This window comes from Ixodes scapularis, unplaced genomic scaffold (assembly GCF_016920785.2).
Source record: "Ixodes scapularis isolate PalLabHiFi unplaced genomic scaffold, ASM1692078v2 PGA_scaffold0__279_contigs__length_252992795, whole genome shotgun sequence".
Taxonomy (NCBI): Eukaryota; Metazoa; Arthropoda; class Arachnida; order Ixodida; family Ixodidae; genus Ixodes; species Ixodes scapularis.
Window position 1 is genome coordinate 112514565 of NW_024609835.1, and position 71810 is coordinate 112586374.

The 71810-nt window shown below is 47.7% G+C and overlaps 3 protein-coding genes and 3 pseudogenes across 3 annotated transcripts; 5 read left to right on the plus strand and 1 right to left on the minus strand.

The window, feature by feature from the left end:
* The first annotated feature begins 7405 nt into the window (after nucleotides 1-7405).
* Nucleotides 7406-8018, plus strand: LOC121046162. The gene has a single exon (XM_040500067.2). The coding sequence runs from the start codon at nucleotides 7506-7508 to the stop codon at nucleotides 8016-8018; it is 513 nt and encodes a 170-aa protein (XP_040356001.1). The 5' UTR covers nucleotides 7406-7505.
* A 16262-nt stretch (nucleotides 8019-24280) lies between these two features.
* On the plus strand, nucleotides 24281-25096 carry LOC120838097 (annotated as a pseudogene).
* A 1070-nt stretch (nucleotides 25097-26166) lies between these two features.
* On the plus strand, nucleotides 26167-28222 carry LOC115313547 (piggyBac transposable element-derived protein 4-like). Its single transcript, XM_040207852.1, has 3 exons — nucleotides 26167-27604; nucleotides 27763-28025; nucleotides 28109-28222. Exons 1-3 carry the CDS (start codon nucleotides 26167-26169, stop codon nucleotides 28220-28222), a joined length of 1815 nt encoding a protein of 604 aa, XP_040063786.1.
* Nucleotides 28223-29786: 1564 nt separating this feature from the next.
* LOC120836223 lies at nucleotides 29787-32523 on the plus strand (annotated as a pseudogene).
* Nucleotides 32524-37194: 4671 nt separating this feature from the next.
* On the plus strand, nucleotides 37195-41775 carry LOC115313548. Its single transcript, XM_040207853.3, has 4 exons — nucleotides 37195-37210; nucleotides 37791-37965; nucleotides 40921-41069; nucleotides 41582-41775. The coding sequence occupies exons 1-4, from the start codon at nucleotides 37195-37197 to the stop codon at nucleotides 41773-41775; spliced, it is 534 nt and encodes a 177-aa protein (XP_040063787.1).
* Nucleotides 41757-44321, minus strand: LOC115313551 (annotated as a pseudogene).
* Between the last annotated feature and the right edge of the window lie 27489 nt (nucleotides 44322-71810).

Here is a 71810-nt window from a genome sequence, read left to right on the forward strand (position 1 = left end):
ACGTCGTCTGCTTTACGTCTGCTAGTCAAAGCGATGGCTACTTTCTTTACCTTTCCTGCGTCTGTCGGAGATTCACCGCTTTTTTTACCGGCGAGAGTCACCGTTGCCTCGGAAAACAAGGAGATGACAAGAGAAAGAGATTGATCTCCTAATCTAAAATTGAGGTCAGCGATCAAAGTATAAGACGGGAAGGGTTCACAAGGGTCGTGCGGGCATATTCCATTCAGCACGCCAGCCGGTCGTGGGCAGACGGTCGCCGAGTCGGAGTCCCTGCTAGGCCTATCTGCCGAGCTCGCTTGGTCGCTGTCGGTGGAATCGTGGCCGTTGAAGCTTTTCAGGGGTGCTTGTGGATCCAGCGTTCTTGTTCGTCGTGGTCTGTTTCAAGTACTTTTTACTTTTTTCTTGCTGCTTGAAGTCAGGACGCATGAGAAGCGCACGTAGAAAAATAAACGTCCGTTGGTCGTCCTGACCGCGACGCTGTCGGCCATGCTGATTTGATCGTAAGAAGTGCGTAAGACAGCTTCGGAGCTGTCGTATGATTTCGTCGTAACCTGCGCAAAACTTATGAAAATTTCGTTTCATGAATACGAATTTGTTCTCAAGTTTTGTCTTACGCATATTTTTGGCGTAAGATTGTTTTATGAACCTGGGAGAGCCCCTTAATATCTTGTCTCATGCAATAAATATTACATCTTTAACGCATTTAGAATTGTGTTTTGGCTAAGTAAGGCTGTCAACATGGTCCTTGAAAATATCCTCACTGGGCCTTGAAAGTTCTTGGAAACACTTGAATTTTTGTCTTCGAGGCCAGCATGAACCCTGCATGTAGAACTTGTTGGAGACAAGGTAGTCGGATATGTTGACTTTGGTACAGGGCTAGACGGTGACAGTCTCCCCGAAGCTGGAAATGCATGTGTGTTCATGATTGTTGATGTCAAAGTCAGATTTAAGATGCCAGTTGGGTACTTCTTAATCAACTCACTCGCAGGCACAGAGAGGGCCGAGCTGACCAAACAGTGCATCGAGAAACTTGCGTCAGTGAAGGCTGAAGTTGTCTCTATTACGTTTGACGGGGCTTCGTCGAATTTCACCATGGCCAGGTGTTTAGGCGCTGAACTTTGCGTAGACTCTGAACAACAGAATTTTAGAAGCTTTGTAAACCCGGCTGATAACACTAAAAATGTATATATTATCTTGGATGCCTGCCATATGATTAAGCTTATCCGCAATTCTTTGGCAAATTTAAGCCACCTCGGTGACGCTGAAGGAAAATACATCAAGTGGGCCTACATAGTGGCATTGGAGGCGTTACAGCGCGAGGAAGGGCTGCGACTGGGAAATAAACTCACTAAGGTCCACGTGCAATGGGAGAAGCGAAAAATGAAGGTGCAGTATGCTGTGCAAGCATTGGGTGCCTCAGTTGCTGATGCCTTAGACTTCTGTGAACACGTTCTGAAGCTACCACAATTCCGGGGCGCGAGTGCAACATCGAAGTTCTTGAGTTTTCGATCACCTGTTTCGCCTCATGAACTCCAGAAACCCTTTTGCAAGGCCCTACAAGGCACCTCTGCAGAAGCAGAAGGAAGCTTGCCGGAAGCCATTCTTTGCCAATGCCCGAGCGTATATAAATGGGCTGAGGGATCCGGCAGGACGGCCAGTTTTAGAGGCCTTGAAAAAAACTGGTTTTGTGGGCTTCTTGGTCTGCATGGCGAGCACGGAAAAGATGTTCGATGAGCGTTTTGGCCAGCGTCAGCTGAAGTACTTGTTGACGCACAAACTGAGCCAGGATCATGCGGAGAACTTTTTCAGATCCCTTCGCGACCAAGGAGGGTATAACAACAACCTAACAGCTGCACAGTTTATGGCAGCATGTAAGCGCTTACTAGTGCAAACGGAAGTGACGTCTTCCAGTTCCGAGAATTGCTCGAAGGACATAGTTTCCATCTTGAGCACAACTGCTGTTATCGCACAGGTGGATGCAGCGACCACATTGACCGACATGCGTAGGTCCTCAATCTTGGATCCTCATGACGACCACAGCTACGCGCACCCCGAGAGTCTCTCTGCAGAAGTTGTTGTGGTGGTGCCTTATATTGCAGGCTTCGTTTTCTGACAAGTCTGCAAGACAACAACATGTGAAGAGTGCATTGCAGCTTTGTACTCCGATGAGCCAGCACCTCTAGTTGAGCAGAAAACCAGGGGAGGGCTTGTGTTTCCGTCGAAAGATGTCATTGGCTTGTGCGAAACCGTTGAAAAGGGGCTGCAAAGGCTACAGATTGAGTGTGGGACAATCCAAGTAGTCAACTCGCGGTCAAAGCATCTCATCTTGGAAGTGCTAAAGATGTCCGTAGAGAAAAAATGGGTTCAGGAGCTAGAGCAAACACATTCTAGACCATGATCTCCTTGACAATCACATATACAGCTTGTGCAAAAAGTTGGCGGAGCTGTATGTTAAAATCCGCATCCACCACATGACTATAAAGAAAGGAACCGCAAGATACTCAAGGACAGGGTCAGGCCACTTATTTCGAGGGTAATTATTTTCAAACACCAGTAGAGTGTCCCTGCAGTGCACTATTTTGACCGTGTTTTCGTATTCATTTTTAATGTTTCTGTGATTTTGTAGTTTCTGCTAATTTTTGTGTTTCTAAGAGTTTCCATAGGCCATTTGGCCACCGACAAGTGAAAAAATCAATGTTTACAACCCAACGCAGTTGTTTTTATTGTCTTCAAGACGCGGGCACCTTCAATCGGCAGCGCAAATAAGCGCGAACGCAGCTGTACTCCGCCGTTTCTTGCCACCGGCAAGATGGCCGCCGCCCGCTCGGCGCGGCTTCACCTGGTCCCATGGGTACGCATAGGCGGCTTCCACTCCAGCAAATCTTTATATCCTCCTTGGCTAAACTTAACTACAGCGCTGTCCTTCAATCCTTCAGCGGTCGAAACAGTAACAAACAAGTAAGAAAAACAAAAACAATGCATAATACATCTTTTGGCTGATCTGTTAAATGCATTAAAGGTGCGTTAATGCTACATTCCTGGCCAGCATGTAGCGCCACAAGGTCCCCTGGCGTCCTAGTGTGACGATGTCTGGAAGTGCGGCGCTCTATATTAAACGGGACCACACGGCTCCCTCAGTTAGTGTTGTGTTGGAACCATACTATGTGTGTCATGCTTCCGCTTCTTGCCTCCGACGAACGTTGGCCGGTGGGAAGCGAGTTCGGTTTACACATGTAACAGTGGCGACGAGGGAAAAGTATTGTTCTTCGTACAAAGTTCATCACGGCTCCTTGCGAGTGATTAGTTCGCGAATCATTCTGCTCGGGCTAGTTCTGCTCGCAATGCCAACCTTCGGCAGAATTGAACCTTTTGAAGGGGGGGGAGAGGACTAGCCGTCCTACGTCGAGCGTTTAGAAGCTTTCTTTTCGGCGAGCGATGTCGTCACGGCTAAGAGGCAGGCCATCTTCTTCAGTTGCTGTGGTGCGAAGAGGTACGCTCTTCTTCGGGACCTGGTCAAGCTTGCCAAGCCTCAAGATAAGTCTGAATGAGGTTCTTTCCGTTCTCAGGAACCATTACTGCCCGAAGCCTTCCGCCGTCGTCCAGCGCTTCCGTTTCAACTCCCGTGCTTGCGCCGACGGGGAGTCTGTGAGCAACTACGTCGCAGCGTTGAAAAACTTGTCCGAGCACTGCAGCTTTGGAGCTGAGCTTGAAAACATGCTGAGGGACCGTGTAGTCTGTGGGATTAACAGCACTGCAATCCAGACCAGACTTTTGGAACGGCCAGACTTGACGTTTGGGGACGCTGTGCAGACCACTGTGGCCATGGAAGCGGCGAAGAGGGACGCCGGGGAGATTTGCCAAACGAGCTCCGGCAGCGCCGCATTCGCAACGCATCGAGTCACAGCACCAACAAGGGGCGTCACCTGCTACCGCTGCGGACACGGACACCTCGGGTCCGGCTGCAAGCACGTTAAGACTACATTCAACTACTGCCGAAAGCGAGGACATCTATCGAAAGTGTGCAATGCGAAGCAGAGGGACGCCCAGTCATCCAGGAAAAGTTCTAACAGGCAACGCTTTCTGGGGCAAGCGTGCCCGTCCCCAGCAACGGAGACGCATCCAGTGAATGTTGTCCACGACAACGCTGAGGATGACAGCGCATCGTCCGAGGTTTTTGACATGTGGCAAATTGACGCCATTGTGCCGTCACCAGATTATGCGGCGAACAAATGTTTGAATGCCCTCAATGCATCGTGGCAGTGAAATGGAAGGCACTGCGAAAGAGTGCTACAAAACCAAATATGCAGGGCACAGGAATTTATTGGTGAGAGGGTGTGGCCTGTACGTTATGGAGGGACAACCCGACATTGGTGCCAGCCTAGATTTTCCGGTGGAGTGATAGTGCTGCCCGAAATGCGTCCTTCAGGTTAAATGCCCCGAAACCATGAAAAAGGTCCTGCAGGAAAATATGGAGAAAACCAAAGAGAATGTTCCAGGTCAGAAACTGAAGCACACAACAACCTTTTCCGCCAGGTGCAAATGCAGATGGGTCTCACAGGGGTCAGGCACGGCACTTGTTTGTCTACAAAAGTGCGGACGACAATCTCTGCATCAAAGAAGTATTTGACGAGGACTACTTCCAGAATGTGGTTGAAAGAGCTTCCTATTTCTTTGAGAAGTAAAGTGCTCCCACACGTTGTCTGTGTAGAATGAATCAAGTTTGCTCTGTCTGGAACTTTTTTACGACAGATGTGCTTGAAGGGATGCTGGACCGAAATTTGGACATCATAAAGCAAGGCAGGTACAGTAGGCGGGATGCTACGATTCCCATAACATTGCTCACACAGCAATATCTACAATGGATGGCCGTATTTTTTTAAAAAGAAGGAAGCGACTGAATGAGGCAGACGAGGCCTGTCCCATTCCAATTCTCATACCCTCTGTTCTTCGCTTCATCCCCTCGAGGTGGCGAACCGAAGCGAGGAGGAGGTATCTCATTCTCAACGTTGGGGCGTCAGCAAAGCTGTGCAAGCAAAACAGCCAGGTAGGTGGATGTGGTGGCTTAAAAATATTGTTGCTTTTACGAAAAGTTTATGGCTGAGCTTCTAATGCAATACATTTTTGTTGAAAGCTTGTTGCATCATGATGTTCATTCCTCATGATCAGTTTGTTTTGCCTATAGCAGGCCAAAGCCCCCTGGAGGATGAAACAAGTGTGCCTAGATGTCCACAAGGAGTTGAAGAGATGTCAACAAAGGAAGAACACTTGCAACAGTTGTGTTTCTCACTTGGAAGTGACTGAATCCTAGGCCCTTTGTATTAGACTTGGACATTAATCCTGGACGTGTGGAGCCTGAGGCTAATTCTTCAGACACCAGCGACAAGGGTATGGAGCACAAGGAACTCTAGTGAGTCCGAAGATATGTCCAACGAGCCAGACGTCTTGGACAGAAGCTACATGCCAAATAATTCCGTCAACTCCGATGATGAGCCCGATTCATCGGACACCAGTGCTTGCTCTAATGACCCTGCGACCTCTGTAACATACAAGTGCCCTCTGCATCTTCCCAGAAATCATTACGCTATGAATAGGACTAAATATGTTCTATTTATTTATTTATTCATACTGTAGGCACATGAAGACCCGCATAGGAGTGGGAAAATAATGTAATTCATACAAGACATTGTGTGTGTAATGTCTTGTTGAATTGCATGTGTAATGCACCTAAAAGAACATGATGAAACGGGAAATTAAGAGACAGAATAGTTATGAAGGAAACTGCACCAAGGGTATGGAGGACAAGGAACGAGGAACACACAGACCGAGCACTGTTTCCTTCTTCATGGCTATGCACAACCAAGTCACACAACTTTTAACGGGACAGAATAGCTTGTGAAATGTACTAGATTTGGACCAACGCTTTGTGGTTTGATTTTCTCTTCTGCGTTTGACAGGGAAGGACTCTGGGATACCTCTTCAGTGAAAGCGAACCCGATCAAGGAAGGGGGACCTTTGTTCACACCGTAATCACATGTGTTCGAGGCCACAAGAGTGTGTGGCAGAATCAGGCAACGGTAAATGGCAAGGCTCTCTTCAACATTCTCCTGCCGGCCACTTTACATCTTCTGGGGCCAGTCCTACAAGAGTTCTTCGACTGTTGAGCTCAATAGGCGTTGCTATCCTAAGGAAATCACAGTTCTACAAAGTCCAGGGCTGTCTGGTTTTTCCTGTTGCAACAAAGGTACACTGCATATGAAAGTGTTGGCTAGGTGACCATTTTATCTGGTTGAGACTGACATTAGGTGCTACCATTTCAAAGGCCTGGAAAGCAGAGCAGACCACACTGCTGGCAGCAATGCATGGCAGGAGACTCCACCTGGCAGGCGATGGCTGCGCCGAGTCGCCTGGCTTCTCGGCCAAGTATGGAACTTGCTCTGTTAGACACTAATGCGAACAAGATCTTGCATTTTGAGATTGTCCAGGTAAGAATTTGCTAAATAAAAAATGTTCTTGCGATCACTGCATTGGTTGATTGAGGTAAAAACTTTTGTACCTTTTTTTCTATACCTGTCAACAGAAGTAAAATCCAGTAACCATATAAAAAAAGAGGGCCTCAAGCGCTCGTTGGACTTCCTCCTTGGCCGAAAACTGCGTCTAGATGTGCTTGTGATAGACCGGCATATCGGGGTGAATGCACTTCTGAAGAAAGAATATCCCGACACCAGACACCGGTTTGACGCATGGCATGTCGCCAAAGGTAACCTTATTTGAAAAAATTAATTCTAACACTCGTCACTTCAGAGTAGAACCAAGGATGAAACCACTTTCTAGTAAACAGCATATTGTGGTTTTTAATAGGCATTTTATACAAGAGCAAAATGTAGTGTGGAATTTAAGAAAAGTGGGCACAAGGATAAAATGACAGTGACTTTTCCTGACACATCTTTACCGTGTCTGTTTTAGGAGTCCCCTAGCACGGCCCCTCGATCGCTCCGTCGCTCTCCACTTGGTACGGCTTGACGCATCCTCGCAAAAGCACCGGCAACTGCGTTCTCGGTTGACTTGAAGACGCCACCGCTAGGTGCGCTGCGCGACGCGGACACCTCACGCCTTTCATCTCGAGGAGGAAAGGCGTCGGAGGCGGTAGCGCAGTTAGCGTCGCGTCTCCGGCATTTTTCGACTTTGAACCGAATGGTCACGTCATTTTGTAACGTGTTTTGTTCGCTGATGTTTTCCTCGTTTTATTGCACATGCGCCAGTGACACGTAAGGCCCTTAATTGTGCCCAAAAACTGCTCCGTTCCTCTGTGTACTGTGACGGAGCGTAATAATGCAGTCGTCTCATTTCATGAAATCCCTTCCAAGCCTGAACTGCGGGCCGCGTGGCTGAAGAAAAGTTTGAGACAAGGAACTTCAAAAGGTACAGAATGGGTTTCTTCTTCTCGAGCGGTCATCTGTTCACTTCATTTCACCAAACAAGATTTCAAGCAAGGAGCAAAAAGGAGGATGCTTCTGTCAGAAGCTGTACCGTCAGTGTTTTTAGAGTACCCATCTTACCTGCAGCCGGCTCCCGCCTCAAAACGAAGACGACTTGAACGTGAATCCTGTAAAACACCGAGCACTTCCACTTCAGCGCATCCGGAATCACCAACAGAAACCGAGGACACGTTTGCAGATGTTGGAGATGACAACACCACTGAAACTTCGCAGCAAGTCGGTGAAGATGGACGGAGTGAGCAAGCTGACATATGTAAACCAAGGCTCGAGGCAAAAGAATGTCAGACCGTGTTTAACCTTAAGGCCTTGATGGATCACAACAAAAAGCTAGAAAAGCGACTCCAAATGCAAGCAAAGCGCCTCGGCGATAAACTCGCTTTCCTCCGAACAGCCAACAACAATGTTCGTGCGCGGCTAAAAGAATTCAAAGACAACATACTTGCTCAGTGCATTTTGAATGTTGAGCAAGCAGCCCAGGACGACAGGTGCGCAATGTTTCTGAAGCAGCAACTCAAACTTTGAGAAGAAGCGTCCATCCTGGAGTGATGGCATACTGAGAGATTGTGTTTTATGGAAAGCTTGCTCGAGCAAAGGATACAACCACGTAAGGGAAAGAAGCTTGCTGAACCTACCCTGCCGCACTACACTGCAGATGTTGGGTCATTTGACGGTGAGATTGGCATCACAAGCCTTATTTTGGAGCGCTTGAAAGTGGAGCGGGCTGGACTAAAAGTACAACAGGAAACTTACTGCTCTCTGATCATTGATGAGATGTCAATTAAAGAAAAGACTGTGTATGACAGGCAAGTTGACCGTATCTTCGGGTTTGTGGATATGGGCAATGCCACTTCAGATTCAGGTCCACCCCAGGTTGCAAACCGGCTGCTTTGTTTTGTTTTAAGAGGCTTGGCTACCTCTTACGTGATTCCTGTAGCATACTTTTTTACACGAAGGATGAAGCACGCAGAGCTTCAATCGATGACACTTGCTGTGATGGAGGTTGTTGAAAGCTGTGGTTTTCATGTGGTAAGGCTCGTGACAGATAACCACCAAGCAAATATTGATATGTTCCGAGACTTTTCTGAAGATGGCATTCTCCAGCATGTCGTTCGCCACCCTCTCCGCGAAAATGATCTCCTGTTTCTTTCATTCAATCCGAACCATTAATCAAAAACCTGCGCAACAACTTGCTTGAGAGGGAGGTGTCGGATGGCGAAGAAACGATTTGTGGTGGTCGCTTATTGCACGAATTGTTCGATGCACAAAAAGACTTGCTGGTAAAGCCTGTTCACTTTTTAACTCGCAGTCATGTCGACCCCACCAACTTAGAGAAGATGAAGGTAAGCAGAGCCAAGCATGTGTTCTCCTTGGAGGTGGTAAATACTCCGGACTATCTGAGGCTAAACCCAGAGTGCCACTTGAAGGCTGCTGTTTTTCAAGGTAGACTTTGTTATTTGGAGGAGCTGAAGATCACATGCCGTGAGAGAAAGCACCAATTCCTGACAAAGGAAACATACGAAGCAACGCTGATCACAACCAGGTCAAGTTTTGGTGTAGTTGGGTACTTGCTGGATGACGCAGGGTAAGCCTTCCACATCTGTGGCATTGTTTATATTTTAGGGATGAACATTAGGGGCCCTATGTTGCGCTTTTTGGACTCCCACTGCGACTGGGAAGAGGGAATTGACATCAACAACACAACAAACGCAGATTGGATGTTGATTGGTGAGGGTCCCTGATGACGATATCCGCAGAAGAAAACAAAGGAAAAGTGAACTTCATTTTCTTCTGCAGAAAGTCGTCATCAGCGACTCTCACCAATCAACATTCAATCTGCGTTGTCTGCGTTGTTGACATAACTTCCCTCTCCCTAGTCCCCGTGGGAGTCCAAAAAGCGCCACATAAGGGTCCAGTTTAATCGTAGAGCCTAAGCCTTTTAACAAACATGCTTGCCTTTTCAGCTTCAGATATGTGCTTACAAGGGCAATGAACAGTGATCCAGTGGAATCAGTCTTCAGCTGTTTTCGTCAGTTCAGCGGAGGGAATGACCGCATAGATGCCAGGAGTGTGGTACTTACCGCCAAGAAGCTACTAAAGGTTAGTTGGTTTTTCCAGCAATTTTAGGGAGCACAATTATGTAAGGTTAAGAACCAGACATCTCTCATTTTAGGTTGGAATCCTGGCTGCAAACAAAGATGGGTGTGCACCGGAGAGCTTCGAGAGCCGGGCTTCTCTCTCGCCATCGTTTCCACGCCGCACTGACAATAAAGTGATGCCTCGTGTTCAAGGGAAAGACCTGGACTTGCTGGAAGGGTTGTGCCTTTCCTCATCATTTGGATCATCGCCACTACCGCTTCAGCAGCCGGCCATTGTGTAATTGACGGGCTACTTCGTACATGCATGAAAAAGAGAAGGTAAGGTTTTTAGCAAGCATCCGTAAGGCTTCTTTGTTTCCATTCTATCTTTTCGCCTCACAAGATATACGCACTGCACATTGTCTCACAGGTCTCATGTCCGAGTTGCAAGACACTGCTGGAAGCACCACGCACAAATTGCAGTGCGTACAAGTACATGGCTGACCTAGATTCTGGAGGCCTCAACTACCCAACAGAAGACGAGACGTCGGTGTGCAGCACCGTCTGCACTTTCGTTGAATCGGCACTTAAGACCACAGAAGTGAGGCGTTCAAGACACATATCTAAGCTGCTCTACGGCACTGTGCTCCCGTATCTGCAAGATTGCCGGGTTATGTGGTGCAGCGATCACCAAATCAGAAATGAACACTGTAATGAGCTCTGCTCAATTTTTTTTGCGGAAGCTTTTGCGCCCTCTTCTTGCCAACTGGGCAGTCAACCTAACCATGTCGGTGGAGAGGGCACTACATTATGTACATAAGCCACTATCCAGAAAGTGTCTACGGTTTTGAGGAAGATGTGCCGCCTTTCTAAACATTTCTTTCTTTCTTGTTACTTATATACTCAATGTTTTATTTGTAAGTAAAAACAAACTATGGAGACTATATGTCATTGCGTCATAATCAGGGCACGCAATTGCATGCATAAGAGCACTACAAAAAAAAAAGCTCTGCTTATTTGAAGTCACAAAAGATCTCCAGCTTGAAAGCTAAAATGAGGTTGCGCAAATGTTTATAGAGTGCAAGGTCAGGCTGCGTTGAAGTTGTCTTGTATCCACCATAAAGAAAGACAACTTAGAGATGTAGTGTTATTACTGAGTTGAGTTCTTCAATGTGCACCGTACAGCATTAATTCTACGAATGAAGATGTTATAACATGCCCGCTTCTATAGAAATTGTCTAAAGCGTGAAGTCAACCCTTGACAGCCAAGCAGTTTTTCAGAAGCTGTGAAGCCTAATTTCTCGTAAACTCGACTGGATATATGATACGCGGATGAGCCAATTAGCTTGCAGTTTTATTTTAAAAAAAACTAACATTTACGTAGCAAAGCCAACTAAGCCCCTCGCCCCGCGTATCACCCGGTACGCAGGCCCGCTCTCCATCGGACGATCTGCTGACCGTCAGCGCTCGGTAGCGCCACTCTCATCACCGCAGCCGCTTTTCGCACTTTCGTTCCCACCGGGAGGGAGAGCCACGCGTCAGGCTGTACCAAGCGGAGAGCGACAGAGTGATCGAGGGGCCGTGCCCCTAGTCACACACCTGAGAATCCGTTATTGTAAATATAGCACGACAAGCTTTATTATTATGATTTGTGAGGCATTATTCTAGCATGGTCCTGTAAGAATATTAAATGTGTTTTTACAGAATCTTTTATAGGTTCTTGGTGGCCATGCATGCACATTTTCTTATTTCTAGGCATCTGGAGCAAGATGGCCATTGCTGGGAAGACTAAGCGCAACAACACCCTAAATGCCTGGGTGAAGACAGTGCAGGCACATGTCTACTGGTGTGCCCAGACAAGTGATGACTGTGGTGCACTGGTCCTAGCAAAATGAATGTCAGTCATGAGACACATAATCAATGTGCACGAGCACCCCAACTCCCTGTACCCTGCATGCACGCATGCCTCGATTGAACACCACAGATGGCCTCAGGAAGGTAAAACGAATTGCTGTTAGGAGCACTCATATCGTAATTTCAACCTTTATATCATCCATTGTAAAAATCATATCTCTTTGCAGGGCCTTGATGGCTCACAAAGGTGAAATTACAGAATAACTTGCAACGTCACTTGCAGACGTAAAACAGCAGGAAGAAAGGAACTGCTGCGACACAAGGGGAATTCCACAACATACACAGTGCTACACTGTTAGTGCGAACATGAGATCGGCATTTTTTATCAATTTGCTAAAACAAAGCATTGATGAACACGAAATTGGAACACTTAGGTTGGAGCCCCAAATGAGCATTCTCCACCACTAATTGCTTTGATGACAGCAATCGAATTCTTTGAGAAAAACATGAAGAATCACTTGTTTGTGCGAAAAGTGTCACGCTGTGTACATTGTCACCAGTTAATATGGTGCTGCTTCTAATTACAGGAACAGAGTCATATATGGCATTGCAAAAGATCCTCACGTCAGCACAGCTTTTGAAAGATGTCCCAAGACTGTCTGGAGATGGCCAAATGTACCGACTGGAGTCGTTCCACAGCCTGCTGATCAGGTTCACCCCAAACCGACACACTCCTGGTTTGAGGGCATGGAGGCACGGTAGGCTGGGATTGTGAAATTTGACAGAACAGTGCTCATTTGTACTCTTTCTATAATTGTGAAATATGCTACAGTTATGTTAATATATAGCTTTTACTAGCTCCCATCTTTTTTTTACTTTCGCAGGACTGCCATTGCTGTCATGCATTATAAACACAATTCCGACCGGAAGCAGGCGACCATTAAGGACAACAAGAAACGGTTTGCACTCAGATACCCAGTCTCGGAAGGGTGAATGGTCCGTCCAGCGAATCATGGAGACTGCGTCATACGGTAAATGCAAACACATCTGTTGAGACATTGGCTGCAGCTTGAAGATCCCGGTTCTTTGTTTAGACTATGTCCAGAGGCTGCTCCACTGCTGCTTGGATTTGGCGGAAGCTTCCAGGACATACCGGGAGGCAGCAGCTGCCAATGCATGGGCCCCGCCCACGTAGGCCCTCTTTGTGCAGTGTTGCCCAGAGGCCAAACAAGGAAGCTGCAGTCTTGGCCCAGAGGACCCGCTTCCACAATCAGTAATGGAAGCCAGTGTATGTAGCTAAAAGAAATTCCTCTCCATCTAGCCTCCACACAGCACTGACGCGGCAGGACTTGCCCAGTCTTCCCCATATCCACCAAACGAACCCCTTGTAAGCTGTGTACCTGTATTTTCTGAGAATAGTAAGAACAGCATAGTTGAGTTCGCAGAAAAGCCTCGTACACGAGCAGTGTTTGTAAGGGCGTGACATTGTTATATTTAGCTGTAGTATTTGTAGCTGGTGTGTTAGTAATGAACTGTCGGCCATAATGTGTGATTCACTTCCTCCTTTATACCTCTGTCCCAAGGCTTAAATAACATGTCCCCCTGCTTCATTTTTTTCTCTCTTTTTTTACCATCTATAGGTTGAGTCTACAACAATGCCAGCTACACTCGTGACCTGGTTTCACACATATAGTCGGTCCTAGGTCAAGGATGCGAAAGAAGTTCCGTTTCCAGCACATGCTTGTTGCCTTCAGTTGCGCTTTGCTTTTGTGTGGACACACCAGTTTTCAAGAGGAGAAAGCTCACACTGAAGGCGGAGCATCTACTGCTTCTTGACCTGTGACCGACTATAGCTCATACACTGTTTGAAATAGTTTGCAAAAGATATGGCTGTCAGAGGGCAAAAAACAATACTTTGTTCAATAAGGCAGAAAGTTGGGCGAGTTAGGCATCTTTAAAGGTGGAAACAGCGCAACAATAACGAGGGACAATGTAATAATACTTTGTTATTTGAAATGTGTACGTTTTCAAAAAATTGAAACTTTTTTGAAAACATACACATTTCAAATAACATACACATTTCATACGGGGATGGTTAACATTTCAAAGAATGTTAACCATCCTCGAGGCGCAGAACTTATTTTGACTACAGTTGTACCGTTGAAAATGAGTATAGTTGTTTTGTTACTCGTGGGTTTATGTGCGGGTATAGTAGCGAGAAGTTACCAGGAGGGGAACTATCCCTTGCAATGCACACCGACTATGATTTACAGGCCATTTTAGAAAGTATTTTTTAGAAATTTGTGGTGTGTTCACTTTTTATTCGCCATAAGAGAACTTCTCTTACTTGTTTTGATCCCCAGCAGCTGGTTCCAAATATGTAGGCTCAAAAAATCGCAGCTTCTCATATACTATGTCCAGCAACCACACATCCAAACACACAAGTGCAAAACGTTCGTGGTCTGTGATGCACTTCCCCACATTTTTTTGCGCAACGTTTTGTATTTCACGGCAACATTGCCCAGATTCCTCTGGGCAGTTTCCACAGGTGCACCTGAAAAGATAATTACCCAAGATTGCAACTCATTTCGAAAGTGAAGGTACCACTTTGTATACTCCATCTTACAAGTTGTGTGCATGGCTATTAAAGGCACAGGAACAGGAGTATAGTTCTTCACAGTGATCTGATTGCACAAGTTCTCGGGCCAGAAAAGCGCAGGCAGAAGTCACACGCTCGCGTCAATTCCTTTTGCTCCGCTGCACACAACTTGTGAGATGAATTATATGCTTTTATTATCTTGTGCTGTTGCTATTATTAGTTAGCAATATTATTAGTATGTTCGATCTACAGAAGTGTATGCCGATGTGTGAACAGGGAATGGAAATGGAGCTTCTGCGGTAATTCCCACTACTTATCCTCTGACAATCAAACAAAAAAGCTAAAGAAATATTGACATCTCCAAGTATCCTGATTCACTGATTAGTTTGACCGGACTTGTGACTCCTGACTCTGCTGCTGCTGCCAATCATGTCGCTCCCTCGCTGGTAACGGAGGGTCGAATAAATATGGGTCAGGAACGGCCTCTAGCCGCAAGCCTCCAAGGCCTGCCTCTAGCGGCAGCCTCTCATCGTCTGACATAGATGCTGAAATCAGGAACATATGAATAAAGAGGACTTCAATATGTATACTACAGACCTACTCTGCTGCCTTGACGATGACACTAACTCATTAAATCTCAAAATATTTCCAATCATACAGTGATTTTGTAGGAAATAAGTGCCTTCATTCAATCATTTATTGGTCCCCAAATGTTATGCTAGATTTATTACTGCTGATTATTGCTGTGTTTGAACCAGGTATTGTACATACAGTGTTAAGCAGTTTTTTTTTTATTTCTGTTATATTTGTGTGTGGATTGTGCGACATGATTTTGTTGTATATTTATTGCTACGACAAAAAAAAAGATGTATTGTATCAATAAAATGGTGAAAACTTGTGAATTTTGTAGCAGGCTTGAAAAATCTGTTGTCTGCTACATATGCGGAGGTGTGCGTTGGTTTATCCAGATAACACTAACTGATCAGAAGTTAATCACTGACTAACGAAATTTATGTGTAAATAGTACTTCCGTGGCCAGAATAATACAGAGCACGAAAAGCCTTTACGCAATATAGAAGGGCTTCGCATTACTCTGGCCGCAAGTGCACACCTGAAAAAATAAACATACGTAGAACACCACACAAGCACAATGGCTTATAAACCACGAAGGAAGCTATTCGAGCTCGACAGAAGCACGACGACGCGCCGATCGTTTAGACGTATTTGTCCTAATTTATACACCGTGTCACACGATATATTCCATGTTGCAGACAAAACAGGCCCTAGGACTCAGAATTTACACAAACTAGCGCAGAGCAAGCGTCCATTCAATGGGGACATTTCCAAGCTCTGCGATATACGACTGTGAAAACGGTTTGTGATAACGAGCTTTAGAAGTACCACTCGTCGCACAATGTAAGTCATAGTCTCATAGATGGAACTTTTCCCACGAAAACTCTACAACTGTGAAATAATCAAGAAAACGGAAAATGATAAAGCTAGATTACAGCCTAGGAGCACTTCGTGGGGCATCTTAAACGCGAATACTGGTTACAACGAAACACTCAAGAAAAAATGTTATCTTAAGGGGGGATATGGCCTGGGAGGGTCAACTTTTGAACCCTTCACCCAATTTGGTTCAAATTTTGAGGGTTATTTCAGCACTATGAGGAAGGATAATCTGCCAAGTTTTAGCATTATTGGTCAACTTTACAGCATGCTACGGTTCTCGCACTTCAGAAAAAAGACACTTCATTAGGAAGTCTATCGTAGAAAAATAAAATTAGCTGGTGGCAAACTTTTTGCTTTAATGTGAAGAACAATACCCACAGTGCAACCTAGATAAAAAATAAATTGCAAAATATTCAATTATAACAAAAATAAGAACATCCCAAAATTTAAAAAGAAAATGTAAAATTTTTGTTTCAAAAAAAAATTTTTTTTTTTTTCATGAAGGAGTAGATTTTTTGAACTGTGAAGTAGTCTATCTTGTTCCCCAGAAAATTTCAGTCCCAGAAAACCTTGAATGATGTCCCTCTGTATTCAGAATGTCAAATGATAGCTTTCCTAAAACAAGAATTCCTGCCAAAAAGTGAAACTGAGAAAAATGCGTTTGAAGTTTCAACTTGTTTTATTTTTATTTTCGGACGATGCCAGAAACTCGAAATTTACCCGAGTCATTGGTGGCACCTTCAACTACATGAGCATGAGGAGGGCAGTGCGTTGAGGCCCCCGAAGAGATTCGTGAGCTTTGTGAAACTGATGCCACAGTCTCTTCCAACGACGCCTAGACGTACCGCAAGTTCGTTCTCTCGAAACTTGCCGATTGATGGTGAGTGCGGTGTCGCGACGATGTCTCCGCAAGTCGAGCAGCTAACAACAAACTAAAGGTTGATGTCAACTTCTTGCAAGCTCAGTAGTTTTCCGTGGCACTTGAGGCAGAGTAAAATCGCAACAAGTCTGCATGGCGGACACATTGAGGAGCCGTTCAGGGGCTTTTCAACGGGAGCGTCTGTCAGCTCCGGGTCGTCCGTAATCCCCGCGTCGAAATCGCGCAGGCTAAGCTTCCTCTCGAACGTGGTCAGCACATCCGATTCGGAGATGAAGCTGTAGGCTCCGATGTCCGCCAAGCACCAGTTGAGCTTGGAGATCGTGACGACGGTGGCGGAGACGGCGACGATGGTGCCGGCGGAGACGGGTCCCCGTCTCCGCCGGCCCTTTGTTTCCGCCGTTGAGAACGCCGGCCAAAGCTACTGCGAGTGCTAACTTTGGAAGCAGGCATTTCTCGGCAGAAAAACTACTGGGAACAAAGAGGGAAAACGAATCTAAACAGCGGCAAACTAGCGATACGATCAGAAGCGAAAGAAGCTGCCGATAGCGCGCGCAGGCGGCCAATCGTGAGCCCTGTTTCGGGTTGCCAATGGGATTGCTGGTATCATAGTTCCGACGTTTTTTCTGCTTGTATGTACGGGGTTCTCCCGGGACACAGATAGCCTCAAACGTAGGAAGCTTCTATGGGCAGAAACTTGAAGAAACGGCGCTTCCAACGAGGGTAAGATATCTCGGCTGCGTCAAACGAGCGCGGAGTAGGCCTAATTTGAAAAGGCCGAACTTCGCCGTCTGCTTGCTCGGCGGGTCGCCGCGCGCGGCCGCGAGCTTGCCGAAAATAATTTTTTGCGAAATAAATACTGCGCATTTATAAATAAAACTTTCTGAAACTATGCTTCAGAACATAGTGAACCCAAATATAATATTTTTTGAAAATGCATTTTTTCGGAAAAAAAATGGAATTTCGTGGCCGTATCCCCCCTTAAGAACAAACAAAAGTACTACGCTTTGTTCTATTCCGGCGAAAATTGAGCCCGGCACACTCTTCGCAACATATTACGAGTGGTTTACTTAAAGGGGCCCTGCAATCATATTTAAGCGTCTACCTTTTTTGCGGTTTCCACGTCTCTTGGGGTTGGGGCAAGCCAGCGGGCACGGAGAGAGTAACTAAATATCAGTGTATATTAGTTATAAATATCTCCGGCGTCGCTCGTATCAGGATACGAGCGACGCCGGAGATCCGGGCTACAGGACGTTACTGCCACTACTACCCAGTGGTAGCAGGCTTGAGAAGACCGTCTTCCTGCATGGGGAGCCCAGAGGACGCCCCTACCGCACTCAGGACTTTGATGATATGTTGCAGTCGACTGTTGGAATAGAGCACGTGGTTGGACTGGGCACCTTCCAGTTCAACCACATGTTCGTGTGCACCCTGAACTCAACAGATGCCAAGGGCAAGCTGACAACGCTGAAGGACATCAAGGTGAAAGGCCGGAAGTGCATCGTGGTCGACCCAAACTTCACGGAGGTGGTGCTGCAGGTTCACTGGCTCCCCACCTACATGACAAATGGGAGGTCAGCACCGCCTTCGCGGAGTTTGGGGTCGTCAAAGAGATCACCAGGGAGATGTGGAAGTCGCCGACCGGCGACTACAAAGTCGAAACTTCTACGTGGGCCGTAAGGATCATCCTGAAAAAAGGGGGCCGCAGGGATGAGCTGCCGCACCAGGGACACGTGGTCGGCTATCCCTTGCTCATCTCCGTGCCCGGCCGCCCCCCCTGTGCCTCCGGTGCAACCACCTGAGGCATATGCAAAGGCAATGCAGGGGGCCGTGGAAGAGGATGATACTCAGCTCGTACTCAGATATGTTCATTTTATCATGCAGAAGCAAACCAAACAATTTTGTTAATAAAGGATGATTCTCACATACCGCTGTCTCAAATAGTTGTACAGTACAGTGCACATATTGCACATAATGCTGTGCACAGTGCTGTGTCCTGCCAGGTACTGGTAATGAAGAGACCCGAGAGAATTTCCTAGAAAATAAAAACGAAAACAAATTGAACAACAATATCAAGCAGTAGAGTAGAAGATAATCATGACGAAAAAGTGGCTATCTTATTTATTCAAAATATTCAAAACATCCTTATCAGCTTAATAACTGCTATAGGAACCCAAGCAAAATATCAGGGACCATCGAGCCAAGTGAGATAATTGATTGTTGGCAGTTTCTCCTAGTATAGTGGTGAAGCTTCACCCCAGAACGCTGGTGCAAAGCAGTGAAGCTTGAACAACAAACCGGAGAATTCTAGACATTATTTGTATTTTTCTAATATTAAAAAATCTCGGATAAAGTGTTATGCATCGAGTCGAATAGCAAACACTATTCGTGAATTAGTCCAAGTTTGAGTTCAAGCGTTGCTTGCGATCTGGTAAATTCTTTCTGCTCTTCCGACAGCATTGATTTTAGTTTAATGATTTGGGTCTACATTTACTCCAATCTGCCATCGTCTAAATTATTTTTTTTCCTTACCTAACTACGTAAACACTGAAATCCATAAGCCCAAAACTTACCACTTGTGAGGAAACGAAGCGTCATCTTGAGCCACTCCTCCGCGGAAATCGCCGCCCTCATGACGGTGTCTTGCTTTTGGAGATCGACTCGAATCCCATCAGCAAGACGCTAGAAAACCTCGGGCGTCATCCGCAGGTACCGCCTGAACTCGTTGGGGTCTCTCAGGAGGTCCCATGTGAGCGAATGGTGTGCTCCGGTCTGCTCACGCTTCTGAATATAGCGCTTAACGTAAGGTCACGTTTTCTTGGGAGGGCTTTCGTCCTCACAAAGCAAAAGCACTAATACAGCTGCTGATGCAGCTTTGCGTTTCTGTACCGACATAATGCGACGCGAAAGGAGTAAAAGAGTTCAGTTTTGTTAAAAACAGCGCGGAAAGACGAGGTCCTCGTCTTTCCGCGCTGTTTTTAATTTCCGAAGTATGTACCAACTCGCCCAAGCCTCAACTTTAGTTCAGTTTTGGTTCGCTTTCCTGCGGGGTTCTGGCGGAAGACCTGGCACCGCGCACACCACTGCTATGGCAACGGAAAATGCGCTGTTGCTTGTTGCCATAGCAGCGAATGGACGATGCTGATTGGCTAGGTTTTATTTGTAGCGCCGTGCTATGGACAATTTCGGAACTATTGGCACGAGTCAGTATGTCACATATTTCATGCGTCGAACTCATTGTGTGAATAGGCCGATTTCGCAAAATCTCGGTTTCGCTAAACTGTGGCGCGTTGAAAAGATGCATCGTGTGAATAAGCCTTTCGACCGGTAGGTGCTCTTTACTGTGACTGTGGAGCTCTGCGAAATTGGCGCGCTGACGGCACTTGTGGAGGGTTCGATATGCCCAACTCGCTGCGGATCAAAGCTTTGCGTCCGAGAAGCAGCTTGTCACAAACGTGCATGGGCCAGTATGTCAATAAGTTGAAACATGAAAAAGACCAAGGCCACAGGTCATGTGCACACACACAAAACAAAAAAAAAGTGTTCGACCAGTTGACAGGCCTGGTGTAAAAGTGAGCAGGGGAGGCAACCACAGGGTAGACAATAAAATCACAAGATATTTACTACTTTCTTCAAACAACAACAAAAAGCTATCACCAAAAACCATAGACGATGTACGCTCGCGAGCACACAAACTGAAAACCAAAGAGCCACTCAATACATCGCCGCAGACTCAAAGCGCACGGGAGCAACAAAATACAAGTGATAATGAAAGTCTTATCTGCCGGATCGTCGCTGGTCCAGGGAGTGAATTGGATGTACCCTCCGTGGCCTTGGTCCAGACCGTCGGACGATTTTCTCGGACGCACTTCCTCAAGCACCCACACTGCAACTCTAGCACCACGCGGTACTACACAGGAAACCAACACAACTCGAGGAAGAACAATGACGTTCCAACGGCAGGCTCAAATCCCCGTTGTCTTCAAGACTACAGGACGGGAGAGCAGCGTCTCCTATTAATCTCGGGATTCCGTGCCTCTTTTCACGCCAGTTCACTACTATATATAAGGACTAGCAGCATTCTGAAGACACTCACTCTGACGAATCAGAACCGAGCTTTTTGGCTCCAATCAAAACTCTGTTTCTCGGGTTTTTCCCTTTTTTTCTTTTCGTTTTTCCAGGAAAAAAATCAAACAAGCAAAACAAACAGAACATTACTTTTACACTCCATCCAGCTTCAACAACGTCGCTGTGAGGTTTGTGGACGTGGTCAGCTGACACCCTCGGTTGAAAGCGTAGAGAAAGCGGCCTTTCAGCTAACGAGCCATACCCCGACCGTTTTCCTCTTGGCATACCCGCATGGCGCGACCGAACCCAAGTCAAACACAAACAAAACAAACCTTCGGTTCAGGGTGCGACGCCTACACAAAGCGGCTTTAACCTAAACAAAACCAGGGCGCGGCAAGCTTCCCTTTTGTACATTCGGCATGGCTCAACAAAATACACACACAGAAAGCCTTCTGTTCTTGTGTGGAAATCCGTCCGGCCGCCCTACCCTGGAGTCCCGTCGTTCCCGCATCTCCCTCGCCCCTCCTTGCCGCGCCCTGCCAGGGCCAAACAGCTTATTCCCTGCTCCCCGGATCCCTGGACGGGGGAGCGTCACCATACGGCGCGTCATCCCCGCTCGGGGATCGTGCAGGGACCATGGCAAGGGCATGGCTGTGCACGTGGACGGGTTGTGGTGGGCACGTGATCGGTGGGGAAAGAGGATATAAAAGGGGAAGCAGGACAAGGGGGGTCACTTCTTAACCTGCGGATCGGACGGTGGGTGCAACGATGACGCCGATGACAGGACGCTCACCACAGACGCGCGAGTTCAAGTAAACTGTTCTAAAAAACGCACCGTATGAGTGACTTCTTAGGGAGCGATCGAGGCACGTCCCAATCAGGCGTCGATTAGGTAGCAACTCACATAATCTGGCGCCCAAAGTGGAGCCCAAACCCATGACACCGAGATTTAAGATTCTCGTGCTCTACCGACCGAGCTAGCCGGGCGAGAGTGAACCGAGCAACAGGGTTTACACCAGCGTTCCTTAACCTGGTTAAGACCGGGTTCAGAAACAGCAATGGGGTATCGGGTTGCCCCCTCTCTACGTACGCAGCCGTGTTTAAAAGCCTCTTGTCGGGCGCGTTGCACCACGCTAGAGAAAACCTCGATGCTGCAAGGATCGAACAGGTGGCAAAGTATGATAAGAGCCATCGGCACCTGGAGTACAATGTCGGAGACCTGGTTCTGAGGAGAACGCACCCACTGGGTAATGCAGCTTGCGGTTTTGCAGCATCACTGGCTTCGAAGTGGGATGGGCCCTACGAGGTAAGTACGCGAGTGTCGCGGCTTACGTGCAGACTCAGTGGGCCGGACGCAACCGAGGAGTCTGGCCCAGTTCACGTGGCCGATTTAAAAGGATACTACCTTCGCGATCAGGACAGCGATGAAGGAGAAGCTGCTGATAAGGACGGGGAATGCCCCGTCTCGACCGGACGGCAGGCGCAGTCCGGAGCACAGATGAAGCGCGGTGGCCAGACGGTGCATGACACTGTCGGCGAGTTCACTTCCCACAGGAGTTTCTGCCGTCACTACAATCTGCAGCGCAGGGTTTAGTCCATTTATGTGTTTCTAACTGCACTTCCTTCCCACAGAATGCCTTTATGTAACGACGCCGGACGCCGAGCACGTGCTGACGCTGGACCCCCGGGGATGACCCCTTTCCGGAGGCCCGCCAGGGCAGAACGGGGGTGCGCTCTCCAAAGTACCCGGGGTGGGCACCCCGGGTCAAGGCGGCCTGACACTTGGGGTCAGCAACCCTGGAGGTGGCCCCAGGAAAGGGGCACTAGACGGCAGGGCCAGGCAGTGCCAGAAAGCCTCAGCGGGTTCCCCGAACCTCGCGAGCACGAGCAGAAATTCGCCACGGAACGGTTCAAGACCGTCCTCGCGGGGTGAATCAGCTGCGAGCAGGCCCCCTTCCCAATGCAGTGGCGAATCCCCGGAGGAATGGGGAAAGATCCTTTTCACAGGGGGGACGGCCCTAGAGCCTACGGCTATGCCACACCACAAAGAGCTGGACGGCGTGGGACGGGTAGCAGGACCTCCATTACATGTCCCGCCAACGTTGGCGGGACTAGCTGAGACCGGTCCACGACACGCCCGGTGTCGAGGTCCCGCCGCCCTTCCTGGGGCACACGCTGCCTTCATTCCAACTCGCCCCAGACCTGCAGGACTCTTGCTGGCTGTGCCAGGTACCGGTGGTACACTGGGAGTCACACGAGGCCAGCCCACGTCACCAGGAGCTGCCCAGGGCGGTGGGCCCCCCTACGTGCGTCAAGGCGGCGCTGCAGCCACTCCGGAGGAACCGGCCCGACCTCCCAGCCTCGGCGGCCCGGGAGCTTCCTGAGGAGGGGGCCATCTCCGTAGCCGTTGCCGCTGCCTCCACCGCCGCGACCACCGCGGTCTCGGACCCGCTGCCGCCCCCACTGGTGCCACTCCCCTGCTTGGCCGAGCCCCTCGCAGCCCCGCTGTCACTTCCGCCCGCCAAGGACACTGTTATGGTGGAGTTAGAGGAGTTCCTGGCCGGGGACCTTCCGCCCTTCGCCGACTCAGTCACCCCGGAGTCCGAGCCTTGAAGGCGACGAGGTGTGGAGATCCGTCCGGCCACCCCACTCTGGAGTCATGTCTTTCTTGCATTTCCCTCACCCCTTCGTCCGTTCTTCCCGCGCCCTGCCAGGGCCGAACAGCCCATTTCCTGCTCACCCGGATCCTTGGATGGGGGAGCGTCACCATACAGCGCGTTATCCCCGCTCAGGGATCGTACGGGGACTATGGCAAGGGCGTGGGTCTGCACGTGGACGGATCGTGGTGAGCATGTGATCGGTGGGGGGCGAGGATATAAAAGGGGAAGCAGGACAAGGGGGGTCGCTTTTTAACCTGCAGACCGGAAAGTGGGTACGACGACGACAACGAGGACAAGACGCTCACCAGCGACGTGCGAGTTCAAGTAAGCTGTTCTAAAACACGCACACTGTGCGAGTGACTTCTTGGGGAGCGAGCGAGGCACGTCCCGATCGGGCGTCGATTAGGTAGCAACCCACACTTGGTATGCCGCATACACAAGGTGGAGTGGAGATAACGAGCCAGACCCCGGTCGCTTCTTTTCGGGATACCCAGCATGCCCCGACGTACCACCCACACAGAAGAAATGTAACAAAAACAACATAACAAAAGAAAAAAAAAAAACAAAAAAAAACCTTGGCGATTCTTGACACAGCTCAAAAGCGCGAAGGACTTTTAGCATTCCTTGAACTACTTTTTGAAAATGACGATTGCCCCGAGTCTATGCTTTTGTCCACGCACACATCGAGGCGGATTACGTCGGCCAGTGACCCCGGGGCGAGTGTTTGTCATGACAGCAGAAGCTCACGCGACAGCATCGCGGTGAACCTGAAACAAGTTGTGGCAGCCCGAACTGTAGGTGCAGGACACGACCAACTTTCGCGATTTCGTACAATTCTCGGACTTCCAAGTCCAATGCACCATAAAACATTCAACACCATTTCTAATAAGCGCCATGGTGCAGTGATGAGAGCAGTGAGCCAAAACTTGGAGCTGGCTTGAAATATCACGAAGGACGCAGCCGGCGGCAGAGATGTGCCAGTCATGTTTGATGGCACCAGGCAAAACAGGCGCCATAAAAGTCACAATGGAGTAAGCACAGTTGTGTCCCTGGACACTGGGCTCTGCCTCGACTTCCAAATTCTTTCGAATTATTGCCTTGCTCGCAGTATCCTCAAGGACATCGGCGACGATGAAGAAGCGTGGCAAGCCTTTCATCGTCCAGTTTGCGAAAAAAACACGGACTACTCATCCCACACAATGGAACCCGCTGCAGCAGTGCAAATATGGCAGTGTGTGAGGCAAAAGTATATGGTGACTGCGATTAAAAAAGAGGAATGCACGAACCATGTTTCGAAGCGCCTCGGAACTGCCCTGTGGAAATTGGCAACACCACTGCCATGCGGTGAAAAACCAAGGATTCAACTATACAGAAACCACAGATGTACTATAAGATGGCCAACACAAGCAACAAAGGCAGTGTCCGAAGCATGTACACTGTCCGAAGCATGTACACATATCTTCATAGCTGTTCCAGTGATGGTGCCAGCAGTCACAACTTTTGCCCTGCAGGACCGAACTCGTGGTGGAAGCGCAAGCGTGCGGAAGCACTGGGGAGCCTGCACCACACCACACCCCGCTGTTGACAAAAGCCCAGGGAATGGCAATTCTGCCCATACATAAGTGCCTCATTGACGAGAAGCACTTTCTCAATGCTTTTACGGAGAGACACAAAATGCGGCCAAGTCACTCAATAGTAAAATAGGGCTGTTGTGCCTGAAAACCAAGTTCACCTCCAGGGCTACTGTGGAGATGGCCACGGCGATTGCTGTGCTTTGGTACAACAAAGGCCATACAGGCTTTGAAAGAGTGCTGGAAGAGATCGGAATACTTCCTTCAGAAGATTTGGCCATGCATGGTGACCAGTGTGATCAAATGCGCATCAAGAGAATGAACACCAAGCAAACAGTGGAAGCAATTGGGGCACACCGTTGTAGTACAGTGAAGAGGGCTCACATTAAGGAGACAAACTGCGAGAGCCAGGGAAGACAAAGTTATTCTGCTGGAGGGTTTTAAAAACCTTCAGTGCATTTTGCCATTGTGGCCAAATTTTATGTAAATAGAGTGGCATTTCAATGAATACAAACTTCACAAGCTTTCAAACTTGTTTTTCTCACTTTCTTGTTTTTGAAAATTTCATGTTTTCCGGGCAGCCTTTTGTGAACTTAAGAGTTAACCTATAGTAACGAAATTTGGTACACATGTTCTTTAAGACATGTGGAGTGCTGATATCTACTTAAAATTGAATTTTCTACCAGCATTAGTTATGAAACTTCTCATTTATTGTTTCAAGGGAGACTGAAAATATTTAGTTACAGAGCACAAAGTTTTTTTGTATAGTTCTAGTATTTTTGTTCAAAGTGTGCCTAGATATCAGCACTTAGCAATTTCCGAAGAGTCAAATAAGATACAGCGTGATACTTTTCTTGTAAATTTAGTACATCAAAAAGGTCCCAGGAAAAGTGCTGCTTTTTGCATTATGTATGCACATAACTCAATAACTATAGTAACTAGATGAAAACTAAATACATATTTGGAATCTGTATGAAGAGCTATATCAATGGCCGAATTTTTATGTTTCTAGAACTTGACAGGCATACCTATGAAACACTCATTTGCTTCAATATTCTGTGTTCAACGATAGTTGCAGCAAAGCCTAGAGACTTGTAAAGTTATCTTTATCATTCTGATAAAGCTAAGAAGCATAGAATTTGTCATGTGTGCATTATGCATGCAGTATGACTTGCTGTACTTGGTCACTGGTTGGCTTATCAGAATGATCAAAACAAATTTAGAATTTGCGCAAGAGAGATTTGTTTTAACCCTTTGCGGTCATGTGCCGGGTGGCCCGACATCGAAGAAACGCGCTTCCGGTCCGGTGTCGGGCGTCGCCCGACACGCGTTCCCGCGCTCTTTAAAACGTGCTCCTTCGCTCTTTTTTGCTGGATTGGTGGTGCCATCTCTTGGAACGTTTATACACTTCACTTTTGAAAGGGTTTGAGTTTTTTCTCATAGAGGGCAGAACTAATTCTAAACAGTCTAAACAATGGAGGAGCGTGCGAATTTCAACTTTGCTGCCACGAGGGATGGCCACGTTCCAGCCACGCTCATTTTATGGTAACTCTTCGCGTGATGTAGTTGAAAGTGATGACAATTTCAGTGAAGAAAACAACTATATCCCTCCGTCAGATGATAAAAAGACGTCCTCTGCTGATTTGAGCGAAAGTAGAGATGAAGATGAAACGACTGCTCAAGACAACCGCGGAGCCGCTCAGCCACAAGCATCGTCCTTGAGTTTGTACACGAACAATCTCCCGGACTTTCCTGTGCTTACCTTCAGTGTGAGTAATCCCAAATCACAAATTGGGCCCTCAAATCTTCAATCTGAACTCCAGTTTTTTCAATTATTTTTTACGGATCAACTGATTGGAGAAATCGTTCACGAAACAAACCGGTATGCGTGCGAGAAGATTTCGTCTGCGGAACCTCTTGCAAAACATTCCATTTGGAAAAGCTGGGAGGACGTCACTGTCGATGAGTTCAAAGCATTTCTCGGAGTCCTTATGAACATGGCACTGAATCCCAAGCCAGACATCAAAGAGTACTTCAGCGAAGAAATTCTGAAGAAGATGCCTTTTTTTCGACTGGTGTTCACTCGAACAAGATTTCTGCAAATTTTCTGGATGCTGCACGTTTCTCCTCCTCCGCAAGGCCCATCAGGACAGCCGACACGTGGCAGCAAGGTGAGAAACGTTGTCAGCTACATTGATTCAAAGTGCAGAGAGCATATCAAGCCCGGTCCAAAGATTTGCGTAGATGAGAGCACCGTGGGCTTCAAGGGGCGAGTCTCCTTCAAGTGCTACAACCCACAGAAGCCGACAAAGTGGGGCCTTCGGGTGTATGTACTCGCAGACTGCGCATCTGGGTATGTTTCTGCATTCGGGCCATACTACGGCAGCACTACTACGGAGAGCCTCCCTCGGCCAGACCTTCCTTTCACTTGTCGAATCGTCCTTCACCTTCTCGACAAAGTGCAGTGCGCTTCGCCTGGAAAGGGGTACCACCTGTACACAGATAGGTTTTATACGTCGCCAACACTCGCCGAGGAGTTGCTTTCGCAGGACGTCAAGCTGACGGGGACTGTGATGACCAAAAGAAAAAAAAAAAAAAAATTGTTCCTGTGCCGATTTCCAGCCAACAAGTATGCCTCAGTCCGTGCCGGGACCATGCCATCCAGGTACAAAGACTGTTCAGTTTTTACTTCATTGGGGCAGATTTTGTCTCTAACTGGGTTGAATGTGGCAGAGCTCTTCAGGTGGATGTTTCTGGAGGGGGTGGCAGACGAAGCGGAAGCATTGATGAACCCAGCGGATGAAATGGACGAAGAATTCTCCTATGCTCCGTACCTGTCCGACCTCAACTTGGTTCCCCGGTCCCCTTACTCTGCGGTGGCAAACCCAATGCTTCATCAGTGGCTCCACATCTTTCTCAAATGTCCACCACTCGACGGAAGCAGTCTCTTTTGTGAGAGAAAACAGAAGACGCTAAAGCGATGGCAACAAGAACATCATTCACCAGGCTAAGCCTTTCTGCTTTGAACAAGCTGCTTCGGTGTGTCAAATGCAAGCTTTGCAGCAGCTCGGTGAACTTCTCGAAAGGAGATCGACAATATGGCATTGCAGTGAAACTGATCCTGAATTACGATGCATGCAGAGAAGTGGAAACCACTTGGAGTTCGCCAAGAGTAGACGGGGATGCGAGGTGCAATCCATTCGAGGTGAACATGCTTGCGACTCGTGCTGTTCTCAGTACGGGGAACAAACAGACTATACTCAATAACTTGTGCGCTGCTTTGAACATTTCTAAGCGAGGCATGCACACGAAGACGTACAAGAAGTATGTTAAAAACAAGCTCAACCCTGCCGCTCGGAGGGCTGTCGCATCGGCGAGTGCGTGAAAGCGGTGAAAGCATTTTACTCCGATTCGAAATTCGGAAATCCTGAAAATATAGCAATTTCCTTTTCACAGGTTATGAGCTCAATTTTGTCATGCTCTCGAACTTTTGCTTGGGTTGTGAGCTCGGCCCAAAAGAAGGCGACCTTGGGCAAGAACAGCGGCGAGCAGGCCACGGGTACCAAATGAACATTTCACATTTAAGGAGTGTGAGGAGTGTGTGGCGCCGGCAACAACCGAAACCGTGCGGGGACACTCCTTCCCTAGGGGGGATTCTTAGAGACAATGCTTGTCCCCACTCCCGGGGGTCGCAGGAAGCAGCGAGAGACGGGAGGCAGTGGGAAACGGCGCGGAGGGAATAAAGGAGTGTTGCAAGCTCACGTGAGACGTTTGTGAAAGTGCCCGCTCTGCCGAACCAAGCGTGACAAGTGGGGGCTCGTCCGGGATTGCACCATAAACTCTTTCAGGGTGCCAGAGGGGTTAGTTCAGCAGCTCCTCCGACAGACCGACGGATCGGCACTGCAACGTGAGAACGTTGCAGCACAATTGCGACAAATCGTAATGGTGGCTTCGATGCTCGCCGGCGCCGAAGGGCCAGTGGCGACTGTGGCCACAGTCCATCCCTCCGGCGGCCCTGTGCCCAGATTGCGGCCCAGCTGCCCAACTTCTCGGACTTCAGAGTTCTTCAGTCGCCCGAGGAATTTCTGGAGCGGCTCGAGGACTTTTGTTTGGTGACAGGTGTCACCGCCGACAAACGACTAAGCCAGGTCGTGCCAGCCGCACTGGAGGGCAGTGCGAAATTGTGGTGACGCTTCATGGGCGACTTCGCCAGCTGGGATAACTTCACGTCCGCATGGCGTTCGCCTCCATCGACGCGAAGTGTTGCCTCAAGGATGAGCTGCGACTATGTACACAGCACCCGGAAGAGAACTTGAAGGAGTTATTTACACGACTGCGGCAAGATTTTGCCGCAGTCGTGCAAGAGCCGGTGCAAGATTTCGAGAAACTGGGTCTGAACTAGTTCAGAACTGGGATGAATAGAACGCGCCAGTGCAGCGGCCGTCCAACTTCTGGTTGAATCGAATGCACCAGTTCCTGCACTGCTGAACTACATCAGCCAGTTCAGGCGAATCGAACAGACCTATTGTTGATATCAACTCACGAAAAATTTATATAAAAATGCACGTAAAAATTACTTTTTATAACGAACAACATACTGGCTATATCAAACTTTTCCCCCTGGAAGGCTTCTAGAAACGTGCAAACAATCGCCTTCCAGCCTGCCCCTTCCCCCCAAAAAAGAAGTAGAAAAGAAAGAAAATTCCAAAAGCTCAAGTTGCGAAGAGAAGCGATGCAGAAGAAGAGAAAGCTTAAAAAATACTCTGCACGCACGCACGCACAGACAAAAAAAAAACTTTTCATCCCAAGGTGTTTGCTTACGAAGAGAAGCGATTCAAAAGGGGAGGTAAGCTGAAAGAACACACTTTGCATGCACGCAAAAAAAAGAAAGATTTTCAGGGGATTGTTACGAGGCATAAGTGAATAAATGAGAAAAAAAGAGCCCTCACCTTGCAGCGAACGCATCATGGAAGTTCATTGTAAATGTTTTTGCTATATCGAACTGAACGTAGCGTTTCCTGCTGTTCGTTATAAACGGGTTTGTCTGTATTCCAGGCATTCCCGATTCCTACCCCAGAGTTTGATGAGTAGAAATGCCATGCAACCACCCTGGGCAGTTGCGTCGGGTGGAGGAGCCCAGTACTTCACCTCGTAACATTATTGTAACTTTCGTCTTGCGTTGGCATGACATGACATTTGTGCTGTAAATTGACTGCCCTCCAGGACACAAGCAATGGAAGCTGCACGAGCCAGAGCAAAGCCATCCACCAAACCAGCACAACCATGGTTAGCAATACATATTCAAAGCATTCATAACTCCAGCCCCCGAGTTTGATGAACAGAAAATGCAATGTATCCCCCCTGGCCAGTGGCGTTGGATGAAGCCCAGGACTTCACCTCGTAACATTATTGTAACTTTCGTCTTGCGTTATCATGACATGGCATTTGTGCTGTAATTTGACTGCCCTCCAGGACACAAGCAATGGAAGCTGCACGAGCGAAAGCCCACCCATCAACCAAAGCAGCACAGCTATGGTTAGTGATACATATTCTAGGCATTTAGGATTCCGACCCCAGAGTTTGACGAACAGAAAACGTAATCCATCCACCCTGACCAGTTGTGTCCGATGGAGCCAAGAACTTCACCTTGCAACAATATTGCAACTTTCGTCTTGTGTTATCATGACATGACATTTGTGCTGTAAATTGACTGCCCTTCAGGACACAAGCAATGGTAGCTGCACCAGCCAAAGCACAGCCATCCACCAAAGCAGCACAACCATGGTTAGTGATACATATCCCAGGAATTTAGGATTCCGACCCCAGAGTTTGACAAACAGAAAATGCAATGCATCCACCCTGACCAGTCGCGTCGGGTAGAGCCCAGGACTTCATCTCGCAACATAATTGTAACTTTCGTCTTGCGTTAGCGTGACATGACATTTGTGTTGCAATTACTTCTTTCTTGGCAGTTTGCTATGCACATATATAAACATATGGTATGTCCGTACACTACACTAAGGTAGTGCTAATTGTGGAGTTCTTGCATTGTGCCCCCTACATGCCATCCTAATTGCAGTGTGTCAAAGAAGAGCACTGAGCAGTAATGGTATACATGGTTTTTCCAACAGCGAACATCCATGGTCACCAATAGCCACCATTTATTTCCTTATTGAACATTTTCAGAAATCACTTAGAACTTTAAAATCAGACAATGGTAGGAAATTCAAATCTCCTGGAAATTAGGTAGTCATGGCCTGGTCACTGAGGTCATCTGCACTGCACATAGCGAATTAAAAAAAAAAAAAAACTGTTAAAATGGAACAAGGGAAAGAAGCTCTATGTGCCTTGTCTGGTTCTCAAGGAATTTATTTTGCTTTTGGTGATAGAAACTCGTAGAACACTGCACAAAAAGCAGTGAAAGGAAAAGGTTTTGTGAATCGAAACGTGAAGTCAGTGGTGTTGCAGATTTACAACCTACAAAATGGTGAAGAAAGATTTTGCGAATAGTTTGGCAAATCATCTAATTACTGCTGACTTCTTTTATAGATGCCACGAAAGGTGACAAGGACTCTGGCCATACAAGTTCGAACCAAGTGTCGCTCAGTTTCTACACAGACGCGTCCTCAAACTCGGTCGGCATGTACGTGCTCTTTTCATTGTGAATTGACAGTGTTTTATATGCATTCCAGCAATAAAGAGCTGAAATGCCCAACATCTTTTTCAGACGTCCAAGTGAACACGGCTATACGACAGGACCATGCGGTGCAGACAGACATATCTGCCACAGGCGACGCTTGGGATCTTTTAGACAGGCTACATGGAACCTCATCCGCAATCTCCGAACAAGTGCCACTGCCATCAGAGTTTCTGAGCTCCATACATGCCGAATGTGAAGGTGGGAATGATGATGCTAACGAACCTAAAAATTATAGGCCAATATCAGTTCTTAATGGTATAAACACAAACGGTATAAACGCAATATTAGGCCCATCAAAACAGGGATTCCACAGGGATCGGTGCTGGGTCCTGTCCTTTTTCATTATATGTCAATGATCTCTCGCATTTATGCAGATGATACAGCAATTTACTACACAAATAATTCGTTGGATAACATTAATAGTATAATCAATGAAGAACTAATTATTGTCTAGGACTAGTGCAGTTATAATAAGTTGATGCTGAATAAAAAAAATGAAGTATGTTATATTTCACCAAAAGAACAAATAAACTATGCTAACTGCAAAATTTATATTGCCACCTCTCTTATAGAACAAGTATATACATTCAAATATCTGAGAGTAATATTCGACTTACACTTACATTGGCAACATCAGATAGCCTATACTTGTCAAAAGCTATCATATGCTTGCTGCATTCTGCTGAAGTCTCGACAGTGCTTAGACTCTTCAACCTTGAAAATTATTTACTTCTCGATATTCCACTCCCATTTAACATACTGTACAGAAACATGGGGTACAACCTATAACATGTATCTCACGCCCATTATTGGTTTACAAAAAAGGCAGTTTGGATTATAACTGACTCGCACTATACACAGGCATCGAGCATTTCCTTTGATCACCTCAGCATTCTTCCACTGCATAAACTAGTAAAGTATAAAATTGCCACCGTTTCACAAAATGTTGACCACAAACCACCCATTTCCTATAACTATAGTTCTTAAAGGTTTCCATCAAACTAGGGCAAATTTGTCTGGACACTTTAACCTTCCACAATGCTGCAACGTTTAGGGGGAAAGGCTAATTCAATTCTGTGGGACAAAAATCTGGAAGACCCTATTGAACGACCTTCGAAATTCGCATACTTTTAACAATGCACTGAGGCACAATCTCCTCTTGTCTACCTAGATCATCTTTCATCCTCATTATCGTTTCTTAGGTATTGGTAACCGAGATTAGCTTCTAATATAGTAACAAGATTGGGAGTACTTTTGTTGCTTTCTAATGACATATGCCTGTCGCTCTGTGCTCTTGTGATACTTTGTTAATGAGCCTGAACTAGCCCAGCGGCTATGGGTTCATATGCTTTTCCCAATATTTTGTATACCTTTTTCGGTCAATAAAATTGAATTGTATTGAACCTCTCAAAGGTCCAGCACCACCTGCCAGCTCGGAGCCTGCAGGCATGTGTGAAAACAACGACAGATTTGGCGACTGTGGTGACTGTCCAGCTTCCCCAACCAGCCCACCTAGTTCGGAGCCACCAAGCATGTGTCAAAATGACGACCCCACCTATGATCCGACCTACGACTCAACCCATGAACCGTCATATGACAACAGTTTTCAGATGTGAGTATACACCAACTCAAGTTTACAAACAAACCAGAGCGCCCCTAGCGGACGCCACCGAAGCCGCGCACGCACGATGGGTGTGGGCAAAAAGCTCGCCGTCGCCCAAAACCAAACCATTGTAATGCGATGTTGTCAAAGTCAGTGTGAGTCCCCCTGGCCTTTTTTGCATTCAAATCGTTGATTCTATGTCTTCCTGGAAATGTGACTACGATACTTGAGCAACCTCAGCGAAATTAATGAGGCTTGTTACATTGCAAAACTTCGCGTGAATAACGTGGATGCCGTAGAATGTACGCTAAAGCCTGTTTCGCATGGGGAGATTTCGCTTGCAATTTTCAGTCGCAACGTCGCTCGGGCTGCAAAAGCGTGAACCAAAGCCGAGATGGTCGATGTCGGTACTGAAAATCGCAAGCAGAATCGGACGAAGTGAATCAGGCCTAACAAGTTGGTGATGGCCACTGGCAACAATGATCAGCATCTCCTTGTATCTACTGTTTACATCAAGCCTGCCTACCAACCTTCAAACCGAAGTCTTTTGAGGCCTGCACTTGCTTCTTATTGCAAGTACCAAGCCAACATTTGGTCTACAGACCGGTGTTGTCTAAAAGAGCAGACGACAAGCAGAAGTGTTTGAAAGAGCAGGCGACAGTTCGAACGATCAGGCGGCCGTTTGAACTTGACGCACTGAATGTAGTCCACAGGTGGTCCGTACAACTTGACCATTTTTATTTATTTATTTATTTAAATACCTTAAGAACCCTGAGTCAGGGTATTACATAAGGGAGTGAGTTAAAAAAAATAGCAAGGTTAACATTTGGCGGAACGAATCAATGTCTTGAGCAAAGACGATGGCTTCGGGCAGGCCGTTCCAGTCCACAGATTTCGCCGGGAAAAAAGATTTAAGGAATGCTGTATTTCGAGTGAAAGAAAGGCCCACTTTTGCATGCTGGTCAATGCTAGGTGATATGCGATGAGGATTTCCGGCATTCATGTTGGAACAAAACTAATAAATCTGAGGACCACAAGTATCCATGAATTCAACGTAAGGCGCTTCCCGCCGAAGCAATCATGATCCGACGGCGTCTGCTTTTCTCTTTTCACGCCACATATCCACGTTTTCCAATGAATTCAGCACATGAAAACTGACCACACCTTCCTTGACTCTTCTGGTACAGCCCCAGTCGCGGCGTTTCGACGAGAAAGCAGGTTTTTGTCTGGTCCCTTACAAAACAATGTAGGAATACACGTCTCACATGGGGACTTCCGCCCACAGCCCCAGACCCGAAGTGCGCCCAATGTGCCACCACCATGCCGTGACGTAACATAAATGAGTTTGTGTATACAGGCTTCAGCGATAGGTGAGCGGCGTTTTCAACTTCCTGTTACTTGGAAATTTAGTTTCACCGTTGAAAAACGACAACAATGAACCGCAAGCCTGTGCAAGCATGGTTCTAAAACCTCCAGATTGCAGTTTTCAGAACTTTGCTTAGACAGGCTTGCAGATCGTCGTCATTTGTCAACAGCAAAACAGAACTTTTTAAGAAACTGGAAGTTGCCAAATGCCACTCACCTGCTCGTTAGTTTGCAAAGGATTTGTAGTGACTAACGAAATAGAAATGACTCAATAGCTTATTTGTTTGCCCCACCTTTGGGCCAGCATGCCGCACTTAGTGGTTTTCGACTTGTCTGTTATCAGAACACATGCACCACGGTATGTTAAGAAAGCATGTTTAAACTGAAAACTGGGCAACCTAAAGACAGCCTGTTGTACGTAACTTTTTCAGGGTTGGGGTCGTTCTCCTAAATTTGTTTTGCTTACTTTTGCAGGGATGACGAAGAAACCGAACAAGGCCATCCTCGGGGTGAAAACAAGTACATTGTGTATGAAAGTTGCCTGCTAGAGTGCTTCAGGCTCTGCATGACATGCTATGCACCGTCCAAGCCATCCCTCCATCTGAGTGGAAGCTGCCTCACTGTGACAACCCTCTGCCCTAAGAACCCCTCGCACACCTGGTCCAGCCAACCATACGTGGGACTGAAACCGGTTGGAAATATCGATATCGCATCTGTCCTGCTGTTTTCCGGCTCTAGCCCTGCACCAGCTCTCAGAATGATGCGCCTCATGAATATTAGGGTCATCTCGGAACGAAGATTCCACGATTATCAACAAGCTTACCTCCTCCCTGCTGTGCAAACGGTTCGTAGATCCCTCATCTGATTCAAGCATAGTGTAACTTACTCTGCAGCAATTCTTTCTGCAGTGTGCCGGCATAATGCTATGGCAGCATACCCTACTATGAGTGATAGGACATGTTCTCTCATGAAAGACGCATTGGGCACTTCCTTTTGGCGACTCTTGTCCTCGTCCCAGATGCAGAGATCAGTAGCATGTATCACATTTATGCTTTTTATCATACAAAACTGCTGATGCACTTTTGTGTTGTCTCATTTTCCTTTAACTGCACTGTTACAGCTGCCACACCCTTTCTTTAATATTTCCAGGTTTGGGATAGGCAACGAGACGAGGATTTGACAGCCCTTGCGGGAAAGCCCGTGGATCTGTCAGGAGATGGACGATCTGACTCTTCGGGACACGGTGCGAAGTACATGACATACAGTTTCTACTCGCATCGATTGGGCAAGATTGTCCACACCGAACTGGTTCAAGTCAAGGAAGTAAGAACCCTCACAACAATAGGAAAAACAATTGGCTCAAAAAACACAGGAACAAGACAAAGATACAAAGTGTGCAATATTTTAGACCCCTTCCATAAAGTAATTCCTTCTTTTTGGTGTCCCGAAGTAAGTGCAAGCAGCAACATGGGAAAGGAAGGCTGCGCACGAGGAATTTCTTTCTTGAAATCGAAGAACGTCCTGATTTGCTCGTTCACGACTGACAGGCACTCGAGCATAAAGGCCTACATGAGAATACACCAGCCCGCAATCCTGCATCTGTTTGACGTGTGGCACGCTGTGAAAGGTGAATGCGAACATTGTCTTTCAATATAACAAAGACCAACCTGCAGCTCTGTCTTTTGCGTGTTCTATTTCGTACCCTAGAACCATCTGAGATATCGCTGTTGTGCTTATTACAAATTGTTTAAAAGCAATCTCCATTACCAACTGTTCTATTTGGTCTCTCCAAGTGAGCAGAGGAAGGATGAAATACCGGCACACCTCATAAAAAAACACTTTACAGAGAAGCGAATAAAACTGGCCATTCAACAGCCTCTGACAACAATAGACCCTTTCCGAAATTCAGTCTGGCCACTTTGATCACTATCATCACCATCTGAAAAATGGCATATGTGCCATACCAATGGCAGCTTTCTATTTACTGATGAAGGAACATGTTGAAGATACTCCTAAGCTGAGGATTCGAGGCCTATACATTCCAGACGTTAGCACGTTGCGAAACCGGAATTGAATGCAAGCGCTGCGTAAGTGTTCATTTCTCTAATTCAAGCCCAGTGAACCTGTTAGTGGCACAAAATCGACTTCGAAACCCCTTGACTTATAGAACTTTATCAAGGTCTCTGTCTGGGTTGGCGCTTCGTTCTGACTGGTTGCATCATTGTGGGAATCGACACTGGAAGAGATGATCCAGAAAAACCTGTATAGCGAAAAGTTTATTCTCGTCTGCCGTTGACATGCAAAAGTGACTGTGCCCGTTAAAATACTGCAGCCTACAAGTTTATTGCCGCCATTTGTATGGCAAAAGTTAAACCGCCATTTCAGCCACCAGATGGCACTGAACTTCGGAAAAGGTCTATTATCCTGCGACTAGCTGGAGTGTGAGGCTAGATCTTCTCTATTCCCCTCATGGCATGCGACTATTGCTGTAGCAATTCTCTCTGGGAATTCTCTCTGGGTAGAGCTTGCTTGCACTGCATGCAAAGTAGGGCATTCAGAGGTGGGGTGTTAACATCAAGCAAACATTTTTGTCCTGGAACTTATATCACTGCAGGGATCAGGAAGAAGTTGGCTGCAGGCAGCAAATGTGCAGGTTGCAAGGACCTAGCACCCTGGGTGAGCCCCGTGTGCAACCACTTGTGGTGGTGCGCAACTGCTAGCGGTGGCAAAGGTGAATTGCTGGCCGCAGCATGGTCGAGTGTCAAGAACCATGTCTGCAATATCCACACGGGCCATAGTCCGCTCTACCCACGGTGCCTAAACAAGGACGTTGGAGACAAACAGTGGATTGTGCCTGGTTTGTACCATATTATTATGCTAGATTTACATCGTAAGAGCTAAAAAAATATTAGTTATATACAAGATGCCGACTAGTGTGGAATCAAACTTAGTTATTTTACATGGGGAACATTGAAAATAAACTTCACAGATACGCAAAGTGTCTATTGCTTGGACTGCTGCTGTTGTGATGAAACGCAGCCTGATAAGACCATATGATTACTGTTGACTCAAGCATGCAGTAGCACTCGTGCCTCGCTGCTGACTTAAAGTTTTTCTGTGCCGTAGTCAAGCTACAATGCTTTCACTTTTAGCTTGGAGAAGCGGCTGATATGGGGAGCATCTGGGTTGGCTCCATGGACTTGGAAAAGTTACTTTTGCACACATCTACATTGTTTGGTTACGATTATAGGCCGAACACTAATTTTAAAGGAAAGCGTCCAAAGAAAGACGAGTTAACAGATATTTGTAAAATTATATTAGCTCTACACAGCCATGGACGTCTATGTGAATCTAATCGATAGCCCCCCAAAAACCAATTAAAACTGTTATGTTTTTTACTGTGGTTTGCTAAAAAATGTTTCAATGAACTCTAATCTACACTGTATTACTGAATGCTCCAATTTCCCCAGGTTCACCCGTTCACACGAAACTGAAGGCCATCGCAAATGCACCTTTGTTTGCAAAAGATGTGAAGCAGCTGTCTCCTAATGCACAAACCTATGGATTGGAATCATTCCACAACGTGCTGAATAATGGATTTGCACCCAAATCGACAGCATTCTCGTATGAAGGCATGGCTGCACGGTAAGGAAGCTATGTGTAAGGAGGGGACTGTACCAAGCCAAAACAACAGCACTCGCAGTTGAAGTTTCTTTGAGACCAGAAAAAACTTTTAGACAGACTCGCAAAGAGATTTTCTTACACCCTAGTTACATGGGCGATTTGAACTGTCGTTGAGTTCAATCACAGTTATCGGCCTAAACTATGATTGAACTAAACTGAACTGAGATGGTGCAACACGGCCCTCTAGAATCCAGTTGAAGCTAAAACGAAACTAGTCCTTGTGTTACGTGATCAGTCTAACTGTTGAAGTAATTTACTCGGAGACACACCTTTTATTTATTATAAGTATATCATACATTATGTTCAATACATCGTTGCTTTTTAGCGGAGTTTACACGAGTACCAAAACAGATTCAGGGCTAGGTTTCACATATTTTACGCTAGGTGGTGTAAGCTATCGCCCACTACGATGGGTGCACCCATTACTATTTGTCCACTAATACAGCTGGTCCCTCCTCCATCTGCGCTCGTTTGGTGGCTTTCCGGCTTGTCGGGATTGTTTTAGCGGCAGCTTTGACACCTAAACCTATTCCCTCCTGGATATTTTGCTGCTAAGATTCTTTCTAGACGCATTCTCCTGTATTCCGAAACAGTAAGTGCCTCGCAAACAATGGTCGGCGGCAGCAGTCCCGCGGACAAGCACCATTTTAACTTTGTTGGGGAAGTCCGTTCAGTCAAACTAAGGTAGGGGAGCCAAGTTGAACTTAAGGGGAGACACGGGTCTTAAAATGGTCAATAAACGCAAAATTTTACGTTTTTCAAAATTCACATATTTGGATTAATTGTAGTCTAAGGTACCTGCCTGCAAAGTTTCAATGTCGAATTCAATGTCTAAGCATGAAAAAAATGATATTTACAATGTCCCCGCAGAGCCCTAACACAGCGAGTTCAATGAAAACAAGTGGAACTTCGTGCCCCGCGCGTTTCGCGATCGCTCGTCGGATCGCGGCCATCTTGGTCTTGTTGGAAAGCCGCTTATTTTCCCCACGTCCCCATGCCATTCGTTATCGCGACAACATCGGGGAACGTCCGCATTCCGCGTGTTTCAAAGGCCCCAATTGCGATCGCTCATTGGCCGGCTAGCAAGGTGCCCGTACGTCAGAGCACGCGCGGCGCCTAGCGCCCCTGCTATTGGCCTAAACGTGCTCCTCCGCTCTTTTTCTCCTTTCCTCCTTTCCGTTCCCGCGCTGGCGAGAGGTGCGTCGTCTGCTCCTGGGCCCGTCTCCGCCCGTCTCCTCAGGCCTGTCTGCTTTGTTTCCTCCGTGGTAGAGCGCACGTTTTAGTTCCCGTTTGCGCGCTTGCGTTGAATATTGTTAGTTCGTTTTCCTACGAAGTCGCGCGTGTTTTGTTTTGTTTCGCTTCGAGTTCTCGAGATGCCGGACGACGCTCGGTTGAAATCGAGCACGCGGCAAGCGTTCGGAAGGAAGAGGAAGCGACCGTGGAACAAACAAGAAGCCGAAGCTGTCTGCTGCAAGTGCGCCACCGCGATCGGCACCGCTGGATGCCTTGGATCTTCCGGAAACATCAGCCGGAGACATCGCGACTCCATGCAGCAGCGGCAGTTTGTCGAGCTTTGCGAGCGCGGTTCGTGTCGACACCGCATACTACTCCACGGCCGAGCAGGCGCAACGAGTCGCACGATCGGACGAATGCAAGCGTGCGCTATCGGAAAAGTCGGCGACCCAGCGCAAATTCGACCTCGGCGTCACCACAGGAGGCCAGACGCGCGACGCTGGGACACAGTTCATTGTAGTGGACATGAAAGCTCTCAAAGCATGGAGAAGGACAATCTGCGTTTGCGTAAGGCCAACGCTGCCCACCAGAGCAGCAGCAATGCAAAGCAGAGGTTCTCCAGGCAACACCAAACTGGAACAGCTGGGGACTACAGTCCTGGACAGCTGTGAAGGGGCTCCCCTTTCAAGTGCTACACGTAGAAAGGCCCTTTTCAGGGCCAAACAAAATCTGCTTTCGGAACGTGCAACCCTTGGTGCCTCCTCCCGTTGTCCCTTATAGAGTCTACTCATTCTTTTATAACTTTATTTTACATTGCAGACATTATTTCTCAGTTTTATATTATTTTTAAAAGGTTCTTGTGAACGGATTGCAGAATTTTTCATCTCAATTTGTTCAGATAGAACTGTGCTTCATATTGCTGAACATTTTTGCATGGGATCCCTTACTCAATTTTATGCAATGAGTGTCAAAACTTCAACTGCAATTTTCTCAGCTTCGCATTTTTCGTCTACATGCCTAGCCTTACGGTTGTTTTCATGAGATTATTCTTCAAGGATTTCTATAAACTTTATACCGTTGAATTCAGAAAGAAGTGAACTGCAGGGTGATGCTATTTTTGTATGACAGTATGGGCCCGAAATTTTATTATTAGTGATAATGTGACCTTGTTAGGCTTTGTAAATAGTGTACTTGACCTAATTAGACTAGTTTTATACAATGATCTATCTTTACAAAAATATAAATAGCATCATCTTGCATGACAGGTCTTTAGCTACAAATCCATATCACTTATGCAAAAAAATTCGTATTAGAAAGTTCCTTAATGAGTCGTAAGAAATGACCTAATTAGGCTTCATTATTTTCTTCGTAACTCAAAAAGTAATTGAGATATTGCAGAACTAATTGGATATTTGAAAAGAGGAAGCCAAAACACATATACACACTGATTTTCATTATAATCCATTAATAAACAAAAAAGTCGATTTTAGAACCAGTGTCTTGCCTTAACTGTCATTAGCAGCTCAATGACAGTTGGCGCCGCCGTGTAACTCCGGCCGATTGCGTCGACTGTCGTTGACTCAAAGGCTGTTGAGAGCACCCGTGTAACTAGGGTATTGCACACTTTATTTAACACAAGGTGAAGACATGAGCAGCAATTAAACAGCCTCAATTATGTTCCAGAACAATGATCGCCATATTCCACTTTAACGAAAACAGTAGCCGCCTGCAAGCTGTCACGAACGAAGGGCAAGAGCAATGGCACATCAAATCGCCAAAAGCCCAAAAAGGTGCAACCACTGTGTACCCCCGGATGACCCCCGTGACTTTTGGTAAGTGTAGCTCATTACAATATAGAATTTACACTGCATATACAATTTCAACTGTATGAAAAGGTCACCACAACAATTATGGATGTACTATACTTCGCTCACCCCTAAGCTGAGACTGCAGTGGGAGCTACGTGCCCGCCGAACCAATCGACCGCCTTCCTCCTTTTCATCACCCGAGCCAGCTTTCTGAGCGCAGGTATGGGCGGGCCATAATGACGTGGCGAAAGAGGCGTATGACTGGTCCAACGAGGACGTAGCTTTCACCGCAGTCTCAGCAGAAGGGATGAATGGAGTATAGCCTACTTTATATGTTTCTGATGGCAAAAAAGCATGAAATGTTTCTAAAAAAATACAGCATTATCAAAATCAAGTGCTAATCACTGGCTGTGCGACAAAGTGCAATATTCAGAACGATTGAAAATTTGTGTCGTGACTTTAGAACACTTATGGTCAAATGACAGGAGCACTTTTCAAAGAAGCACTGGCCTACACTACCTTGTCTTGAATTTCAGAGTATGTGGACCGGCTACATGAGGAAGTCCTGGAACGGTGCAAGACGTATCCTACCTTCAAAGAGGCACTGGCCGAAAAGTCTCCAAAAGTTCCTCCGGCCTTTGTGAACCCAGTACCAAGGCCATCTAAGGAAGAACTGGTATCTGCGCACAGAAGAAAGTTCGCCAAGCCGTCCCTTGAGGGAGACGGCTAGACAAGGATGAACATGTCTCTGAGTGTTTATGTAGAGTGCGGTTTGGACAAAAGTGGAGCTTTCTGCCAAGCCATGAAAATCGTCTACATGGAGCAATGAGCACTCTTTTCCAATGTTCGTTCAGCCAATAAATTTATTCATTCATACAAAGCTTATTTACGAATGTTCTGGTACTTACAAGTTAGTAGCGGGGATACTTGAAACCGGTAGTGGTTTCAGAAGGGAATTCCTCTGTTATTCTGCAGACTACACATGCCGGCAGAATCATCCGGTTCCCTTTTCCAAGTCGTCTCCATAACCAGCGGACGAAGACTCGGTATGCAGTGTAGCGATAGCGTCTGCAGTAAAAGAAGCCGTTGTAGTGAAGACACACTTGAAATCAACAGAAAAAGGTTTCAGTTATTTTAGTCGCATTATACAGACAGAAAATCAAAGTGAATGTTCAAATTGCAATGTCCCTAGATTTTTGTTTTTAATTGAGCACTATGACTGATTCTTAGAATACTTGTCCCTAACAACTGAAGCTTTCAGCTGTCAGCAGCACTGTGACCCCTGCTTGCAGACCTCTCACAGAGAGCACAATATGCAAGTGTTGCACATGCCAATCTTCAACCGAGTGAGATTTGCTTGCTATGAAGTGCACACATTGCAGGACATGAAGCCTACTCTGAATGGTGTGGGAATTGAATCTGTTGCATGTCTCCACATTGACTTGGCATAGAAAAATGTTTTACACCGACCAAACATTGTCACGGATGGAAAAAAGGCTCGGGAAATGTGAAGTGAAAATAAAGGTTTAATTGGCGAACTTGTGCAAGTAAACAAAATAGAGAATGAGCGTCGGGATAGCAGAATAGCAGGTGGCGATTCGACGGCGTAAGAGCAGGTGAGAGCGTTCGGGGTGAGAATGAACGGGCACTTTCGAGAACAAAAATGCAGGACAAAATGTTAAGTTACATCCCGCGTAAGAATAAACGATAATCCTTGAAGTCCGTGGCTTTCCTAAGTTTGATTAGATGGTACAATATGGGAAGACAGCCATGGCACCTGTTTTACCTGTGAATATCGTCGTGCATAGGATACCCCAGACCCCTTAGCTCGAAGTAGAGGAGACGGAGAACAGGGATGTTGAGGCACAGCATGCTGAACTCCGGGTGCTCCGTGATGCACCCAGCTGGCTGAACCCGCGTAAGCGCCGTGCCCATCTCACGACAGCAGATGCACTCCCCCTCTGTGCCATTCTCGAGAATAACGCAGTTGTTGCAGCTGCATCTAAAAGATAACAGCAAGACTGTTGAGATCGCAATGGTCATCAACCTCATGTGAGACACATCACAAGAAGTGAGCTATAGTCTTTTGAAATAAAATTGAAACTAATACAAAAAAAAAAAAGCGAGCAGTGGTGTTTTAAAAAAGCTATGCAAATAATACCAAAAGAAGCATGCAGTGGTGTTTGAAAAGAATTTAATGCACCGTGGAAGGAACTTAGGAAATCGAATACTCTTTCGGCGTATAGACAATTCACAAATAATGCAACTTGTGTCTTTTTTGCAATCGAAAAAGGGCAGGCTCCATGCAAAACGTAGAAAGGGTAAAAGCACAGGCGAGCTGGTGAAGAACTTCCATCGAAAACCAAAAACACGGCAAAATAAAAAAAATAAAAAAAAACGGAGAAAACAACAAGTCTCAACACACATTGTTTTGTCCTTTTTTTTTTTGTGTGTGTTTTTGGTTTACGATGGAAATTCAAAACATAGCGTAAATTAACGCGTCTACCGCTGTTCGCAATTTTCTCGGCTTATCATGTGATTTGGTGACGGATGGAAATAGTATAGATTCAATAACAATAATATCTTTATTCCACCCACGAGGGTTGCGGTACCACAGAAAGGCTATTAGCCTGTACCTGAGGCCTGTGGTGCCGCAACAACGCTGCCTACACCATATAGTTTTACTCTTAATTTTAGGTGTGGGTATTTACAGATTCACCCGGCCAGGCCTTCCTGCTGTAATAACAATTCTCCTCAGCAAAATAAATGCAAGGAAGGGAAATTAAATTTATCTTTTCGCAGCTACCAATAAGTAGAAATAACCACTTGCTTTGCAGAGTGACGGCACGCACAAGCCATGTGGAGTATCAACATTGCAAGACGGAAGTAGGAGTGGCTGGCACATGCACTTTGTTTGATTAGCCTGATAATCATGACAGCGTAAAGAATGCCAATTATGAAGCAGCGGCAGCGCGACAAAATAGAAGCGGTACTCGTGCGCTCCGATCGACTACGACTATAATGATCATGTGCCTTAAAAACGATTACAATACGCTCTTCAAAGGGGACACCCGGGGAAGTCAGCAAGCGATACATCAACCATGAAATATGTGGCCCGTTGTTACAGCCTTACCATTCCGTGCTCCCGTAGCGGCATTGCGGCGGCGTCGACGAGTGGGGCGGGGAGTCGCTCTGAGGCGGCGACCAAGGAGTCGGTGGTAGGTCAGGGGCGCCCTCGTAAAGCGCCAATCCAGAGCTCTGCGTCCTTAGCAGCATCTCCCGTTCAGTCGGCGTGAGGTTGCTGAACGGGAGCTCAAACTCGTTTGCGAGCAAGCGCGTTTGCGAGCGCGGCGTTGTCGTCCCTTTCTTCCAGGTTTTCTTCACAGACCGCCGTGCACTATAGCGAACCACGGGAACCACACCGAGTGTGCACTAAATCCTACCGATGCCGACAGTGCTTCTTGACGTCACTTCTCTTTCCAGAGGCGAAAAAGGGAAGAAGTCTGAATGTTTGTTTCGGTTTCGCAAATTTACTTGCAGGTACAGAAATAAGTCACAAAGTTCTAGAAAAAATAGTGTGGCATGACAGGACCCCAATGCTTCCGAAAACACCTTATTTAAAAAAAAAATTAAATTGCCTTCATGGTCCCTTTAAGGGGAACGTGAGCTTTAAAAACTGAAAAATCGCGAAAAAGTTGATTTTTTGAAAACTATATTTTAGAAGCGAAGCCCCTTAGGGTCCAGCCTTGTCCGGCGTCCGTGCTCACATCAAATGCCATCCCATCTGTCTTCTTAAAAAAAAAAAATATCTGCGCAGTCGACAGGATTCGAACCTGTGTGGGGAGACCCCAATCGATTTCTAGTCCATCGCCTTAACCACTCGGCCACGACTGCGGGACGAGTAGGGGGCTCTGAGATGTGGTAGTAACTCAAGAGCTGGGGATGTCATGAATGAAATGTTGCATGTAGCCGCTCAACGTCTATACAGGAGGGTGCTGCGGTCAAATCTGTATATAATCGCGTTAAACTTTGCATGCATTGGCTTAATGTTTATAGACGAGAGGGCGCTGCAGTCAAATGCCTCAAATGCGTATATAACTACATTCCATACCACACATTCTCTTTCTGACATGGATGAAAACAAACGAAAAGCTCGGTATGCTGTGGCTCAGCGTCTACGCAGACAGCAAGCTGCTCCGGAGAGGATAAAAAAAAATCAGCACCATCAGCACTACCTATGAACAAAATCAGTGTCATCAGCACCACCAGACCACCAGAGCTTCGCCCCAATCAACATCATTCACCATGTGGAGATGCGGTCATTTTTTGGGGTTGTATATCGTCTAATCTACCAGCGAGGGTAGATTAGAACCTACCTGTGAGGGTAGAGCGCGAAAGAGCACACGGCTGTTATTGGCCGCAGCACGCATCCTCTCATTTTTCTTTCGTCACTGCCGGTCGCGTCGTCTATAATGGCAGTGCTCTCCTCGCTTGCCCCAAGCATTGTTAGCTCTACTTCGCATTTCGTCTTCTTTACGATCATTCCCGCTGAACTTTGAGCCGTTTCTTGTAGCCTGCCCATCCATTTTGTGACTGCACACAATGCGTAAAACAAAATATAAGACGGCGCGCGCGTTTGGTGTGCGAAAGCACTCCTTGAAACTGATCAGGATGGCGAAGTTGAAAGTTTCTGCACAGCGTGCTGTCAATGCTTACAGTAATAGATCTTCCGTGCCATCAGCTGTCACCACCGAGGATGAAGCCTCGCTGCGAGTATGCGTGGTGTCCCGAGCACATCAACCACAGCAGTTTCTTCCAAGATTGCGGGCTCCAGCGCTCGCCTGGCACCTACTGCGAGTAAAAGCGCATTGTCCACCGCCTATCTCGTGACAGATTTTCTGATGCGCGAAGAAATCGAAGTTGCCGCAAAACAATGTGAGACCATTCAAGCCGAACTTGGCGCTATGCCGGCGACCCAAAGGAAGCTTCAAGCCATGCAACCCGATCCCACACCTGCCACTGCTACGAGCAAAGGTGCGAAATTTTGCATCATTCAGATGGACGTTTTGAGCAACCTGCTCTCCTGCACAGTGTGCAATCATTGCTTGGGAACTGGGTTGACAGTACAAGAGGGCACCAAGCTGGGACTGGGCACCAAACTTGAGACTATATGCCCCCTTTGCGGCATTGTTGCAAGTTTCTGGAGTTCATCACGCCAACAAGACTCGATGGCCTTCAAAATCAACATCCGATCCATAATATCTATAAAGCAGATTGGAAAGGGGCAGACAGCTCTTAAAGTTTTTTGGACTGCCATGAATATCTCCCACAGAGGTCTCCACCACAAGACATTCCAGGAGCACCTGAAGAAGACCTTCAGAGAGCAAGAGGCTTTGTGCATGGATAAGCTTTACGCCGATTCAGCCGCTGCTATGAAGACAGCCTACAAGATGGATGCAAGCAAGGGCATCACTGTGATGTGCGAGGGAACATGACACAAACAAGGGTACACGTCCCACATCGGCGTTGGATCAGTGATCGAGTACCATACAGGCCTCATCTTGGATGCCGTGGTTTTATCCAACTTGTGCCCTGGATGCCATTTAGGACCCAAGCCCGGAGATGAAGCATATAGCAGCTGGCACATGCATCACATCTGCCAGAAGAACACAGACACGAAATCTGGAAGGATGGAGGTCGACGCAGCCCTGATACTTTTCAACCAGTCCCTCTCAAAGGACAACCTGCATTACACAACACTAGTCTCCGACAGGGATAGCAGGACCTTCTCTGCACTCGTGGAAGAGAATGTCTACGGGCTAGTACCTATTGTGAAGGAAGAGTGCCTCAATCACATTCAGAAGAGGATGGGGACGGCACTGCACAACACCATCCAAAAGAGTGACAACCCGTTCAGCAAAGGAAGGCTGACAAAGGCCGTCGTCGACAAGCTCACTGATTGCTACGGCTGGGCCCCACAAAACAACTCAAAGGACGTGGCTGCGATGCAGCGTGCAAATGGCCACATAATGTCATGTCAACTGACCAGGGACCCCACCATGAACTTTGCCTTGAGGGAGCTCAATCCTGGTGCCGGCATAGAGCTGCCGAGGCAAAGAGCAAGCCACAGCCCCAGACTATGTCTACGTCGCTGCAGCTATGCTGCCCGTCCACCAACGTCTATCACAGGCTTCTCTTCTCCAACACTGCTTGGGGGCAAAGACAGTGTAAACTCTTATAACTTGAGAATGAATAATCACAGCCTCATGAAACTTTGCAGTTAGTCTTATGTTAGTGCTATGAACATGTCCTAAAATTTTCATTCAGGTATTTCTATAATTAGAAGGAAAGTTAGTCAGTAAGCATTTTGGGGGATCCATGAACACAACTCCTGATAGTGCGCTGCCTCTAAACCACTGTGTGAACAGTTCTAAACGACAGCTAATTTCTCTGCTAGTGAACATAAGCTCCAACAAGGGACCTTTCGTATTGCTGCATCAGTTTTGGTAACAGCCTCGTTTGTCGCAGCAACATGTGCGTGCCCTGCCATGGAATATCTTATGTTTCCTCACATTCTTCACAAAATATTCATGCTATTAGTCACTGTTGTCTTCGACTCGCATTCGCCACCATACGCCACCTGCACTGTGCAATGAATGTCGACACCCTTCCACCATTAGGAACCAGATCACCGCTCACTGACCCACCTTCAAATGATTCAAAATCACACAGGTCATGTTGTCAGTGGTGCCTAACGCATACTAAACATGCGAGAAGAATGAAAGCTTGTTCACTTTTACTTTGATCTGCACTTATCATGATAATTGCAACATAATCTATCGGGCTCCTTGTGCACCTATCTATGTGATGCTGCACATACGGGTTTCATTTGATCATAGTGTATATCGGATCCATAGTAGTAGCTCAATAGCCAACTAATATCACATATATATAATAAATTCCATATATTCGTTTTTCTAGGCTTGCAGTGCCAACCTGAAGATTCTTAACTTCGACGTCACCTTTCCTGGATCCATTCATGACCCTTTTGTGTGGCGAGCATCTTTGCTAAAGGAGGAGTTTCAAAGGGAAACCTGGTGAAAGAAAATGGGTGCTTGCTTGGTAAGTAGTTTGCTTCTTTTCACATGAATTGATTTCTGAGTAAGTTCTGCTTAATAGGTGACATAACAAATCCACAATCATATTTAATATTTAGTGAAAACAGCAGCTCCCCAAATTTGTTTTTGGTTACTAGCTCCCACCATAGCTAGGCAGGTGTTCTTGTGGCAGTGTGTAGTCTGGCCATCTAACATCTTTATCTACAAGCTACCAGATAACCAGCACTGGTTGACAAGAGGAAGGAAAAACTGGCAATAGTTGATAAACTTTGTTGAACCATAACTTGAAAAACGGCAAATGCTACAGCTCCAGCGAGCCATTCGGTGTTTGAGTGCTGCACGAGCATATTATCAGAGTGCCCTTGTCCAGTGAGGAGCTGCCACAAGCTTCGCAATGCAGCTCTGATCAGCTCATAGGGAATGCAGCCCTTGTCTTTTGCTAGGTAATGGTGAAGTGGGGTATAGCCCACGTTTACTTCAGTGAGTCAAAAACACAGGGTTAACATAATTTTTCGTGACTTTAGCTACAGAATCTCAGGAATTTCTGAGCCTTGGAAGATATTGTATATTTTTAACAGAGAATGTGTTTATACACTGGTTTGCATGAAAACACTGTCACGTTTCAGCTTTACGTTCGACCGACACAGAAAATCAGTTTGCATGCTGCATGTATAGGTTGGTGCTCAGCACCAAGGACAGACGGGCATGATTGTAGACAAGGCTCGAACTGGTTGTGCCGGCCGATGTTCTATTTATTAAAGGGGAGGTGCAACGATTCTAAGATTACAAGAATCTGCATCTCATCATTTTTATGTTGTTTATCACGTCCCGAAGGATGGAGAAAACATCCCCTTCATTAAAAAAATGTTGAGATTCAGCTGCATGATTGCAAATCAAAAGTCAAGCTTTTTCCCCCACCTGCAACCGCGAGTGGCAGCCGAAGAAACTATGGCGAGAAGATTCCCTGACCTCGCTCAGCCCTAAGCTGCAGCACAACGCCCGCTAATCTCAGCAGAGAGAGAAAGAGGAAGCGTCCTCCGAGAGAGCACACGGGAGCCTACACGGTACCCCTAATTACGTCACTAAGAATGAGACCAGGTGGAACCCTGAAGACTGAGAGTGAGTTGAGGGGTGCCAGAAATGCCAATATTTATCTTTCTTTTACACAACAACTAGGACACGCAGGCAAAATCAGTTTTCTGTTCTTTACTTTAGAAGTGCCAGAGGGCAACCTCCATAAATTTTTGACCGAAGTCCAAAAACCGTTGCACCCCTCCTTTAATATGAAAGCCTTATGTCTCATCATCCAGTCGACCTTCAAAGTCCTTGAGCGAAAACACGTCGACGACATGAAGAGTATGAAAGCGTGTCGGCGACACGAAAGGTATGAGAACACGTCAACGACACAAAAGGTACCAGAAACCGCGGTTTTTACTGGACCACCAGATGGCGTTACTGGTGCCAGAATCGGCGGAGGCGCACGCGCAACACCAACCCAGCGGAAGAGAAGGACACTCTAGCTCGGGCAGCGGTGAAGAGTGGGCATGCGACATGCCACGAGATTATCGGCGCCAAAAGAGCATTGTCAGAGAGCGCGCTGTTCTTTCGCCTTCAAGTCGTCTTAGGGATAACTTAAGAGATCCTTTGAATTTTTGGTCACATGCTGCAGGGTGAATGCGCGCCTGCAGGCTATGATGTCGCTAGGCCAATTGCCGATACATCCCCCACTTGGCTAGACCCACTTGGTCTTGAATCTTCTGGGGAGGTGCATACCTCATTTGCAAATTGCCTGTGGTGAGGCTTGTTGACCCTGACCGCCTGCCCAGGGATGAACGTAGTTTGCTCGGCAGCACGCCTTCTGTCTTAATCAGTTTTCATATGGTCTTGACATTGTCTGACTGTTTGTGGAAGATTGTTTTGTACTATGGACCTTGGAAGGTGTGGTTCGAGAAATGGATGCCCCGTAAAATGAAGACGAGTGCGGTGGTTCCTGCCGTGGAGCAAGAATGCAGGAGTCCCTCCTGTCGCAGCATGATGAGTGCTACTGTACATTTCCAAGTATTCCGTGATGGCTTCTGAGAGGCTACGTCGCTGTGCTACAGCCAAGGGAATGGTGGACTTCAAGACGCAGTTAAAGCGTTACACCTGTCCATTCGCTTGAGGATGGTACAGATGCCTTAATGTGACGGATATTGCGAGTCTTCATGAATTCTGCAAATTCTGTTAAGATAAACTGGGAACTGTACCGGTGACTATCTCCTCCGGTAGCCCCTCTCATGCGATAACCAGCTTTAGAAGGTCTGTTACAGATGCAGTCGTGACGTTGTGGACACCAATGACCTCCGGTCACTTGCTGTGGTAGTCCACGAGTTAGAAAAAAAGGTTTGTTGGGCGGAGCATGTTCAAACGGACTGACGATGTCCGTGCCTAACTTCATCTAAGGACAAGATGGAAAGTCAACTGGCTGTAACGGTGCTTAGTATGCCTTCGCTGGTTTGTCCTTAGACTAACAGATTGTGCGATGTTGTACATAGCTAGATGTGGAGAGATACATGAGGCCACCAGTAGAGCTTTTTGATGAGGCCTGTGGTCCTCAAGATCCCTTGATGAGTTTCACGAGCTATCTCTAGACCTGGTCACGCAGACTGGTCGGCGCAACTATCTTTACTGCTTGAAACAGCAACTTATCCACCCGGGAGAGCTGTTCTCAGACTGCGAAGCATAGTTTGAACCCTGGAAGCAGCTTGTCTTCAGCTGGCCATGTCAACGAGATGTACTGCATGACTTGTGGCAGAACAGGGTCGCGAGCTGTGGCATCTTGAAAGTCTCGCTGGTTCAGCGAAGCGCAGACAATAGAGACCACCTCCTCTAGAAACTTCGTGCCGTTTTCGGTCTCCTTGACAGGCAGACAGGACAGTGCATCTGCAAGTGTTGTCATCTCCCTTGAGGTACTCCATCAGAAAGTTTTAGTTGAACAGGCAGGCTGTCCAACGGCTGATGCGTAGCAGTCAAACTTCGGTGCCCTGCGTGAACATGAGGGTGACGGGTGCCTGATGGTCGGTGCAGATGGTGAACTGGCTTCCCCAGAGGCAGGTATGCCACTTCTTCCTGGACCACAGGATTGCCAAGACCTCCTTCTCTTCCACAGAGAACCTCCGCTAGGTGTCCGTCAAGGAACGGCTTGCAAAGGCCACAGGCTTGAGCTTCTGCCCATGCTGTTGTTGCAGAACCGATTCGAGGCCGTAGGTTGAAGCGTCTGCCGACACGACAACTGGCAGAGTCGGGTCAAACATCGTCAGGATGGGTGCCTCTTGGAGAGCAATCTTGACCTTCTAGAAGCATCTCTCAACATCAAGCGCCCAGGAAAAAAGAGTTGCCCTAGCACGATGAACGATGCATCGTCCCAACCAGTCTCGCAGTGTGGAACAAACTTGCTGTAATATTCCACTAAACTAAGGAATGTCTTGAGTTGCAACGGATCAGACGGCACAGGAAAGTTCAAAACGGCTTCTATCTTGGACGGATAGGGCGCTACGCCTTCCGCGGATAGACTATAGCCAAGGAAAGACAACATTGGGACTCTGAAAACTGCCTTTAGCTTCAACTTCATTCCAGCAGACTTGATCCTTCGAAGAACCTCGTCATGTTCTTGAGGTGACGACCCGTAGACGCTCACGTCGTTCAGGTAGAACTGTACGCCGGGGCAGTCCTTGAGGATCCGGGACCATACCGTATTTATTCGAATCTAGGCCGATGTTTTTTTTTTAAATATTGATACATCAAACTCTAGGGTCGGCTTAGATTCAAGGATTTTGAAACACGCGCCAATTTCCAAGTAAAGTTGAAGAAAGTGGCACGCAGCTAGTGCCAACTAGAAAAGAAAGTATTGTAGCCATTACTAGCCGAGCCAGTAGTCACTTAAGTACACGGACGGTGCCGCCATTTTGACCTGCCTTGGTAGTGGCCTGTGTGCAGCGTGGCGTTTTCTTTTTATCAATAGCGCAATGGCACCAAACAAGCGGTGCCATTATTGTTCCGCTTTTAAAAGAAAAGTTGTTTTAGCTGCGGAGTTGTCGTCAAACGTTCAAGCCGGGCGGGATTTCAGAATGGATGAAAACAATATCCGTCGTTGGAGGAGGCAACGGGAGAAGATATTTGCGTGCGCCACAACGAGGATGGTGGGCAAGGTAGCTGCAGCGTGGGACGACATGCGTGCGCTCCTTCAAAAAGTGCAGCATATCAAATGCGCTTGATGGTACTGAGGATAGCGCACTGTTTGAAGATGACGGTGATAAACAAGTCAGCGACGAGGCTAGCAGCGACGATGACTCAGAATGAGCATGGCATCTTCATCTTCAATAAATATCTTCTTTTTGTGAATGAGGTCCTCGCCTTTCGTTCAACCTACATTCGAGGTAAGCTCTTTTTCTTTTTTTTCTGACTTCGGACTTTCCGGGGTCGCCTTAGAGTCGGGGCAAGCCTAGATTCGAATAAATACAGTAGCTTGCTGGAATGCAGCCAGTGTGGAGACTGGGCCGAAAAAAACTTACTTGAAGCGAAACAAACCCTCGTGTGATAAACGTTGTGAGGTCTCGACTCTTGGGGTCAAGTCGCAGTTGATGATAGGCAGATGCAAAATCAAGTTTGGAGAAATAGGATGCTCCCTTGAGCGAGTTCAAGAGCTCCTCAATATGCGGGAGCAAAAACAAGTCAATCACGACTGCTCAGTTGGGAGAACAAAAATCTTGGCACATGCGGATGCCACAATCTCTCTTCTTCCCGACTACGATTGGCAAGACCCACTCAGAAGTGCTGACACACTTGATCAAACCCCGACATTCGAGCCTCTGGATTTTGGCCACAACGGACTTGCCCAACGTAAACGGTAAACGACAAAACTTTGCCTGAAGAGGCAGAACGTGTGTCTGGTTTATGACCAGACCCAACTCGGGCGAAAAAAGCTCTTTAAACTCGCTCACCGACGGTGTGCAACGGTCGCGGTGAGGTACAGGCAGCCGCCAGATCCCTGCAATTGACGCATGGTCGCCAGAAGCGTCCGACAAACGTTGGTCTGTGGGCACAGTTGACGACAAAGTGCCAAAGGCACTCAAAAGAATGAGAGGGTGGACTTGAGTTTGCCGTGGACAGTGGCTGCGGGACCTCAGCCTCCGTTACATGTCCCGGGACGGTTGTTCCGGGAGCAGCCGCGTCAATTTGGAAACATTTTAGCAGTACGCCCAACAAGATCAATTTGAGGTCATGCACCATGTAAACTCCAAGTAGGGAACAAACTTTGCACAAACCGCAGAACATGAATGTCGCAAAGCGATCGTTAAACACGTTTGCGTGGAAGCAGCCCAAAACAGGAATGTAGCCCATCAGGTAATGCACCAAAGTGCGCAGCAGTTTCAATAACATGATGCGGGCATTCCAGTTGATGCGGTTAAAACTTGCATTTGACAGAAGTGATACCTCGGCATCGGTGTCGATGAGCATGGAGAGAGGAAAGCCGTTCACCTCCACATCAGCCGTGAAGCTTTGACGTCGAGGACTAGGTCGTCGCTCTGGGCGGCCTTTGGGCGACCCCATGGTGTCAACACTGGGCAGAAACTCGTCATCGTCATCATCATCATCTGGGAATGTGACGACCCTTGAACGGAAGTCCGCTTCTAATCAGCCTTCTCTCATCGACGTTGGCAGTGGCAGATGAAGGCACCCCACCCAGCAGGAAGGGCCAGCGCTGGTCACAATCGCCCCTCGCATGACTGCGGCACATGTTGGCGAAGTCTCCCATGTGACCACGAGAAGCACGTAGCCCCAGATGCAGGGCATTCCTCTCGTGCATGGTACCGCCGAACGCAGAAAGGGCAGCCACCGTCGCGGACAAGAGGGCGCACTCCCGGGGGAGGGTCACGTAAGCGCGGAATGACCGACAGGCAAGAAGGAACTCGAGACTCTTGACGCAGCGGGGAAGAAGGACAAGGAGGACACTCGCACCTCATAGAAGAAGACCAGGGTGCCGGTCGGCCATGTTTGTTTTCCTGGCAGCCTAGCAGGCGACGCAAGCGGCCATGTTGGTCAGAGTCTACTGCGTGCGCCGTGTTCAAATTCGAATGTAACAACAATCGTCGAAAAAGATCGCAATCGAGAGACGTCCGCTCGAACTGCTGCGGCAGCTGCACAGCACACTCGAGGCTAGGTGCATTAGCTCCGCCGGACTCTCTGATTAAACGATCCTGCCCCTCCGTGTTGCGGATTCCCGAAATTAACATCTCCGTGACGTGGAGCTCCCGCAGAACGAAGCTAGTCATCTGAGCACCCCAAGATAATCGAGGACAGTCTCCCCTGGAGCCTGTACTCTCGTGATGAACTTTCTTCGCTCAACTATGACATTTTGAGCTAAAGCGAAAGGGGAGTCCAAAGCGTACAACAAAACCTGAACCTCATCCTGCGCCGTGCTAACGGCCGGACCCACCAAAGCAAATGCATCAACGACGCAAATTTTCTCCTCGCAAAGGAATGACAACAAAATCGCCCTTTTACCCTCTAGTGGAAAACTGTCAGCGTCTGTCGCCTCGAAGTACAGTGCAGTCCGCTTATTACAATACCACTTATAACAATGTATCGGTTATAACGATCGAATTTTATAGAACCATAAATTTTTGCATTGGCTCTATGTAAAAATAAACCATATATAGCAATGCACTTTTGCTTGGCATATCGGATACAATGATAATAAATGGCCGCATAGAAGGTATTTCCTACGAGAATTCAACAGAAAATGAGACAAAAATTGTGAAATTTACCGAAGAAACGTCTGAGATCAGTGGACGTGATCATCGCCGATGGGCCCCAACTATCCGCGAGTAGGCGCTGCGCGCAGCCTGATATCCTCAGTGTTATCATCATCATCATAACAGTGACTATAATGCCTGTTCCTTCTCCCTTCCCGCATTAAGGATTGACACACTCCACAATCTGAAAGATGGCTCCGACGAAGCGGATGGCTATTTCCATGGTGGTGAAACAACAAACCTTATGTGGCTTGCGACAAGGATTCAAGGTCGAAAGCCCCATTTGAGAGCATGAACTCTTCTTCCAGTCGACGATATCGACCTTTCTGAAATCCAGGAACGCCATGCTGAAGAAGGCTAAAACCAGGGGCTTTGACGACCAGCGGAAAAGGCTTAGGAACCTTTGTACAACGATGTTGAGGAGGCCCTGTACCAGTGGTTTCTCACAATCCGGAACGAGAACATGCCACTCAGTGGACCAATTCTTGCAGCAAAAGCGAAAAGGCTTGTCTTCCTTCTCAGACAAGGGGGGACTTCTTGGACGGTCACATCCCCGCAGTCCCATCCCCACAGTCACGTCGCCACGTCACGTCCCCGATTCTTTCTCAGACGCGGGAACGTGATCGCACTGTGGGAGCACATCACAGCATCAGAATAAAACACAGGCGGAGCTATGTTATTGGAGTATTTGAGTGCTGACGGTGATACTGCTTCCTGTGAGGAGACGAACGAAGAAGCGATCGTCGAAGAACTGTGACAATGACAGTAGTTTCCCTCCAATGCCCACTCAAGGTGCCTTGCTCTCGATTCAGTCCCTGATCGATTTTGTCAACCCCAAAGGACTGCCGTCAGCATACGCACAGCAACTGGACGCGATGCACACCGCGATAGTCAAGCTCCAGCTGCCGGACAAACAAGCAGAGATCTTAGATTTTGTTGAGCATGCCCAACACCATTTCATTGCATGCTTGCTTATGACCCTGCAATGAAACTTTGTTTTATTGCAGCTCTTCTACGATGTGATTCAGGGAACACTGGAATGTAACCAGCATGGGGAACTATTTGGAGCCTTTTTTTCAAGGTCAGTTCAGATACAACATCAGTTATAACGATCTGATTTTAAGCATTTAATAATATTGACATAAGTGGATTGCATTGTAGTTCAAGAAGCCTCACTTCCCCATGAGCCAAAGCATTACCACTCGCCGGGTGTGGGAAGGAAATCGGGGGGGGGGGGGGGGGGGTACACAGAATGGACGCCATTTTTGAACACAACGGAAAAGATGGCGCTGTTCTTTGTGACAACCGACAGCACACAGCTTCGATTTCTATTGCCTTGGTTAGTAGGCTTTCGTGTGAAAAACTGGGCCACTTCAACAGGGTATGCGAGTCAACCCCAGTGGAAAACACACACCCAAAGTGCCTTTGGTGGGTCACAGTTACAAAGAGAACAAAGGGACTGCCCCACAGAGGGACCTGACATCCGGAACAGTCACGGACCCCAAAGTCCCTCGAAAAGACCGGTGCGACTTATTTCACTTTAAAGCTTTCTGACCCGGTGAAGGACACCACTGGCAATTGCCAGTCCGTGAAGGAGGGAGCGAATACCCCTTTACGCTCCGTACATAACTAATGGTGCAACACCAACAAACGAAAAACAGGAAGCTCCAAAATATTGATGAAAATACGACGCCCGCCGAGGCCCAATTTGGCGAAACGCGTATTCAAGTGGAAAAAATGCATTGCGATGAAACGGAGAAGCTGCCGGGGTCCAATTTGGCACGCTAACTCCGTGCTCAAAACATGGTGTCGCCGAGACAAAGACAATGCAGCACCGGCTACAAAGCCTAACAGGACTAACAACAGCAGATTCCAAATCTGAAAAAAAAAAAAAAAAATCCCATCCTTGTTTGCCAGAATGTTGCAATTTGAAAAGGAAGAACCCGCAACATAAGAGTAGAAGAGGCGCAGAGCCCGTGCAGAGCCCACGCAGACCTGCAGGAAGCAAAGACGAGCTTGCATGCCGAAGACGGTGGTAGCCGGCAAAGCTCAAAAACAGTGCCGGAAAGAAAGGACGACTGAGTCAGTTGAAAGTTCAAGCCGCACTGTTTTACTCAACGGTCGCAAGCATGGAACTGCGCTCCCTGGGGCCGGCTAACCTGTTGCCATGAGAGCCAGCTGTGGTTCGTGGCGCCATCTCAGTAGTGTAGATCACTAAACAAAAAAACTGAAATACTACACCCAACTACTTTCACAACAGTCGCAACAGCTACGATCGGGCTTAACGTGTACACTGTAGACTGGCTCTATTCAAGCCTAGCCACTTTCACAACTAATGGCCACAACGGCCGAGAGCTGAGGGATAAAGCTTGATCCACATGCACACAAAAAGATTTACTCAAAAACAAATAGGAGTGCTCTTGAACTATGTACAGGGGTAACATGACAAACCTTGTGGATTGTCCTCAGGGTCAGCAAAGCATCAGCCAATGTGCGGCCAGCAACTGACATGGTTGGCCCAGAAGGTTGGTCCATCAGCCACAAGGTCGATGTGGCCCCCAGGGTCATTTTCCTCAAAGTGCCGAAGTCCGGGGAACCTGCAAAACCCGCCTGCGATCCCCTCTACTTCGTCACAAGCAAAGCCCAGCCAGGCGTAGGTGCGCCTAGCCGACTCAGAAGAGAATGCCCCCAACCGTTTCTTCAAAGTGGACACTTCCCGCAAGAATAGCTGACCTACTTTTCAGAATAAAAAGCCAGTTCCCCCCCCCCCCCCCCCCCCCCCCCATTGTTCGATTTTATCATTTTCAGAGTTGTGAGCGGGACTGGTGGAACCGTTGTGCGGGCAGACCTGCCAACCCTACAACGCTGAAAATACTACTGGGGATGCCAAAAAGCACTACAATTGTGCGAAGAAATACGAAATCTTTAGTTTACCATTTTTTGTTTGGTGAATATGAAAGAAACACCATCGGACACCGGATCAGATGATCCTTGTAACTCTGATATTTGTGATCCCTCAGGGAATAATGGCACAGATGCACTGGAAAAAAAACAAAAAAAACATTGACACTTTTTTGACAAATGTGTGCAACTGCAAAAAAAAAAGAAGTACAAATAAGTCAGTGCTCAAAAAACATGGAACTTCACCTTCTGTACATCAGGATTACGCAATCTTATTATAGTAAACGCATATGTACTTTCCCAGGTTCTCTTCGTTGATCCACGGTCATTTTTTCGTGTAAAAAATCGGCCAATCAACCAAATGTGACTACCAAAAGAGACACGGCGTGACGTTTTGAAGCACCAACATATTTCGCGCACTCACTAAACTCTGGCTGCAGATCTTGCATGAAGCTAAAAACCTTATACTACTAGCCCACACTCTAATTTTTTTTTTTTTTATAGGACCAGGAATTTGGCACACTGAGCCCGATCACAGGAAGGACACAGATGTCCCGCGAAGGACAACCCAAGACCTCTTTTGTTGCATGTTGAGCCCCGGAAGAGGGCAATCATTAAGAGGTCACACAGTGTCGAACCTTGCAACGCACTCTCTCCCCTCCCCCCTTCCCCACCCTCCTTCCACCCATCTCGAGGCGACCCTAAAAAACTTACCAATTTCGGTTAAACAGAATTTTAGAGAATGGATTCGGCTTACTTTTATCGGTTTAAACCAGAAACGCCGAACCTAAACCTGACCTCTTTCGGTTAAAACCAAATTTCCGAAAAAGAATTCGGCATACTTTTATTGATTTTAATCGGTGTAAACCGAAAACTCTGAACCCTACCTATACATTGTCTGGTACATACACTTTATTATTTGAGTAGGTTCCCTTTATTCCTTTTGGTAGTAGTAAACGTTACAGATTGAGCTAGCGCAGGTACCTGCCAGCTCCGCAGTAGTTTGTTGGCTATGCAATTGGGCTCACAACATCTCCATCAGCCTTCATGATGGTCATGCATGGTGTCAAAAGCTTTTAATAGTTCACGCGACTGTCTTAGTGGGTGCAAAAGCTGACGTTTCTTCGGTCGATCAAAAGCGAATTCTGACGTTCTATGGGCAAAAACTTACAATGCGGCATCCGCAATAATAATCAAACTCTCAACCGAACTGAATCGCGGGAGCGAAGCCCGTTAAGATTACGAGTCAATTCTTATCGCAGCGAATTCAAGCGACGGACATAAACATGTTTCTTCGTTTATTTGTCTGCTTCAACGCTACAACTGCAGCGCCTTGGATGCCTCACCAGCGACAGATGCCATTTTGTTTCGAATCCACCGACGTCACGTCATCGTCGCATCGCAACTGGTTGCCGCTTCACGGTTTGCGAAGGCGGTTGTGAGAAATCGGTTCCCAAGAGTTTGGCAAAAACGCGCCCCCAACCACTCCATCTCTCCAGCTTCGCAGTTGATAACGTACGGATCCACGTTCTGGTTGCGGATCAGCTTCCAGTGCAAACGCACCATTAACAGGACTCTGCAAGGACTTTTTTACTGGTTTTTAATTTGCACCGAACCTGAGTGCACTGAACGTAGTAACTTAATAAAACTTTCTTTTCTCGAATTTTGCTTTATTTTAAAAGTTATAGGCTAATTAAAATTACAAAAACAAGCAAAAAACAACCTCCTTCCTGACGTCCTTGCTTGGCCGTGAACTAGAGGAGGGGTGGTGAGCTCAGTGAGTGCTCACTGCTGCCACACTCCATGCCAACGGCTCGAGAGGGCGCCACTAAAGCATGTTCTGGATAGGCTGCATAAAGCGGGCGGCCAGAACGGCTTGCGTTGCATTTGCTGCGCGATTAAACATTAATTCGACATGACACTTCATTGGCCACAAACGACAGCAAACACTGGGTAAAGATCAGTTCAGAACGGGAGTCACTTTGTGCTGCCGTACCGCCAAAAGGCCAAACCGCAAGCGAAAGCTGCTTGCCGAAGGCCTTCGGAACACTTGAAACCGGTCGGATCTTCGACTACAGGACCGCCACGTACATCCGGAACCTTTCTACGCTAGCCGCTGATCGGTGCCACTGATCGGTGCCTGATCCCACACCTTTCTAGTATGCGCTCCCTTTTTCACCGCTTCGTGGCGGGTACGTTGACGGGTCATTTCTTGTTACCGTACTTTATAAACTGCATTTGTTTCTTTTCTGATCTAAAATGCTGAACAAAAACTACATTTATAAATAACTGAAACGGCTCGCGCCACTTATATTTTGTACTTCGACTAAAAAAAAGCTTTTAGTGGCTTTGACCAGTAGTAAGCCCAGAACCAGACATTACATTTCGCATGATTTCGGCAATGCGAGTCGCCCCCGTAGGCGGAGGAGGTTTCCACGTCGTCCTGATAAATATTATGGCACACTGACATTTAGTTACTCTCTCCGTGCCCGCTGGCTTGCCCGTATACCAAGAGACGTGGAAACCGCAAAAAAGGTAGACGCTTAAATATGATTGCAGGGCCCCTTTAAGGAGCTCAGAACGGCACAAGTAGTGTGCAAAGCAACAAAGAAGACGCGGATTGCGGCCATTTCTTTTAAACATGTTGCAAAAAAAAAAAAAAAGTGTTTTTGCCCTGTTTAGGCAGGCTGTCAACAAGAAGGCCCTTAAAAAAACCTAAAAGAAAAAGATTTTTCTTTTTTTTTTTTACAATCTAGTGTATAAATTAAAAAACAAAAATTTAGGCGAAAAAAAGATTTTTTAGAGCAATATTGACGGCGAGATTTATTTGAAATTCTGCACGCGAAATCTATGATGTCACAGGTCATCCCGGAATGACCATCTCGGCCATGAAGACAAAGACGATCCACCTCTCCTCCACGGGCCGAAAATTCCGAGAGAGGAAACAAGTGGAAAGGAGGTGACTGCCAACTAAATTGCATCTGGCACCGTCAAGAATGCTCTATAAAAAAATTTCCATAAAATGAATTTTTAAACACGCGTGTCCCAACCACTGTTAAAAAAAAAAAGTTCAGCCTTTCCACTCTCGTGATAAAGGAAGACCAGCGGAGCTGTACTTGATACACTGTGTGCTTCTTCTTCGTCGTCGTCGTCTATTTTTCGCGCTCTTTCCTACGATGAATTCCCACCAACGCGCCCAACTATCCCTTCTTCTATTATAGCTGGAAAGGTTGCCGCCATCTACGAGTGACGGCGAAAACCTTACTGGCTGTGTGCTTGCCGCTGTCGCTTATAGATGGCGGTAGCTGTCCAGGTAGGTTTGTGTCGACATACACGGACACGATCCTGAGGAATTTAGTCCTTAACAGCGCCGCTGTAAAAAAAAAAAATCCTTTTCAGGGTTTTTTTAAGGGAAAGGGGGGGAATGTATTCTAGCATGCCCAAACCTTTCACTGCATCATTTTGTTTGGCAGCGTGCAAAACTAAAGAAATTATGGCTACATAAAAAGGATGCAACTACTTTTACACTCCGCCAATTAACAGCGAACGTCATTACCATATACGAGGGAAGACCCAAAAGAAACCGAACTAAATTTTTTTGCACTTATTTATTCTCATTTCAAGTACAAACGTTCAATCTCCTTCAAAGTACTGTCCACCTGCACTAATACACTTTTCTAATCTTTTAATCCATGTGTCGAAACATTGTTTAAATTCATCTTTCGTGATGCTTGACAGCGCCTCCGTCGTTTTTTTCTTCACCTCAGCAACGTCAGCAAAACGCTTTCCTTTCATTTCTCTTTTCATTCTAGGAAACAAAGAAAAGTTGCACGCGGCAAGGTCGGGTGAGTATGGGGGGTGAGGAACAGGGGTCATACCATTTTTGGTCAAGAATTGTCGTACAGACAAGGCAGTGTGAGCCGGGGCATTGTCATGATGGAAAAACCAGTCACCCGACTTCCACAAATCGGGCCGCTTCCGCCGCATACTGTTGCGCAATCTTTTCAAAACCTCCAAGTAGAAAGCCTGGTTAACTGTCTGACCCTGCGGAACAATTTCTGAATGGACGACTCCTTTCACATCGAAAAAACTAATCAGCATTGTTTTGATGTTTGATTTCACCTGACGAGCTTTCTTGGGGCGAGGCGAACCTGAAGTCTTCCACTGGCTTGATTGTTACTTTGATTCAGGATCGTAACCATAGCACCAAGTTTCGTCACCTGTAATAACTTTTGAAAAAAAGTTTGGGTCACTTCGGGACTCTTCTTTCAAAGCACAGCATGCTTCCACGCGACCTTGCTTTTGTTCAGCAGACAGCAGTCGTGGCACGAATTTGGCAGCCACCCTTTTCATTCCCAAATCTTCAGTCAGAGTTCGCTGCAATGAACTCCAACTCACTCCCGACAGCCCCACAATTTCGTCAATTGTCCGTCGTCAATCTTCGTTGATGATTGCACAAATTTTTTCAACGTTTTCATGTGTTTGTGCCATGGAAGGATGACCGGAACGAGGTTTGTCATCAATTGACATGTCGCCACTCTTGAAACGGGAAAACCACTCAAACACTTGAGTTTTCCCCATGGAATCGTCCATGTACACCGTTTTTAACAGTTCAATAGTTTCTGTTCCACTTTTTCCAAGCAAAAAACAAAATTTAACCGCCGCACGCTGTTCACAGAAATCAGACATTGCAAAAACGACGCCCACACGAAACACTTGTCACTATAAACCCAGCCGCAACTAGTCTTAACCTTCTTCGAGGACGGAATTAGGCCTAATGACTCAGCAATGTTCGCCCTATCAACTCCTGGCGGCAAAACGCGGTACTGCAAAAGCTCTGCTTAAAAAATAATTAGTTCGGTTTCTTTTGGGTCCCCCCTCGTAAACACCTGCCGGGGCCGCACTTCAAGAAAACATTTCCGCACCACCGCATTTGTACAGGCTTTTTGGACTTCACCGTCGGCATGGCATTCAGTCAGCATCAATGCTCTTAGTGTTTGTGTTGTTTTTACCTGCAGTCTCGGGGTTTGTGTCATGTTCAATCTAAACCAGCTAGTCTGCACCCTTACATTCGCTTCATCAATGCTTTTCTTCTCTTTTGACTCCTTACTATTGATGGGTCGGCGGCGCAGGACTATCATCATCGCCACCGACCAGGGGTGTGGCTCTGATCCTGAGCGCGTGCAGGGTGCGCGCTCGTTCGTGTTCTTGTTTTGGATTCCCTACCGAACTGTCGTTTGGCCCTTATGGGTTCTTGCTTTTATTAAATACTCCGACAGCCGGCGACGGCTGCTCAGACATCACAGCTGGCGATGAGAATCAGCACTCACCGACCTAGACCGGTGCTTCAAGAGCAAGCAACGACCAGTGCTACACCATGGCCACGCCCGAGTTCGGTCGCGTACCGGAGTTCAACGGCAGTTCGAGCTCCTAGAAATCACGGTACAGGCAGCTGCAGTTCTTCTTCGAAGCTAACGATATAAAAGACGCCTCAAAAAAGAGAGCTGTGCGGAGAAGAGACCTACAATGTGGTCTGCGCTCTTGTGCAGCCGAAGCAGCCCAGTCAGGTGACCTACGATGAGATCGTTCAAGCTCTAAAGGCCCATTTTGACTTGCAACCTTTCAAGCTGTTTTGTAGAGCACGCTTCCAACACTGCAACATAGAGGATGACGAAACAGTCAGTGCCTACATGACAGCACTGAAAAAGCTCACAGCAAATAGCAATTTCGGAACCACCACTAAACAAGCGTCAAACCCGACACTGCTACCCTTGGAAATTATGCTGCGCGACCATTTTGTTTGCGACCTACGGAATGAATAGGTCCAACAGCGTCTCTTCGCGGAAAAAGACAACATTTCAATGAGCCAACAACTTTGCCCTGCGAGCAGAAAACGCGGTCGAGAACCAGTGGAAAGTGAAGGCAGAATTCAAAGGAGTGCACAAGGCAAGTGCGAGTGGTGGCCCAGCATGACATCCAGATCGGTCAGTCAAGCAGCCGAAAGAGCAGAACGTGTAACGTTGCTGGAGGTGCGACACACAACATAGTCCGGAGACTTGCAAATTCCAAACAGCGTCTTGCAGGTATTGCAAGAAACGCGGGCACATAAAAAAGGTGTGCATCAAGAAGTCGAAGGACGCCAATTACTCACACCTGAATCACATCATGGAAGTACCTCAACACCAGCTGCTGACGACTCTACCGCAGACTTGTGCCTATCTCAAATACTCTACTCAAAATACTGTATTTCATATACTTTTCGAAATACCTTGGTATCTTGCAAATACCTTTTATCGAGAGTATTTGATACTCTATTTGAATTAAAATTTCAAGTATCTTGTACTCATTATCTTACATACATTTTTGACATTCCGCATTTTTCAGTATGAAGTGGCATGGGCGTGGCACGAGCAAACATGAAAGTTCTTTCGAGCAACCAAATCCTGTTGCTAGCTCCGATTAGCTAGGGTGATCTCGATTGAGCTCGTTAAAACATTGCTTTTTTGCCGACTGTGACTCATGTTTTAGACCAAGGTTCGTACAATGAAGGTTCTCCCCTTGCCTTCCCAAAGGCGCCTTAGTTTCCCCCAAAAAAAATTCTCAAGCAAAAGGTGCGATTTTACGGAAGTAAAGATGCCACCCTGAGGCGCAACGCAGACCGGGAAACGACCTACGACAACAATGCAGACTTAAGTGTCAACGAAATAACAAATAAAAAACAAATAACATCTATCAGTGATATTACCACGCAGGTTGCCCAGCGAGCACGTGGCCGAATGATTATCGAGCTTGGCTCTCGCGCGGAGGCTCCGGGTTCGATGCCAGGGAGCGGACTCCTCTTTTATTTATTCTTTCAACTTGACAATCTTGTAAGTTCGAGAACCTTGTCATCTGATCGAGTTACGAATGTCCTACACGCCAAACTTTTGACACCGACGCGGGTACAAAAGGTGCTCCGAGTGCCGGTCCAGAGTCAGTCTCGCCCCAGCGCTCGATCCTGCTGTTTCGCCAACATCGACACCTGCGACGCTAGCCTTTCTCCATTTTGTTTTCGGCACAAGTTCGCCCCATTAAACGACTAGTTTCTTCAGTTATTCACCGCCTCATCATTTGCCATTCGTGACAATATCTTGCTCCTTATAGTTGGACTGCATAAAATAGCCCTACAATATTTTTTTTTCTCCAGTTTTGTGTTGTTGCATGCTAATAATAAACCATTCTGGTAACCCAGATTTACGCAGCAGTATAACTGTTGTCACTGACGTCGATGCAAATTATGCAATGCGGAAGTATCTTCAAAAGGAATTGAATTACATTTCTAAGTATTTGTACTCTACTCAAGATACTTTACAGTGAAAGTAACATGAGTAGTATTTTAAATACTTTATGAAGAAGGTATTTAGTAACCTAACTTAAATACTTTTATCAAGTACTTTGTCCAACACTGCTCTACCAACACCAGCTGTCGGGCTCCAACACTCAGCAGCAACATCGACACTGTACGAGTTTAACTCTTTGTCACAAACTACCAATGTGCCAAAGTTCACAATGAAGGTATTAATTGATAGCAGGTGCTTGAACTTCGAAGTGGACTCTGGAGCAGCCTGCACGCTCATCAGTGAAGCGACATTCAACGCCACGTGGACGAACAAACCACCTCAGCTGGAGACTAACATCTTGCTCCGCACATGGTCAGGTCAGTCCCTTGGAGTTCTAGGCACTGCAACAGTGTTAGTCACACACAAAGACAAAACCTGCAGTTTGCCACTTATGGTTGTCAAGGGAGCCAGTTGTAACGTTCTCAGACGGAACTTATTTTCATATCTCGGCACAGACATTGCTGAAATTGCGACACTGCGGTGAACGCCAGGCCACACAGAGGAATCCAACCAAGGCATCGATTCCCGTGTGGGAACGTCCTCAGATGCCCTGGCACACGCTACACCTGGACTTTGCAGGACCAGTGCACGGCCACACACATTGCCGCGAGTGCAGCTGACCAAGTAGGCGGTGCGCCCGTGGCCTAACGGTTATCGCGCTTGCCTTCTGCGCAGAAGGCCAAGGTTCGATTCCTGATCGCGACACGTCTCTTATTTATTGTTGCAATTTACTATTCTCGGAAACTCGAGAACTCTGTTGCATGTTCGAGGTCAGAATGTTCTATGCGCGAACCTTCTCCGGTCGATTGTTCGAGAAACCCACGCATGTACAAAAAGGGCTCCGCGTGGCAAGCCGCGGTCAGTTTTTCACACCCCAGCGTTCGACTCTGCTCTTTCGCCGACTTCGACGCACGCGACGCTCTGCTGTTATCTTCTGTTCCCTTTTTATTTTTGGGCACAAGTTCGCCCCCATAAACGCTTAGTTTCTTCAGTTATTATCGCCTCATCACTTGTCATTCGTGACATTTTGGTGGAGGTGCGGGGTAGTGCATTCTATACCTATTAAGCGTACCCCTCCGAAGACATCCCAGCCAATCAACGTGCTCAGCCCCGGAAGGCTATCCTACGTCGAAGAGGCCGAAGCCCGAAGAAGCCGTCGTACCAGAGGTCAGTCCCCCAAACTTGGTCTCTTGCCTGAGCAACGGAAGAACAAGATCCCGACCATAACCACCCCGCCCGTCGTCACCCTGCCCTTCGCTCCGCGGACACCTGCTCCCTTCCTCAACGAGATCTACGAGGACATCAAAGACTGGATCAACCAGTACGAACGCGTGGCTCGCCACAACGGGTGGAGTGACAAACAGCGCCAGCAAAACCTCTATTTCTCGCTTGAAGAAACTGCAAGGCGCTGGTTTGAAAACCATGAAGCTTCGTTGACCTCGTGGGACCTTTGCAAAAACGAGCTCACATGAACATTCGCCAGTCAACACCGAGGGGAGAGGGCCAAAGACCTGCTGCAATCGAGGACCCAGGGCTCCAATGAAAGCGTCACGAGCTTTGTGGAAGCCGTACTTTGCCTGAGCTCCCGCGCCGACCCTCAGGCCACCGAGGGAAAGAAGCTGTGCATTTTGATGTGTGGCGTGAAGGACGACATCTTTGGTGGACTCGTACGCAACCCACCGACGACCGATTAAGGACTTGTCACGGAGGCGACGAACATAGAGCGTGGTCTGCAGGCTTGAGCCAGCCACTACCAGATGCTACCCGGCATCAGCGCGGTTCCGCAGTCCTTCTGCGACCTTGCCCACGGCATTCCGGGCATTCGAGAGCTCATTCGCGAAATTGTCCGAGAGGAGCTTAAAAAGCTTCTGCCGACTGCCGAGCGCCCGGCCTCAACCTCCATTACTGAGGCTGTTCGGGACGAGGTTTAGCAAGTGTTCCTTCCGAAGCCCCTGTCACCGTGGCCGCAGCCGATGAGCCGACGCTGACCTTTGCCGCAATGGCCCGACGACCGCCGCCAACTGCTCAACCTTACCCAGTGGTGCCACGACGAGACCCACAAACGCAGGCGTACCCCCAATGCAACGACGAAGGACGTCAGTACGACTGCCGAGAACAGGTGGCGTTGAGGAAAACCGACGTGTGGAGGACAGCAGATCGACGACCCATCTGCTAACACTGCGGGGAGGCCGACCATATCTACCGCCGCTGCCCTTATTGGCAAGTAGGGCTGCGTGGCATCCATCCGAACGATCCACAACCACGCTACGGTGAACGACCACGGGAGATCGAGGAATACCTCCGACGACCTCAGTCTCCAACTGCAGCTCACCGCGTATCCCGGTCGCCGTCGCCACGACGTCCAGCTTCGCCGATGCACCGACCCCGACATAAAAGCCTGTCGCCCCTCGCTCCTTGTCGGGGAAACTAGGCACGGCAACCCCTAAAGGTGGAGTTGCCGAAGACGACCGACGCCAAGATCCTCCACGAATGTCAGAGGGCCCCCCCTCAAACACCACCAGAGACCGAAGCGATGCTCCTGCAACAGTGAAGAATAACCTACACATCGTTATCGACGGCCACGACGCGTCGGCTCTCGTCGATACTGAAGCAGACTATTCCGTCCTGAGTGGGAGGCTCTCCCAACGCCTTCGGAAAGCGACGACAACGTGGGATAGCCCACAGATACGGACCGCCGGTGGGCACTTCATCACACCAGTCGGGATTTGCACTGCTAGTGTCCAGATCCACGGTGAGACGTGCCCTGTCAAGTTCGTCGTTCTGCAAGACTGTTCGAGGGACGTTATCCTAGGAATGGACTTTCTTTGCGAGTATGGCGCCGTCATCGACCTCGGAGAAAACCGGTTGACGCTACGAAAACCTGCTCCAGCGCTAAAGAAACCAAAAGTGACGTCATCCGCCGTCCGAGTCCTCGCAAATCACGTGAACTTATTGCCGCAGTCGAGTGTTTTCGTACCCATCGGGATCGACGAGGCTTTCTGCGGCGACAGTCTGCTCGAGGGAAGCCTCCAGTTGCTCCTAGGAAGAGGGATCGGCATCGCAAGAGGCATCGCGGAGCTCCAAGACGGACACACTGTTGCACTCGTAACAAACTTCCGACAGGAGGCTCAGCACCTTACGAAAGGCACCACCGTGGGTTACGCCGAGGAACTCCCGGACTCAGCCGCAATCACCGGAATAGCAGAAGACCTTTCTTCGTGGCCACATGAGACAACGCCGCCTTCGCAGCTTGACATCGACCCAACCCTGCCTACGCCACAACGACGACAACTCAGTGACCTTCTCGCCGAGTTCAATGAGTGCTTCTCCACGTCGTCAAAGGTGCGCCAAACAACCGTTGCAAAACACCGAATTGTCACTGAAGACAACGCGCTTCCTGTCCATCGGTCGCCGTACCTTGTCTCTGTCAAAGAGAGAGAAGTCATCCAGAAGCAGGTCCAAGAAATGCTCGATAACGACATTGTCCAGCCCTCAAGCAGTCCGTGGGCTTCACCGGTAGTCCTGGTGAAAAAGAAAGACGGGACTCTTCGGTTCTGCGTGGACTATCGCCAACTAAACGCCGTCACGAAAAAGGATGTCTACCCGCTGCCACGCATCGACGACACTCTGGACCGGCTGCGCCATGCCCGATTCTTTTCGTCGATGGACCTGAAGAGTGGGTACTGGCAGATCGAGGTCGACGAACGGGATCGTGAGAAGACTGCCTTCGTCACGCCGGAAGGACTGTACGAATTTAAAGTGATGCTGTTCAGACAGTGCACAGCACCGGCGACGTTCCAGCGCGTAATGGACACCGTTCTTTCCTGCTTGAAATGGCAAAGCTGCCTCGTCCATCTCGACAACGTCCTGGTATTCGCAAACGACTTCGACGAACACCTGAGACGTTTGCGCGCCGTGCTACAGGCTATCCAGAATGCTGGACTGACACTCAAGCCGTCAAAATGTCGGTTCGCTTATGGCGAGCTCAAATTTCTGGGTCATGTCGTGAGTGCTCAGGGTGTAAGCCCTGATCCTGCAAAGACATCCGCTGTTGCCAAATTTCCAAAGCCATCAGACAAGAAAGCCATCAGAAGATTTCTTGGGCTGTGCACTTACTACAGACGTTTCGTTCGCGATTTTGCCAAGATTTCTGCACCGCTCATGCATCCAACAAAGGACGACGTGAACTTCCAGTAGGGGGAGGAGCAAGAACAAGCGTTCAACAAACTGAAGGAGAGACTCCAGTCACCCCCTATCCTCGAACACTTCCATCCATCCGCGGAAACGGAAGTTCACACGGACGCCAGCAACGACGGACTCAGCGCGGTACTCGTCCAGAGACAAGATGGAGCAGAGAGGGTGATCGCTTACGCAAGCAGGGCACTGTCCAAGGCAGAGAAAAATTACTCAACAACTGACAAAAAATGTCTCGCTGTCGTCTGGGCACTAACTAAGTTCCGCCCGTACCTGTACGGGATCCCGTTCTGCGTAGTCACAGACCACCACGCTCTCTGTTGGCTCGCCAACCTCAAGGATCCGTCAGGACGCCTCGCTCGCTGGAGCCTTCGACTGCAAGAATTCGACGTGACCATCGTGCACAAGTCTCGCCGCAAGCATAATGACACCTATTGTTTGTCTAGGGCCCCAGACAAATCTCCTCCCGACAGCACCGACGACGACGATGACACCCGTTTTCTCGGCGCAGTTACAGATACCGACATGGAAGCACTTCAACGAGACGACCCGGAACTTTGCGCTGTGATCGACCACCTCGAAGGTCAAGGAAGTTCAGTTTCACGAGTCTTGGCCCGAGGCTTGTCAAGCTTCATTCTGCGGCGAGGCATGCTCTTCAAGAACTTCGGAACGAGCAACCCTGCCTGGCTGCTGGTTGTTCTGGCCAGCCTGCGAGAAGAAATCTTTCAAGCATGCCACGACGACCCGACGGCTGGACACCTTGGCTACAGCAGGACGCTCGCCCGGATTCGTGACAAGTACTACAGGCCGAGACTCCCGAAAACAGTCCATCTGTACACTCTATCATGCCATGAGTGCCAACGACGTAAGAGGCCTCCGATGAAGCCAGCAGGACTCCTGCAGCCGATACCCTCCCCAACTACACCCTTCCAGCAAGTCAGAATGGACTTACTTGGGCCGTTCCCAACATCGACGCAAGGAAATCGGTGAATTATCGTCGCTACCGATTATCTTACACGATACGCCGAGACGAAAGCCCGGCCATCGGGAACAGCGCTGGAAGTCGCCAAGTTTTTCGTCGAGTCCATCCTCCTTCGACACGGCGCACCCGAAGCGACACGGCGCACCTGATCACAGATCGAAAATCATCTTTCATGGCACACCTGACTCAAGAGGTTCTTCCGCTCAGTCACACCAACCACCGACGAACCACCACTTATCATCTGCAGACCAACGGACTAACGGAGCGGCTCAACAAGAAAATCGCTGACATGATCTCCATGTACGTCGACATGGGGCACAAGACGTGGGACGAGGTGTTGCCGTACGTTACTTTTGCGTACAACACAGCGGTTCAAGAAACCACGGGAGTGATGCCTTTTCAATTGGTACATGGCCGGGCAATTACCACAATGCTCGACGCCATGCTGCCTCACGTGTAAACCGATGATGGCAACGACGACGCTCAACTGATCTCCCAGCGCGCCGAAGAAGCTCGTCAGCTGGCAAGGATCAAGAATCATGACCAACAGAGAGTCGACACATGCCGCTATAACCTTCGTCACCGGGACGTCCACTTTCAACCCGGAGACCGGGTATGGGTTTGGACACCAAAACGGCGCCGCGGTCTAAGCGAGAAGCTTCTGAAACGCTATTTCGGACCCTACAAGATCATCCGACGCCTTGGCGATCTAAACTACAAAGTCCTTCCCGACGGAACGCGCCCATCTGCAAGACATCAGCCACGACCCGAGGTGGTGCACATCGTTTGGCTGAAGCCGTATTACGAACGATACAACTTTCCACTCTTGTCGACAAGTGAACTGTGAACTGTGAATTCTGGCTCGCGATTCTGCTGTCCTTTTGTTTTGTATCTGTTCTTGTTTGTTTTGTGTTTCGTTTTGTGCTGCATCGGGACAATGCACCTTTTTAAAGGGGGGCATAATGCCGAGAGCGCAGCTGACCAAGCCCGTGGCCTAACGGATATCGCGCTTGCCTTCTATGCAGAAAGCCAGGGTTCGATTCCTGGTTGCGACACATCTTTTATTTATTGTTTCAATTTACTGTTCTCGGAAATTCGAGAACTCTGTTGCATGTTCGAGGTCAGAATGTTCTATGCCTTCTACGGTCGATTGTTCGAGAAGCCCACGCATGTACAAAAAGGGCTCCACGCAGCAAGCCGCAGTCAGTTTTTCCCCTTAGCGTTCGACTCTGCTCTTTCACCGACTTCAACGCTCTGCTGTTATCTTCTGTTTCCTTTTTATTTTTGGGCACAAGTTCGCCCCCATTAAACGTTTAGTTTCTTCAGTTATTGTGGCCTCATCACTTGTCATTCGTGACAATATCTTGTGGTAGTTGACGCATACACAAAGTGGCTGG

Coding starts and splice junctions, on each gene's coding strand:
- LOC121046162 (XM_040500067.2), top strand. CDS start 7,506: ATGCTTCTGTCAGAAGCTGTACCGTCAGTGTTTTTAGAGTACCCATCT.
- LOC115313547 (XM_040207852.1), top strand. CDS start 26,167: ATGGCCACGTTCCAGCCACGCTCATTTTATGGTAACTCTTCGCGTGAT. Junction 27,605..27,762: donor CGACGGAAGCAGTCTCTTTT/GTGAGAGAAAAC, acceptor ATGGCATTGCAG/TGAAACTGATCCTGAATTAC. Junction 28,026..28,108: donor CTCGGAGGGCTGTCGCATCG/GCGAGTGCGTGA, acceptor TCCTTTTCACAG/GTTATGAGCTCAATTTTGTC.
- LOC115313548 (XM_040207853.3), top strand. Junction 37,966..40,920: donor TATGAAGGCATGGCTGCACG/GTAAGGAAGCTA, acceptor ATTATGTTCCAG/AACAATGATCGCCATATTCC. Junction 41,070..41,581: donor GATGACCCCCGTGACTTTTG/GTAAGTGTAGCT, acceptor CTTGAATTTCAG/AGTATGTGGACCGGCTACAT.